A 72,089-nucleotide genomic window follows, 5' to 3' on the forward strand; every position below is an offset into this window, starting at 1 on the left:
TGGCTAACCCAAGGCCATTCCACAGCTGGAAGTGAAGAAGTGGGGAATCAAACCCAGATAAGAGTCTCCCAAATAAGAGTTCTCCCAGATAGGAGTCCGCACACTTCACGAAACTGAACTACTACTACTACTGTTTGCCCAGCACCAAGTGCACACACAGTGGCATTCTTTTCTTGAATGTTACATGCTTCTTTATCAATGTTTTCCTCCTTTAAAAAAATTGGCTTCCTTGTGAACAAATGGCCACAGCATATCACTAGAGGAGGGAGACTGCTACAACAGATGCCCAGAGAAACAGACTAACACCACAATGAATAGGACCTTATTGAATTAAATATTAAAATGGGTAATGTGCTCCATCAATTGCTGTTTGCTTTCCAGACGGTGGCATGACCTGCAACTGTGCACCATGAGATCTTCTATCATATCTCCAGTAGAAAGCAGCTGCAATTAAAGTCCTCACTGCTGCAGCTAAAAATCCACAGAGATAACATTTGGGGGAAATATTGTCCATGGGCTTCTTTAAAGATAGATCAGGTATGGATACTTATCCCTGCTGAGAAAGATAGTGGAGTTTATGCCAAACATGGAGCTGCTCAGAACATGCTTTAGTTGGACTAAGATATGCACATGGCTTTTTCAGCATAAACAAACAAACAAAAAATCATGGAAATGCAAAATGAAACAAAGTGGCCAACCCAGTAGTCTGTATTCTACCCCATGAAATCTGTACCATTGCCTCTGTGATCATGCCAATAAAACTGTGACTAGATCCCACATTAAGGCTCACCAATCATTAAGTACACCTGTTTAAAAGCATTTGTATTCTGCTCTATTTGTTTCCCTACAATAGCATATTAATTGCATAAGGTTTTAGCTCAAGTCTACCTCAATCACTTTGCCATGTTTCATATGGGTAAATTGGCAGACTGTAATCTCTTGAATCTTCTCACACAGTATATGACAAAATACAGAAGGCCTTTCACCTGGAATTCTAGTCAATGAAATAAGCAGATTTCCCAGGGTAATTATATTTAATGAGACTTCAACAGGAATGAGGACAATAACTATTTTCCTTTTCCAGTTTAAGGTATACTTCAAAGAAAACCAGTGCTAGTTCTAGAATGGCTTGTAGAAATGCCATCCATAAGACTGTCTGCTCTGAATTTCCATTAGGCTTCCCAATCCCCAGGTCCCAGCGGGGGATCCCCCGTTTTTACAGGCTTCTCCCCGCCCCCAGCCTGCTGGCCGGTGGGGAAAGCCCCGCCCCCACAATCACCATGTAGTTTTACAGCTCCTGCAGGTCCATTTTTAAAATATGTGCCTTTAAGGGTGAGCAGGAAGCAGGAAACAGGAAGGGCTTCAGAGAACGGCCCCTCCCTTTGTTTTGCTTTCGTTTTCAGATCAAGAAAAGTTCTGCAGGAACAAGACCCAGTAAGTATTTCTGTGTGAGAGAGAGGGAGGGGGAAGGGGATTCTCTGGTTTGGAGGCCCTCCCCCACCCCGCTTTAGAAAGCATGGGGGGGAGGGAAATGTCTACTTGGCATTCTATTATTCCCTATGGAGAACGATTCCCATAGGGAATAATGGGGAATTGATCCACGGGTATTGGGGGCTCTGGGGGGGGCTATTTTTTGAGGTAGAGGCACCAAATTTTTAGTATAGCATCTAGTGCCTCTCCCCAAAATACCCCCCAAGTTTCAAAATGATTGAACCAGGGGGTCCAATTCTGTGAGCCCCAAAAGATGGTGCCCCTATCCTTCATTATTTCCTATGGAAGAAAGGCATTTAAAAAGGTGTGCTGTCCCTTTAAATGTGATGGCCAGAACTCCCTTGGAGTTCAATTATGCTTGTCACACCCTTGTTCCTGGCTCCATCCCAATGTCTCCTGGCTCCATCCCCAAAGTCCCCAGATATTTCTTGAATTGGACTTGGCAACCCAAACTTCCACCTTTACCAGTTTTGCAGGAATATTCCATGTTTAAGGATGGACATGAACTGGAAAAATAGAGTTTATTTTAGTTTGTGGTTCATGGCATGCCCAGTTCATAAGCTGTGAACCATTACAAACTTTTAAGAGCTAAATGAACTGGTTCAGGATATCCTCCAAATGGTCCAGTCCCCTTTTCTGAACTTATTTTCTTTAATTACCTAGAGCTTTTGTTTATGAAAGAGCCCCGTGGTGCAGAGTGGTAAAGCTGCAGTACTGCAGTTGGAGCCCTCTGGTCATGACCTGAGTTCGATCCCAGCAGAAGCTGGTTCGGGTAGCAGCCCAAGGTTGACTTAGCCTTCCATCCTTCTGAGGTCAGTAAAATGAGTACCCAGCTTGCTGGAGGGGAAAGTGTAGATGACTGGGGAAGGCAATAACAAACCACCCCGTAAAAAGTCTGCCGTGAAAGCAACTTCACCCCAAAGCCGAAAACGACTGATGCTTGCACAGAGGACTACCTTTACCTTTTTTTTCTTTATGAAGATACAAAGTAAAATGTGCAGACAGTATTTTACCCAATCGCTTAGTAAGAAATAAACCTGCCATTGACTTCCAAGGTTCTAGCCAACACATGCAAAAACAAGAGGAAGATTAATGACTTGTCCCTGTTTTAAAGTTCTGTTTGGATTTATCCTGCTTCACAGTTGACTGTGATGCCAGCCTTATGCCCTGTCCCCTGGGCCTGAGCTTCTGCAAGGGCAGCCCACCGGTACAATAGTGCCATTGTCTTCTGTCATTCCTTTATCATGGCAAAAACAAGGATATTGGATAAGACAGGGAGACAATATCACATCAAACGCATGCTGCCACCTGCCTGTTCTTTGAAAGCTGTCCAGACACTGAATTGCTAATGGCAGGGAATAATTAGGAACATTTTAATTTTTGTTATAAATGGAACAATTACATTTTAAAAGCAAACAGACCGAACAGAGAAAAGATAAGTGCAATATAGTCCTCCTATATTTTGCTTTCAGGTCACACTTGTTATTTCTTATGTTCATGCAATTTAATCTTACTTCAGTAATGAATAAACACCCTCCAACACTCTGGTGCAAACTTTTAAATCATTCTCCCTCTTTTTGCGGTTTTTTAAAAAGTAGATAGTCTTTCATCAACCTAGTGTGCCAGAGTTTCTTTCTTCATTTGGTTGGGCCTGCACAAAGGACTGCTCAGGTTGGGGGACACTCAGGAACGGTGCTAGAAGATGAACAGGGACCCCAAGCTGGAGCAGGAATTTGTGGGAATGAGCTTCCACAAACTGTTGCATAAATGCTTACACAAATTGATCAAGCAAGAGGGGGATGATTACCCCTGGGCTTTTTTTGTAGCAGGAACTCCTTTGCATACTAGGCCACACACCCCTGATGTAGCTACTCCTCCAAGAGCTTACAGGGCTCTCATTACAGGGCCTACTGTAAGCTCTTGGAGGATTGACTACATCAGGGGGCATGGCCTAATATGCAAAGCATTTCCTGCTACAAAAAAAGCCCTGATTACCCATTTCAATTACGCTCCTCCCAAAAATGTATCCCCTACAGTTCCTAAGGGTCTCCTTGTCCTCAGGGTTCAGTGGAAGGAGACGTTTCAAAGATTCCATATGTGAACTCTGCCACACCCCTTAGGATCTGAGCAAGAACTTAGGAATAAGAGGGATGATTTGTGCTGCTGGAAGGAAAAAAGCAGACATAGAAGGGAGAACTGAAGGTGCAATATGATGATGATATTGGATTTATATCCTGCCCTCCACTCCAAATCTCAGAGTCTCAGAGCGGCACACAATCTCCTTTATCTTCCTCTCCCATAACAGACACCTTGTGAGGTGGGTGGGACTGAGAGGGCTCTCACAGCAGCTGCCCTTTCAAGGACAACTTCTGCCAGAGCTATGGCTGACTCAAGGCCATGCCAGCAGGCACAAGTGGAGGAGTGGGGAATCAAACCTGGTTCTCCCAGATAAGAGCCTGCACACTTAACCACTACACCAAACTGTCTGCAGAGGATAAGGAGCGCACAGGGAGGAGGGGTGGCTGAGCCTCACAACTTGATTTCAACTAACTTAAAAATTTAGCTTCAGGTCTCTAGTTAACTAAGAAGACTCAGTATCTAAATCGTGGAATGTTCACAGACTAACCTGAAGATAAAACATACTGAATGTTTCAGACTCTAAAGCTAATAGCCATGACCATTTGGCCCAGGTGTCTGATGCAGAATCAGAAAATTTAAAAATTCATAGTTAATTATTGTGCCCTGACCTCAAATAATTATTGAAGTAACTAAACTAACTATAATAATAATTTCCATACATTTTGCACTATCCAGACTCAGGTGATAGTTTTAACAGGGATTAGTGGCTAACATTAGATAAACCATTTGTTATGCAGGAATCCTGGTGGCTCACACATTACATCTGGCTTTAGCAGCCAGGTATCTATCTATGGAAGTAGTGACAGACTTCACATTTCTGGGATCCAAGATCACTGCAGATGGTGACTGTAGCCATGAAATTAAAAGACGTTTGCTCCTTGGGAGGACAGCTATGGCAAACCTGGGCACTATAATAAAAAGTGGAGACATCATTTTGCCAACAAAAGTCCATATAGTCAAAGTGATGATATTCCCAGTAGTAATGTATGGCTGTGAGAGCTGGACCGTAAGGAAGGCTGAGCACAGAAGAATAGATGCTTTTGAGCTGTGGTGCTGGAGAAGAATCTTGAGAGTCTCTTGGACTGCAAGAAGATCAAATCAGTCTGTCCTAAAGGAAATCAACCCTGACTGTTCCCTGGAGCTGAAGCTGAAGATCAAATACTTTGGCCACCAAATGAGAAGGGAGCACTCCCTGGAGAAGATCCTGATGCTAGGAAAGACAGAAGGCAAAAGAAGAGGACGGCAAAAGATTAGATGGCTGAACAGTGTTACTGATGTAACAAACATGAATTTGAGCAGACTTTGGAGGATGGTGGAAGACAGGAGGGCCTGGCGTGACTTTGTCCATGGGGTCGCAAAGAGTCGGACTTGACTGTGTGACTGAACAACAACAAAAATCTATCTATATAATTCCCAATTATGCCCCCATGTGCAGAAACTTATTACCACAGATAGGAGGCCTACTAAGAGTAAAGAGATTTTTCTGCATACTTGGGGCATTCTCCAGGTGTGCAGAAAAATCTTACATCTTAAAAAAGTATACAGAGGATACTTAAATTCTCCCCAAAAGTACAACAGCTTTCTCCGAGCATGCACAGAGAATGGACGCCCTGAGGCACAGAATGAGGAGCCTTCTCCCCTTCCCTCTCTTCTTATAGTTCTAATTGTGTTCAGTCCTCTCCTGTGGCCATACCGAACATTCAAGCCTCCCCTCTCCCTCCTTCACATTTATATTTTAATATTTAAAGTGGGAGCTGTGATGGGCCTCTGGAAGTGATAATGGGGGGGTTAAAGCAAAGATGGGGAAGGGACCCTCCTGAATATCACCACCCCTTACTTAAATCCTCTCCAAAGCATGAGGGAGTAAAAGAGGCCAGGAGAATGAATGCTGTCATTGGTGTGTGTTGGGGGGAGGTGACCAGAGGGTGGGCAGGTGGCCAGGAGTGCTTTTTCCATGGGGCCAGAAGCTGCCAGCAGGCACCCATAAGAGTTGGTAGTGCTGTTGCTGGGAGTAAACTGCTGGGCAGGAGGCCGGGGGGAGTTGGCAGTGCTATTGAGGCAGGAAGAAAGAGTTATGAGGTAGAGAAGGCAGAAAGTGTGATAATAGGCATACAGAAGTGAGAGAGACAGAAAGTAAGAGAAGGGGTGGGGGGGAGAGAAAGAAAGATTGAGAGAAGTCAGGGAGAAGGAAGAAAGCAAAAGTGAGAGGAATGAGATGACCACTCCTGCAAGTTTATTGTGGATTTCCACTTGTAATTTTCTATCAGCCAACTGTAAATTCCAATACCACCACACTATTGCCTGTTAAATAAGAATTCTTAGACTAATCAGATATTATACTACCCGTGTTAATGGGATAGATTTTATTCTAATGGAAAGGCACATCAAAAATCACATACAACAGCCAACCCCTATTTTCTATTAATTATCCTAATCCTCCTTTAAATCCAGCCAAACTGCTACCTATCACTACATCCTCTGTCAGTGACTTCGGTAAATCAGCCACTTTTGTACATATTTAGTGGCAGAAGAACATCGGAATGCCTTGCCTACATAGGAATTACATTTTCAGGATAACAATTTCTAGAGTATCTTCAAATGTCCCTGTGTAAAAGATTACCTTAGATGCAGGCTAGCTGTGTGACTCTCACATAGGATTGCTGACTCTGGGCTGGAAAATTCCTGAAGATTTGGGGGTGGAGCCTGGGAGGGGCACTCAGCAGGGGTATGATGCCATGGAATCTATCCTCCAGAACAGCCATCTCTCCAAGGGAACAAATCTCTGTAGTCTGGAGATTCTGGGAAGTTTTCACATCCCTGGAAGCAACCAACCCCTGATCCCACAGTATTTCAAAGCTGTTCTTGTCCTCTCGCTCATATAATTATTTCTTATGGGCACTCAGACATCAAAAGGGTGACCAAGAATATGATAAACAATAACCATGTGAACAACTCAGGTGAGGGGACGAAACTCTCTTGGTGACTAGGCCTTAGGGCCAAAATAGATACAACAGTTGCACTTAATTCTCAATTTTATAGTCTCTTACAAAAATGAAACCTTGAAGGTCTCAGTCTAAAGTTGAAGACCCCTACGAACAAAAATCAGCTGGGGAGGGATGCAATTTTTGCAGGAAAAAATCTTCAGAAAATACTAAGAAGTAGTATTCTTAGTCCCCCCCATAGTGAATCAGCCAGATTAGTAATAGTCTCTGCAGTTGTATTTTTAAAAAGAAAAAGAAGTATCCGAGGGTCAAATTACACAACTGAAACTAAAAGAGGAATTCCCCATCTTTCTGTCCTTCCGGTACAATGGTTAAATATTGACTCTCATCTCTCGCTACATCCTTGCTTGAGACCTTTGTAGTGACTGGAGTTATCATATTGAGATTTAAATCGAAAACTCTATGTTTCCTTGCTTAACAGTCTGAGAGAGAGGGAGAGAGAGAGAGATTTTACACTAGAGGATTTTTATGACAGTTATAGTGTGCAAAGGATGGATTTTTTTTAAAGAGGAGCTTGAAAGTTTGGGAGAAAGAAAATGGAGAAAATTTAGTTCAACAGCTTGCTTGCAATTTTGGAAATTGCAATTTGACAGCAATCAGATGGCCTGGCAAATAAACTGATTCTTTATCCCCAAGGATCATCCACTATACTAAGATGTCAGATTGCTTTGATAGAATATTCACTGAGATGAGATTTTTGTTCCAGCTTCGCACTGCAGGACAAGGGTCAAGAAGTTTGGTCTTCAAAAGTGATTTACAAAATTCTGTGTTCACAGCTGCTGATGCACAATCCTCCACTCCCACTACATATCTCTGCCTTTTCCTGTTACAAAAGCTTTCCCTTAGAGGGCTTCATTCTACCCAGAACTCAATTTAGAGACTGTCAGAGTCTAGACCATATGACTGCTTAATATAAGTGGTCTTTCAAATAGTAAAATATTTCCTTCAATATTAACAAATGGAAATTGTTACTCTGGTTTTATTGTTAAAAAATTATGTGCTCTAAGGATGACAACCTGAAAAAAAATTCCTTTTCTTTCAGATTTTAGGTTCTTCTCTCACTAGATTCCTAGAAAGTATATCTGAGCTTTTTAGGCTTCCCAATCCCCAGGTCCCAGCGGGGGATCCCCGGGTTTTACAGGCTTCCCCCCTCCCCCAGCCAGCTGGCCGGCGGGGGAAGCCCCACCCCCACAGCCATTATACACCTCCATGAATGATTCCCATAGGGAATGATGGGGAATTGATCTGCGGGTATCAGGGGCTCTGGGGGGGCTGTTTTTTTGAGGTAGAGGCATCAAATTTTCAGTATAGCATCTAGTGCCTATCCCCAACCCCCCCCCCAAGTTTCAAAAGGATTGGACCAGCCCCAAAAGAAGGTGCCCCTATCGTTCATTATTTTCTATGGAAGGAAGGCATTTTAAAAGGTGTGCTGTCCCTTTAAATGTGATGGCCAGAACTCCTTTGGAGTTCAATTCTGCTTATCACACCCTTGCTCCTGGCTCCACCCCCAAAGTCTCCTGGCTCCACCCTCAAAGTCCCCAGATATTTTTTGAGTTGGACTTGGCAACCCTAGAGCTTTTAGAGTGTGATAGGTAACTGGAAGACCACGGGTCAAATGTTGTCCATGGATGCTCACTAATGTGTCTAAAAAAATGAACCATGTTGGCCACAGGTTCAGGTCTGATCTATACATACAGAGCACTATGATAGTACTCAAGTTACAGACAAGAAGTACCATTTTGAATTCTCTCCAGTGATGGAGCACTTGCGTAGGTATTTTTAAATGCTACTCTATCATCTTTCTTTAAAGTATGTAGATATAAAAATGAGAAAATGTGTTACTCAGCTAGATTAAATAAGTGGTAAATGAGCTTCACAGAATATCCTGTAATGCTTTAAAGAAACAGGCCCAAATAAATTTGTTTGCGTGCTTTTTTAGGCTAGAGAAATGGAAATCAGCAAATTCAAAATGAAAGCAGCCAAACATAGTTAAATTTGTAGGTGTGTAATTTTTACATGTTAGCTGTAGAAATTAGTTATATACATAGCAGAAATATTACCAGACATCTAGGATTCTATTAAAGTGTTCAACCATCTTGTTTAAATTTTAAGGTTTTTAAAGAAGATGGTAAAGTGATAAAACATCTAAGGAGATGTAAGGAGGGTTAAAAGAAAGTGCTACTTAACTTTATAAAGATAATTAACTGACACAAAAAGCAGCTAACAAGAAAATTCAGCTTTGGACTTCATCCAAGGAAATTAAACCCATGTTGCTACCACACGGCCACCAAATACTGGGTATTGGCAGAAAAACATCTATTTTATAAATAATAGCCTAACGGCCCCAGCGGACATCAGCAGATGAATAAAAGAGAGGGGGGTACAATACAGAATCTCAAGCCTTTTTCCAAAATGGTGCTAATGCTTCTCTGAAACTTAATTTTATAATTTACTGGCAGTCAAGATGGCAGGAAATAAAATAATTTGCTATATTCTGCACAACAAACCCCCACTTTTCCTGGGAAGGGTAATTATCCCTTAAAAAAAAACGACATCTCATATTAAGCTAAAGTCTCATCAAGAAGAGAAAGAGTGCCTCATTACATGTAATTACCAGGGAATTAGAAACATCATTTAACTAAATGAGCGAATAATGCTCAGGATATTGAAGAAACTTGCCTGCACTTCTGCAGAGCACTCTAAGTCCCATTACAAAAATTGCACCTCTTTAATGGAATAATTTTAGGCCTTGTCTGCCTTGCTTTAAAAATAAAGAGCCTCCGAGAGGCAGAAAGAGGCTGAAACTACCATAAACAACTGTTGAAAAGAGCTGCTGAGTAAGAGCAGTCTCTACTGGATACCATGATTTAAAATTACTCATAATCTAACATAATCATGAAAATTAAACCTTAGTTCTTGGGAGGGGTGGAAGTATTACCATTTTTTTTAAAAAAAATTACTGACTTGCTGCAATGTGTTTGTGATTCTATATTGCAGATTACAGAGAAAAAGATGCTGAGGTTAAAAGGGAATTTTTCACAGTGGCTGTTGCATAAGAAGTACCTTTGAAAACCAAGATAGCTGAATTCTTAAAGGCTATTGGCGTCCATAATGCTTACCAAATTTATCAGTGGTTTGAACTTTCTGTGTGGCTTATAGGATAGCTGTTATCTTTTGAACAGCTAAAAGCCCAGTTTCCAGAAGAAGGCTAAAAACAAAAGATATTAAATCAAGTGGTATAAAAAAGAATTTGATGGAACCTTTTCCAAACATACATAGTTTTTTCACCAGAGAATTCTGAATACTTTAAGCTGGGAGAACAAAAATTTTCTACAACAGTATCTAGAATCAGAACTTACCCAACCACAGAAACAAAGTAGACACTGTGTTTGGGGGGGGGGGGGAGGGGGGCAGAATTTGTACCATCGTCATGTAAAATTGTAAGATGAGTAACATCAAGGCTGTAGCACCAAACTAATTTGTTGGAATTGATTTGATGGTTTTAATGTAATAATATATATGTGAACTGCAATATGTAATTTGTTGTGTAACCAGTGTGCTTCTATTATTGTAATGTTTGTATTTTATGTTATGCTATGTGAGTCGCCCTGAGCCTGCTTCAGTGGGGAGGGCGGGATACAAACTAAATATTATTAATATTATCATCATTATAATTTCAGGGGTACTTCTTTCTGCTAATCTCTTGAGGGGACAGCTGCTTCCTGCAATTGACCAGTTTCTAAAATCAAACTGGAAACCAAGGGACATGTGTTATTGTCGCATTTCCATATCTAAACTTGTTGGTACACTCTGCATCCTGTCCAAAACCTCAAATCTTTCTCTCATGGACTAGCCAAGTCAGTCTACATTGGCACCTCCTCCTAAAGAACTACATGTAACAATGCAGCCGGAAACCTGAATAGTCCCCAAAAGTCATAAAGTGTATAGAGGCTGGTCTGTACTCTGGAGCATGTGACTGAGAGCCTCCTGATCCTCATTGGCTAGCCAGACTCCTGACATAGATGTTAAGGGGAGGAAGGCCTGCAGTGCTACAGTGGACAGCATAAGAAGACTGTGGCATATGATCAACTCACCACAGGTAAATAGCAACCAACTAGAACAATTCCATAAAGTCTTAATGACCATATTGATGAGCTCTTAGTGTCAGTTCTCCAGTCATAGAAGCTCAAGAAGCTTCCTTAACAGTCAGACCCTTGATCCTTCTACTCCAACATTATTCACTCTGACCAACAGTATTCTCTAAGCCCTTAGACACAAGCTTTTTCAAATTGTTAAAAAGTCCCTTTAAGGGTATGTCTTATTGAGCCATCTCCTGCTGTTTTAAATACAAGCTAACTTTGAATGCTATTAGTTTGTGATTATTTTAATGCTGGTAGTTTGTGGTTATTGTATGCTGATTATGCTGTTTGTTTTACATTGAGTTTTGTGTTGTAGACATTTGGTGTTATGGTATATAAATATTTTAAATAAATAACAGGTCTTTTCCATCACCTGCTCATTGAGTAGATTTAACTGGGGGCTGCATTGAGGGTTTGAAATGCTTTATCTTGTGTTGCTGTATTTCAGTGTAGCTCATAGAAAATGTATGAAAATGTGCACTCATCACAGGAAGCAACTGGAGAGAAAACTTTATGTGCAATAGGGGAGCTCTATAAGATGAGGCAAGATATGTTTAAAAACCCAAGACATGTACTTCTTTATAAATTAATTCAAATTATACATGGAAAAAAGGCTTTAAAACACAGGACTTTTTGTATTAGCTATATATATATATATATAGTGAATGTCACCTTAATGTTAATCTTATTTTTTTCTAGACAATTCCCTTGAAATCCTAGACCCAGCAGTAAAAAAGCTTTTTTAAAAACTCATTTTAATATTTTGTTCCTTTAAAAGTCTCGCTTAGTTCTAACCCCATTACCTGCTTAATTAAGTTTTGGGTGTTTAAAATTGCTAATCACATCTTTTGGGAGACTGTACATTTTAATCACAATTATATGATGAATATTTTATTATATATATCTTTTGCGTATAATTAGGAATAAAAATTTAATCCCAAAAAGATGTTTAATAATTTATACTTTTGGGGGGTTGATTAAGGACATTAGGGGGCCAGGGGGGAAATGATTTAATTGTGGCCAACTCAAAATTTCAAGCAGACTCTTGTTTTTTTAAACTAAGAACTGTACTTAAAAAAAAAGATGTTGTTTGAGAGGACTATGGTATTTGATCAAATAAGTTCTTTGCAGTACAACCCTATGAGATGTTACTCCAGTGTAAACTTATTTATTTCAAGATAAGACCTTGAAATTTATACCCTGGGGGATAAATACTATGGGAATTTCTAGTTCTTGGCACTGTAAGTAGCAAGAAAGTACAAATATATCTACCTAACATTTTTTGAAAGCTATGGATGGATGCACAGACATAATTATACTCAGGGCTTTTTTTGAGCAGTTCAAGTAGGCTTGGTGTCATGGGTGTAGCCTAATATGCAAATGATTCCTGCTGGGCTTTTTCTACAAAAAAACCCCCAGATTACACTTGATTGTATAAATCAACTCTTTTTTAAAAAAAATAACAAATACAGACACATTTGCACATATACTTAAATACGAATACATGAACCAACCCAATGTGGGCATGCGCATCTCTTGTCACCAAAAAGTAGTCAAAGGATCATCAGTGGTGAAATAGTCCATTTCTTAGGTTATTATGTAGAAACATTCAAATCCCTAACAAGCAACAAAAAGGACTTTTGAACAGGAAGGGGATAAAATACTTAAGAGGCAGCAGAATCCAACTAGGTCATAAGTAAAGATCTGAGTTTCATTCTTCTGTAAAATAGCAACTTGAAGATGGAAAACCCTTACTTTCCCCTGCAGCCACAAACATGCTCACAGGGCAGCTAAGAGCACCATACAGATGTGCTGCTTCACCTCCCAAAGAGCGATGGGGGTCTAACTCCAGCCAATAGTTTTAATGGCAATAACATAAAACATGATTATCAAGCTCAGACGCAGTATTACTATTGAAGATCTCCAGAAAATGAGAACAAATAACATGATCGCAAATTTCTAAATATTCATTCCACCCCACCCGTTTGTTCCATTCCATCCTTTTGTCTGCTGGGCAAGCTGCCTCTGTGCAATTTTCTTAAGCCGCACAAAGCACAAGGTGCAGCAGAGCCCATTTAGTCTAAAATGCTGCAGCCAAGACTCCTCTCTTAACAATGTTTTCCCTGATGTCTTTGGTGCATGGAAGGAGGACTGTCATTTTTTCCTTCATACATGGTACTGAATAGGGAGCCCACAGAAATAGAAAAAGGGGCCAACAGCTTTCAATTTCAAACATACCTACTGTTGCCTTGAGTATAATCCTTATTCTCATTTCTACCCTAGCTACAACCAGAGGTCCTAGATCTTTGTACTACAAAATTCCCCATTTTACAACCAGAAAATACAGATTCTGCAATCAGAATAAATTAGAGATTTTTGTGTAAGGTTACGTAGGACAGGATTCAAAAGGCTTCATGTGGGTTTCAGGTTATGGTCTCTTTCCTCACAGCAGTTCCTCACAGCATCCAAAAAAGCTCATAGAAATCATGGAGCTTTCAAAGCACCATCAAGTGCAATGCAAAGATAAATATCAAATAATGCCCAAACTGCAACAGAAGCATTTTAAGTACATGTACAGACTCTCTGGAGTCTGGTCTGCATTTTACATTTATCTAAGTGATTTCAGAATTTTAACTTTTTCTTTAGCATCTCCGGGGGGGGGGGGGTGGATTGTGGTATTTGAATGTGAGTGTGACTATAGCTGCAGTTCCAGAGAAAATCCTGTGCTGCAACAATCCAACACACCAAACCAGAGCTATATGCAGTTGTGTAAGTTGCACACATTGTTACTAGGCACTAAATTTAACATCACTAAAATCTCCAATTTGAGTGAGAAACAGATATTGGGAAGATTTAAAAAGAACAAGCAGATATGAGGGCACAGAAAATTCTATCTGGTTCCCAGGTTCTCCCTTTCTCTCCCAATCAACATTTCTTGCTCCTTCTCTATCCTGACTGTTGCTTCCTGTCCTTCTCCCTTTCTTGGTGCTGAGGTTGCTAAGCAACTCCATGTTGCCAACCATGACATCACAAGGTTTTGTTACATCTCAATCAGTACTCTCCATTTTGGTGAATCTTAACTCCCCCATTTTTATGATTTGGGAATTTTTCTGCAACCCTGGGGGGCTCCCCTGTGCATTTTAAACGTTTCCCACCATCTGTACATGGCCCCACTGTGTGGATTTTTTTGATCCACCTTCTAGGGCCATTGTTAATAATTAGATAGGGTATGAGTGTAGAACACTTCTGACCCTGAGTCTGTCCAGAGTCTTCCTGGTTCCCAATATGTATTGAGAGGGGTGTTTGCTTGTTATGTGGGGTTTGGTTGGCATCATGTGAGGAATGGGTCAGGAATTGCTGTTGGATTTGAAGCTTAATTGGGTTTTTTAATTACAGTACTGCAATTGTTCTGTTCCCTCTTGGGTCTGTAGGGGGAGAATGCTAGACTGATTGACAGAGCAATGAGGGCTATGTCCCAGTTCACAAATTCTTATTTGATTAATCAAGAGTTTCTAGTAAAACTATGTATATTTGCAGTTCAGTAAAAATAATCATAAAGAGAATACTTGGGTTTTTTCAATGATGTTTTAGGTATCAATGATGTGTTTCAGACACCATTTTAGAAGAGGCATTTTCCAGTTTCCGACAGAGAAGGAATGTCTTTTTAAAAAACCACCACCCTGCCACCTGCGATTTTTTTTTTTTTTTTGCATTAAAATGGTTTTTAGAAAAATAGGCTGCTCAGCTCATGACTGGTACATTTTTAATTAATCAGGATCAATTAATCTATCCAACCAGGGCTTTTTTTGTAGCAGGAACTCTTTAGCATATTAGGCTACACACCCCTGATGTAGTCAATCCTCCAAGAGCTTACTGGGCTCTTCTTACAGGGCCTACTTATTTATTATTTATTACTTTGAATTTATATCCCACTCTCCGCAAGCAGACTAAGAGCGGCTAACAATCAGTTATGTAAAACAATTTAAAACCAATAAAAGACATTTAAAACATTTTATGGTGCTATACATTTTGATATGGCGGGATCTTTCTTTTTCTGTTGATGATCCCATGATATTTGTAGCTCCTCAGTGGTGAGAGGTGGTGGTTCTCTCCCGGATTCAGGTATTGAAGGCCTGTCGAAAAAGTTGTTTTACAGGCTCTGCGGAATTGTGAAAGATCCCGCAGAGCCCTTATGGCCTCTGGGAGGGCATTCCACATTTCTGGAAAATCACTAGCCCGAGCATAGCCTGGCTTCCTTTGGTCCAGGGATGGACAATAGCATTTGTGTTCCTGAACGCAGTGCTCTCTGGGGAACATGCGGAGAAAGGCGGTCCCATAGATAGGCAGGCCCCCGACCATAAAGGGCTTTAAAGGTCATAACCAACACCTTAAAACGGACTCGGAACACAATCAGCAGCCAATGCAGTTCTTTCAGCTCTGGCTAAATGTGCTCCCATCTAAGGAGCCCCATCAACAGCCGCGCTGCAGTGTTCTGCACTAGCTGTAGTCTCTGGGTTAGGGTCAAGGGTAGCCCTATGTAGAGATTATTACAGTGATCTATTCTCGATGTGACCACAGCATGGATCACCATAGCTAAGTCGTCATGCTCCAGAAGAGGGGCCAGCTGCCGTACCTGCTGAAGATGAAAAAAGTCGGATTTGGTAGTGGCTGCTACCTGGGCCTCCATTGTCAGAGAGGACTCCAGGAGCACTCCCAAGCTCTTGACCTTAGAGGTCGGTATTAGTGGCATCTCATCAAGAGCTGGCAAGGGGAACACCTTTCCTGGGCCACCCCAACTCAGATAGAGGACCTCCATCTTCATCGGATTCAGCTTCAACTGACTCAGCCTGAGCCAAGATGCTATGGCTTGAAGAGCCAGTCTAGATTTTCCAGGGTACAGTCAGAATGGCCACCCATCAATAGATAGAGCTGGGTGTCATCCGCATATTGGTAACAACCCAGCCCATACCTCCTGACAATCTGGGCAAGGAAGCAAATGTAGATGTTAAATAACATCAGGGACAGAACTGCACCCTTTGGCACACCACATATAAGTGGGTGCCTTTGGGATGATTCTTTCCCTATCACCACCCTTTGCTCCCGACCTTGGAGACAGGAGGTCAGCCATTGCAAGGCAGACCCCTGAATCCCCATGTTGGCGAGGCGGCTAGACAGTAACTGATGGTCAACCGTGTTGAACTGAATCAACAGAAGTATAGTGTCCACATCACGTGATGTGATGGTATCGCTTTACTCTGCTCTGGTAAAACCTCACCTGGAATATTGTTTTCAGTTTTGGGCACCACATTTTAAGAAGGATATAGACAAGCTGGAACAGGTCCAGAGGAGGGCGATGAAGATGGTGAGGGGTCTGGAGACCAAGTCCTATGAGGCAAGGTTGAAGGAGCTGGGGATGTTTAGCCTGGAGAGGAGTTGGCTGAGAGGTGATATGATCACCATCTTTAAGTACTTGAAGGGCTGTCAAATAAAGGATGGTGTAGAATTGTTTTCTGTGGCCCCGGAAGGTAGGACCAGAACCAATGGGTTGAAATTAAATCAAAAGAGTTTCCGGCTCAACATTAGGAAGAACTTCCTGACCGTTACAGCAATTCCTCAGTGGAACAGGCTTCCTCGGGAGGTGGTGGGCTCTGCTTCTTTGGAGGTTTTTAAACAGAGGCTAGAAGGCCATCTGACTGCAATGAAGATCCTGTGAATTTAGGGGGAAGTGTTTGTGAGTTTCCTGCATTGTGCAGGGGGTTGGACTAGATGACCCCAGATCTAATAGTAGCAGTACCACTGAGCTGTCCTGGTCCAGATGTTGCATGAGGGTGACAAAAACCATCTCCGTCCCGTGACCTGGCCGAAAGCCAGACTGAAATGGATCCAATGCGGAAGTGTCATCTAGGAACCCCTGTAGCTGGATTGCCACCGCATGCTCTATGACCTTACCCAAAAACAGCCGATAATTTGCCAATATAGCTGGTCTGCAGATGGTTTTTTCAAGAGGGGATGGCCCACAGCCTTTTTAAGAAATGTGGGGAAGATCCCTTCTACAAGGGATCTGTTGATAATAGCCAGTGGTGGCTCACGTAGCGTCGCCTGGCTAGCTTTTATAAACCAGGACGGACAAGGGTCCAACCCACAGGTAGTAGGGCGTATAGCAAAAAGGATCCTGTCAACCTCCTCCAGGCTGAGTGGAGTGAAGGAATCCAGAAATTGACCAGAAGACGTGCTTGGTGTTTTGAGTTCTTTCACTGTATCACTTGTGGCGGGGAGGTCGTGGTGAAACGATAAGACCTTATCTGCAAAAAAACTCACACAGCCAATTTCCAATTCTCTAATGTTTGGTTTTCCTTGTGGTAAAGTTGTTAATGACCAAATTATACTAAATAATTGGGCTGAGCGCAAGGTTGCAGACGCAATCCGGGACACAAAATAAGCCTTTTTTGTGACCCGGGCTGCCATCTCATAGATCCGCATAAATGACCTATAAGATGTTCTCGAAGTTTCGTCCCAAGTACATCATCACTGCCTTTCTAGTCATCTTAATTGCTGTTTCATCGATCGCAGCTCCGGGGTGTACCATGGTGCGGATCATGAGCGGGGATGAAGAGGACATCGAGGAGCGATCTCGTTGATGGCTGCAGAGAGCTGACTATTCCAGATCTCCGCAAGCTCAGCCAACAAGTCACCAGAGGGCCAGGGATCCCACAAAGCCATTTGAAGCCGCATAGGGTCCATCTGGCTTCGTGGGTGAGCCAAAACTTCCTCAACGTTTAAACGGGGTAGAGGTGAAGTTTTCTACATGGGACTTCAGGGCATAGTGTTCAGACCGTGGACTGCATCAGCAGAAATCTGATCCACTGCAACTCCCACCACAAAGATCAGGTCTAACGTGTGACCAGCCTGATGTGTGGGCGTTGTTAAATATGGGTTAGGGTTAGTCCCAGTGCTGCCATGGAAAACACTAGGTCCGCCGCCCGAGTAGAAACTGCGTCCTTGGCATGGACATTGAAGTCACCCAAGACAATGAGTCGAGGGTGCTCCAATGCCCAGCCTGCTCCAGCCTCCATCAGGGACGGTAAGGCACTGGCTGGTGCTATAGGCGGACGGTACACCAGCCAGGTTCCCAAACTCTCCCCAACATTCCACGTCAGGCCAGCACACTCCATGCTCATGATCTTTGGATGCGGGAGCACCCTGAAGGAGCAATCCTCCCGTATGAAAAAAGCCACCCCTCTTCCTCCCTGCCCGCTAGTTGTGCCTTGTGGAGGACGGAGGACGGAGAACCGAGGTGGAGCTACCTGGGAGAGAGCCACTGTCTCCCCGTCCTGCACCCAGGTCTCTGTCACGCAAGCTAGGTCCATGCTTAAATAAAAAATCTGCTTAAATAAAAAATCCTACAGGACTGAGGTCTTATTATTTATGGACCTGCCATTGCATAGCACCAGGGACGGAGGCAAGTGTTTCTACTTGGCCCCCCACACTCGCTATCCTTGGGATGGGACACAGGCTGGAAGGCGAGCAAGCCCTTCTATGTCTCAGTCTCCTTCCATTCCAACTAGCCTGTTCCCATCGCTGTACTTTCCCCTCCCCAGCACTGGAATCCCCTGACCAGACATCTCTCACTGATGATCTTCGCTGAGCCTCAGATCACCAACAGAATACAATGTCTATGGTCTTAACTTATCCTTCCCCATCCTCCCACTCAATCCAGCACCTTATATCACCTTATCTCTAGTATACAATATCCTACTGCTAACTTTCCAATTTTGCCAATTAGTTTAATACTGTAAGCTCTTGGAGGATTGGCTACATCAGGGAGCTGTAGCCTAATATGCATAGGAGTTCCTGCTACAAAAAAAAACCCTGTATCCAACTATATATTGGAGTACTAACATGTCTGTGTTTACAATATATTAAGCACACTAAAAACATTAATTAAACAACCTGAAGAGACGGGCAACATTTCGCCCAATTTGTTTGAGATAAGAAGTGTGAATTGCCTCCTCAAAATAGTATCCTATACACTTAGGAGTTAGTTGAGGTCCACCCAGTACACGTCACATTTGCCCAATATATTTTTTAATGTTCAATCATTGCAACTTGCACGTCAATGTCAAAGTATTTGAGTAAAATTTATGCATAGATAATATGTACCCCCCCACACAAAAAAAGGCCACTTAATTTATTCATAAATGATGTTGAGTCAGGATGAATAGTGAGGAAAACAAATTTGTGAATGGTAGCAAATTATTCAAGATGATTGAAAAAGCTCCAAAACTTGGTGAAGGAGCAACAAAATGGTAAATGAGATTCATTGTAAAGTAAGGCACACTGACACAAGAGCTCCTAACATCACATTTACTGCTAGTGACAAACCAGGCATGAAGTCTTGGGGTTATGGTGAGTTAGACTTCCATGGAAATATCAATTCATTCTGTGATGATGGCAATGAGAATGGAAAATTGGAAGAACTTACCGTGAAGCTTCATTCTCGGTGGTTCTGGAGTGGGACGGTCCATCACAATAGGAGCGCAAGGTTTCCATCCTGAATCTCCGTGCCTGAACAAACTGGTTCAGCCATTTGAGATCCAGGATGGCCCGAACGCCCCATTCTTTTTTGAAACCAGGAATAGAATGGAATATACCCCCGTCCCATGTTGGGATGAAGGCACCCTCTCTATGGCCCCAATGTCCAGGAGGTGTTGTATTGCTGCCAACATATGCTGATGGGCAAGGGGATCGGTCTTCTTTGGCACCCTGCGGAACCTGGGGGGTGAAAGCCTGTCCAGCTCTTTCACGTAACCTTTGGTCACTGTTTCTATCACCCACTGATCTTGCACCGAGTGAGTCCAAACTTGTGCAAAGAGCAGCAAACGCCCCCCAATCCCCGCTCCCTGCAGATCCTTGGCATAGTCATTGGGACCCCTCCTTTTTGGGGTTCCCCTTGGAACTGAAATCTGGCTTGCCAGAGAAGCATTTGAAGTCTCTACCTCTGGGCTGCCATATTCCTTGAAAGGATTTGAAGTTTGAAGAGCGACTGGACTTCTTTGAGTCTTGAAAGGATTGAAAACGTCTCTTTTGCTTGTTATCCTTTTTCTTCGATGGCAACACCTTTTTCTTATCCTTGTCCTCGATGAGGAAGCATTCCAACTCATCACCAAACAACTTTGCCCCTTTAAAGGGAACTGCCGCCACTTTGGCATGTGCTGCTGCGTCTGCCTCCCAAGTGCGCAGCCGTAGATTCCGATGGGTCGCCACGCTACATGCCATTGCCCTGGCTGAGAGTTGGACGGCATCTAGGGTAGCATCAGCGATGAATGCCGATGCCAGGGTTATTTTCTTAAGTTCATCTTTGAACTCCTTAAGCACCCTACTGTCAGCTGCAGCTAGGTTAGAGGCCCAGGAGTGCATAGCCCTGGCAAAGAGGGATGCTGATGTAGAAGCTCGAACAGACAAGGCAGAGGCTTCGAAGTCCTTATGGAGTGCTTGCTCCATCCATCTGTCGCATGCATCCTTGGGGAGGCCATCGGCATCCATAGGCAACACCGAGCTGGAAAGCAAGCTGTTTACTGGGTCGTCTACCATTGGCAGCTTTAAGCGCTTGGTTGCCTCTGGAATCAATCCATACAGTTTAGAAAAAAATTGCGGGTTAGTCTTTGGTTTGGCTGGATGCTCCCACTCCGCTCTGATAATACTGAAGAAAGGAGAAGGGAGCGGAACCCGTCTGAGGGACCCCTAATTTTGGCATCATCTTCCCCGACCCAGCTGGAAGGTCAGAGTCCAATTCCTCTTTTTCTTTTGGGGTTGCCTCAAAGTCCAGTTCCCTGAGTAACTTGGGCAAAAGTTTTGAATAATATTCAAAGGGACTGTAGGTGCTTCTTCGTCCTCAGAAAGTTCCCCATCCTCCCTGTCTGACGATTGGCTGGAGGAACAGGAGACATTATCCTCTAGAGAACTGGCTATAGGTGATTCCACCTCTAACTCCAACTTGCTCTTTTTTGATTGGGAAGAAACACTTTCCCTCTTTCTTTTCTTGAACCCTGAAGCCGCAGAAGAGAGGTTCTGGGAAAAACTTCTGTCTTTTAACAGTTCCCTCTTTAGCCATTGTAGCAGATTACTTTTGGCATCCTCTCCGGACAGCCGTAGGCTCATTAACCCTAGACGGGCCTTGTGTTGTCGAAGACCCAGAGTAATGAGGCAGTTCAAAGTCACTAGTGGACCCTTCTGCAGTCAAAGCTCTCCCATGCCCTTCAGCCATTGCCGCTGGGTGGCTGGGGAAGAGAAAGTAAAAAACAAGGAGAGGCTAGCTATAGGGACAACCCACTTAAAATGGCTGCCCCATGTTCGCGCCTCTTTTCCCCCTCTACCTGCCTTCCAAAGCTCCTAAAGAGCTGCCTCCTTGTACAGAGGGCTCCCAGCCCACTTTGAAGCCTGGTTGCGGGACAGCGCGCCTCCCCCAAGAGGGGAAAGAAAACGAAACCGCTCGGCTTCTTCCCCAACCCCACGCTGAGCCAAAAGGCGGGGGGGAGACTGAAATAGGCAGGGGGGGCCTTTGAAGCACACACTGATCGGCCACGGTTCTTACCTGGTCTTCTTGTGAGGTGCACGCCCTTTCTCTGGGCCCTGGTCGTATGCAGACGGCGCCCCCGCGTCACTGCGTAGGACCGCTTGAGGCCTCCGCTGCTTCCTGCTCTTGCCGCGATCAGCCGAGCGCTGGGAGGAGGAGGCCCTGCCAGGGATGCTCCGCAGAAGCCTCCTTACCACACCTTTGCTGAGGCCGTCCCCAATGGATGCAACCTGTTTTTCCGGCTGCTTCCCAGCGGCCCGATGAAGTCCTCATGGATCGTTGCAGCCCGCTGCCACAGAACACATCCTTTTCCAGCAACAGGGGTGGTAAGGGGAAGGTCTCAGGGGTTAGGCCACTCCCCCACGGTGGATCGATTGAAGAACTGACCCTGTTGCAGAGGAGGAGGAGCCTAATCCCTATTGTGATGGACCCTCCCACTCCTGGAACCACCGGAGAAAGGCAAATTCCAAAGCAGGAATTATTAGGGAAGGAAATTAAAATAAACAATCAGTAGAGTCTTCATTTATATCTGTAGTGCAACCATAACTGAAATGCTGCATACAGTTATAGCCATCACATTTCTAAAGGAGTATTATAGAAAAGGAACAGAAAGGTGAAACCAAAAAAAATCAAGAGGCTGAAGACCCTTCCCTATGAGGAAAAACTAAAGCATTTGGGGCTTTTTACTTTAGGAAAAAGACACAACAGTGGCTTACAAAGTTATATACTATGTGAAGAAAGTGGATAGACTTTTCACCTTCTCTCATCTCTAAAATTCAGGGTCACCCAATGAATCTGAGGGGCTGTAAATACAAAACAGATCAAAAACAAAGTACTTCATATCACCGTGCCTAATTGGCTTATGGAACTGGCTTCCACAGCAAATGACTCAGACAGCTTTTCATGACCAGATCATGAAGGTTAGTTCTATCAGCAATTATCCAGATAACTAAACGAAACACTTAGGACTGAATTTCTCTCCATACCAGGTGGAGGTTTCTTCTAGTGGGAGGGACGGGACTGTTGACCATGCCTTGCATGTGGACTTCTCAGAAGTGTCTCTTTGGTCCCTGCTGAAAAAAGGATAGGATGCTGGGCCTGATCCACAATATTATTCCTGTGTTATTAAAATCAGTTCCAGAAACAGATATTCATGTGGCAATGTAAACCCGCAAGAATCAGCATTGGTTATGCATAAGCATAAACTTGAGGGGGACACTGATTTACCTGTCCAAAGGTAAAATTTTACTACTACATATCCCAACTGATAGTAACCACAGAACTGCTGAACATTAAGAACTCATCCAGGCTAGTATTGGAATGGGAGACTTCCAAGAAATACGACATGGAGGCAGGCAATGGTAAACCACCTCTGAACATCTCTTGCCTTGAAAACTCTACAGGATTGCCGTAAGTCAACTGTGAATTGATAAAACTTTCTACCACCACCAAGGACTCATCATCCCTTTTACTAGCATAATGGTATCTAATATATTCTTTCTTTGTTTAAGTAGTCTTTAAATGGACCCAATCTTAAAAATAGTGGTGGAAAGTGCTGACATAGCAACCCTGCAGAATTTTCAAGGCAAGATTATTCAGAGGTGGTTTTCCATTTCCTGCCTCCATGTCACAACCCTGGTATTTCTTGGAGGTCCAAATATTTACCAGGGCCTACCCTGCTTAGCTTCCAATATCAAGCTTGCCTGAGCTATCGAGGTTAAGTTAGTCTTACAAATTCCACCTTCTATTTCCAACCTTGCATAGAAGCCAATGATGCCAGAAATTTAGTGATGGTAAAAGTAACCAGGAATAGCATTTCAGAGAGATGGAGAAAGAACAGTAGCATTCTAAAAATGAAATAAATTAGAGAAAGCCTGGAAAACAGTGAATAGTAAAGAAATTAGGCACTATCAGACTACTGCATTCAAAATCAATAAGACGGTCCCAGAGGAAGGATCATAAGGATCCAAAACGAAAATGGACTGGTTTTTGCATCATCATCGGACTGTATTGTATTTAAAGAATTTGATATCTTTAATGGACAGTAGTGGACTTGAGTGCTTCGGATGGTATTTGTCACTGGAATTTATATTGTAAAACAATGTTGTAATGAGAAGTATGGCAATTGTATTTTGATATTGTTTTGTAACATGGAGAGTATTTTTTCTATTATTTTTGGACAGCCAGGTTTATAGCTGGGGGGGGGGGCGGATTGGACGGGGGGACGGATTGGCCTCAAATATGCCCAACAACTCAATACTCAACTTTCCCTTTTAAAAATTGTGAGTCTCTAGAGCAGGGATGTCAAACGTGCAGCCCGGGGGCCGAATTAGGCTTCCAGAGGGCTGCTGTCAGGCCCCCAAGCAACTGGCTCTTGTCTGCTTCCTTCTCCCTCTTTCATGCTTTCTTCAGCATCTCAGCTTGCTTTACAAGGCTTGCTCAATTGCACAGGAGCTACTGAGCCAAGCCTCTCTTCCTTCTATTTGCTGAGGCCTCTCCCCCTCCTGGCCCCCTGAAGAAGGAAGGAAAGAGCCAGAGCTTCGTTTGTCCAGTTCCCTGAATCCCATGGGAGAAATACAAAGAAAGCACCTTTAAGACCAACAAATGCTAATGTTTTAAGCATGTTTTAAGGGTTTTTTTAAAAAAAAAACTTTAGTCATGTTTGTGTCCTTTAAAAAAATTATATCTCTACCGAATCGTAAATAGGTATACACATGGCCCAGCCCAACAAAGTCTCATTTATGTCAGATCCGGCCCTCATAACAAAGTAGTTCGACACCCCTGCTCTAGAGCATTTCTTCATAGAGATATATAGTACTCTATATATCGAGAGAGAGATATAGTACTCAGGCAAATTTAAATTTCAAGACCTCTTTTTTAAAAAGATAAATCCTTCACTAAGGGGTTGAAGGGACATAATATCCTGGCAGTTTTTAAGCCCTACCACCACTCACTACAGAAAAGCAAGGTCTGTGGGAAAATCTAAATACATTTGAGCCATACATTTGAATAATCTCTCTCTAAATGCTGAGACTGAAAACACTCTGCATGGTCCAATCTTAAAAACAATAGAGTAATTAGCAGACATTCTCACATTTTGACATGTTACTGTTTTATTGGTTTATCATGCTCATGCTACCCAGACCAAATGTTTGCTCAATTTGTTAATTTTACTGTTCTGTTATTGGATTTTAAATTTGTACCATTTTGCATTCTAAACCACTGCCTACCAGCTATATGTAGCTCTGCTCACTGTACCTGATTCCTCGTCTGATGAAGTAGCATTCTGAATAAAACTTGGTTGGTCTTAAAAGTGCAGCTTGACTCCTACTTTGTTTTATACAACAACCACACACATCTATCTACCTGGCAACAGGGGATAATTTGTAGGTGAGAAGAAGTGGTTTTGCAAGCAGGTACAACTTCAGTCTCTCTTTTTAGCAAAGTGGCACTTTTTAATTACTCTCTCCCCAGACCTACTTCCCGCTTTCCCAACACAGTTTTGAATCCTGCCTCACAATTTTATGCCCAGAAATATCTCTTGTGCAAAAAAATGACTTGTAGTGCAGTAAGCAAATCATTTTTGCCCAAATAGCTGATGGTGTGACATTGATACATGGCTTCCTCCTGCATATGCATTCTTATGGAAAGAACAGCACGTGTGAATTAGAGAAGGGAGGCAATAATTTGGTGCTTTAAGCTCAACTACATTTATAATAATAATAATAATAATAATAATGTTTTATTTGTATCCCACCCTCCCCGCCGGAGCAGGCTCAGGGCGGCTAACAGGACATGGTATATACCATGATCAGTTATACAATTCATAAAAAATACAGTTAAAATCAGGCCCAAGTCTTGCACTTCCTCCTAGGGGACGGGTGTGATCAACTTTCCCTGGATCTTGCTAAGTTCCTATATGTTTCCGACCTTGACAGGAAGAAATTTAACACTGCTTGTATTTGAAAGAAAGTTGCCCTTAATTAAGTATTGCCTATATCAGATAATTTTATTACTACTTTGATGGTTGTACATAGTTATTATATTGTTTTGTGATATTTTAGCTTGGTGTTGTGTTGTTGTATTGTTATCGATGTGTTGTGTTGTTGTTGTTGATTGGCCTAGAGCCGTATTAAACTGACTGACTGACAGTTAAAATACAATTTAAAAGTTACATAAAAATTATAAATAATAAGTTTTACAGTTAACATGTAATTCCCACAATAATTTAAAATTTTGGGGTTGGTGAAGAAGCCATCTTCAAAGGTGTGATTGTGACTATGCACAGATACTACATAGTACATACAAAATAGCGTGTGGCAGTACCATTTTTAAAATTTGTGCAGTGCACCAAATGAATTTCAACACAGAATTATCAGGACTTGGCAATCCTAGCCCTCCCATGTACTCATGCCTCCCAGTATAAAATTTCTGGCTAAGGGCCTGCCTATAGCTCTCTACACATTATCTTTTTGTAAGCAAGACGAGACTTACAGTGATAATTGCAGTGGCACTGCATCCAGAACACAGATACCACTATGCCACCATAACCCCCTTTAGGGAGACCTGTGACATTTTGCTCCTGCACACAGCCAAAGATGATGGACAAGTGTGTTAGAACGATGGCTGTAACTGCTGTTTCTCTGGAAACCATTCAGCAAGAGGCCAGAAGCTTTATAGGACTGTTAGATTCTCAGTTACACTGATCAGGAGTCTGTATACCCTTTGTTTTGCTGTTGTCCATACAGGAGAAAGCTCACTGGCTATGATTTTATGTAGCCTCCAAACCTTTGTTTTTATTTATAATCCTAAAGGAGAGCTAACACAGAGAAAATTAATTGCTGCCTTATAGGAAAAACGCCTACATCTTTACTTCTTATCCCATCTCTCTCCCCATGGGGATCCAAAACACCTTTTCATCATTCTCTTTTCCATTTTATCCTCACAACCCTGTGAAGTAGATTAGGTGGAGGGTGTATGACTGGCCCAAGATGACCCAACAAGCTTCCACAACAAACTGGGTATTCAAATCAGGAATCCGACATTATAATTGCTACACACACACACTATTCCCGTCTCAGTCACTAATACTGTTGTTGTCCTGGCCAATTCCTTCACATTCTGCCTCATTACAAACTGCCTTGCTGCACGTTCCAGTTTGCTCACCATCACCTTCATACCCCCAACCATAACTTATAAACTATACACACTTTTTTTGGAAGCCATTAGCAGCTGCTGTCCCCACTTATTAGTTCTGCTACTGTTCTTTTTCAAGCATTGGGGCTTGACATATAAGCTCAATTTCCTTCACGGATTTTTGTTGCATTCAAACTACAGAGGTTTCCATTCATTACTTGAAATCTCTCTCATTTATACTGATTTTCTTCCTTTCTTTTCTAGTTTGCATTTTCCTTTCCTATTTTGCTATCCTTTTATACCTGTAGTGTCTCAGGGTATAGAAAATTCTAGCAAGACATTTGTTAGTATAGTACAATACACAATAGTACTAGCTGTATAATTTAGTACTATTGAATAGTACATTTACAGATTGTGCACTGTACCAATAATTTTCTTAGGCTGGGAGTTGAGGCAATAGCAAATGGTTGGAAAAATAGAAAAATATTAATTTTCATGGTAGAATCAAATTGAATGAAAGAAAACACCTGCATTAAAGATATTAAGAGCTTATTGTTCTGGATGCAGAGAAGCAGAATGTACTGTTTGTGAATTTAAGGCAGCGGTCCCCAACCTTTTTGGCACCAGAGCCAGTTTTGTGGAAGTTTTTCCACAGACTCGGGTGTGTGTGTGATCTAAGGGACCCAGACTGGTGTAGAAGCAGGCCAGATAATATTTAGGTGGACCAAGTTAAGATGTTAGAGGCAATCTAAGATGAGAGGGAGACTGGTGGAATGCGCACGCTCTAAAGAGAAGAAGCCTCGGCTCGCCCCTCTCCGGATAAGAAAAGAGATTAGGACCGAAAGATAAGTAAATATTGAAGTTTTTGGGGTAATAATATTTGGCAGTGAGGCTAGAGAGTCAGAGGTAAAAGGCGTGCTCAGAAGAGAGCTAGCAGTGAGAAAAGGGGAGTATTTTGGCAAAACAGATAAGAAACGGAGGCAGTGATTAGCAGCATAGAAATGGCTGCCACTACAGTGAAACAGCTTTCGGAACAAATAGCACAATTTCAGGCTTTAATGATGCAATCTCAGAACAAGATAGAGGAAACTGTTGCTGAAATAAAAAATGAAGTTAGTCAGATAAACAAGGAACTGCAAGATATTAGGCAGCTGGCCAACAAGGCAGATAAGACAGCTTCAACAAATAAGGAGGACATAGTTCATTTAAAGGAACGGATTAAGAGCCTCTCTGACAGAGCAAGAAGGGCAAACCTTATCGTCCATGGTATTTCAGAAGACATTGACTGACGACACTTGGAAGACGGGATAATAAATTGGCTTTCAGAACAGCAAACAGGTGTTATGATTAATGCTGACCAGGTTGAGAGTTCATAAACTTAGAACCAGAAGATCAGGAGGAGCTCCTAGACCAGTGATTGTTAAATTCACAAGAGAAAAAGTGCAGCAGCAAGTGTTTTTGGCTTTGAAGAAAAAGAAGGGACTGGAATTTAAAGGGAAAAGGGTATATGTGAGACAAGACTTTTGCAGTGAGACACTGGAAGAAAAAAGACAAATGAAGCCATTTGCAGATAAACTCTTTCCAAACAAGATATTGTTTACATGGGCTTACCCAGCCACTATTGTAATCTATAAAGAAGGCAAAAGACTCACAGCAAGGAACCCAGCTGAGGCAAAGAAACTCTTGGAGAAGATGGGTTTGGACCCAGGGGAAACAGGAACTCAACCAGAGGAAGAGTTTAATGTCGATGAACCAGAGGAGGGGCCCTCTACACGTCAGGAGAAATGACAGAGGACGAGACTATAAGACGTCTAAGGAGGAGGAGGAACTTCTAAAAAAAGGGAAGTACCCCATAAATAAGAGGGAGGGGATATTACGGTCTTAAGTGAAGGAAGGAAACAATAAAAGATCCAGGAGGGGGGGAGGTGTGCCCACCTAAAGGTATAGGGAGGGTGGAGAGATCAACCTAAACGTGAGCCCTATACCAGAAGAGGGGAGGGGGGATGATGGGGAAGAGTGGGGGGAAAGGGTGTGGGAGGGGGAAAGGGAGAAAGGCGAGAAGCATAATAGATTTTGTTATCCAGCCAGGGAAGGGAGGGGAGGCGAATGATTATGGCTAAAACTTTCAAAATGCTCTCACTGAATGTCAATGGACTAAGTTCAGACCTGAAAAGATATAGATTAACAAGAATGGTAAAACAACAAAATATAGATATAATGTATTTACAGGAAACACATAAGGCAAAGGATGACATTAAACCATTGATTAAACACCCAGGGTGGAAAGTATTGGCTGAAGCAAGAAGTAGAACTAAGACGAGAGGAGTAGCAATTTGAGTACACACAAGGATTGATATTAGGATATTAGATCTCATTAGTGGTAGGGAAGGGAGATATTTGTTCATTAAAGGTAGGTTTCAAAATAGAGTAATAACGCTGATAAATATATATGCCCCAAATACAGGACAGAGGAGATTTTTGAATAAAGTTATGCAAAAAGTTCAGAAATTCTCAGAGGGAGAAGTTATTATAGCAGGAGACTTTAACATAGATATGACCAAGGAGAAGGAGGCTAGGTGGAAAAGGAATTTGGTAGAAGCAAATGAGGCCTTAGGATTGGTTCCAAAGCCGACACATTTATCAAGTAGACACAAGACAGCTTCTTGTATAGATTATATATTTCTTAAAAATCAAATAATTGGGAGTTGAGGAAAGTAACAACCCATCCAATATGGATTTCAGATCATGCTCCACTGAATATAGAACTGGTGATAAAAAACGAGAAGGACCTGGAGATTTAACAGTATGGTTTTATTAAAAAAAGAAAATAGACAATATATGGAAAATCAAGTAAAACAATATTTTAGAGAAAATAAGGGAACAGTGGCCACAAATATCTTGTGAGAAGCGGCAAAGGCAGTGTTAAGAGGTCATTGTATGATGAAGGAGAAAAAATTTAAAAAGAATGGTATGCTAACAAGACACAGAAACTCCAGGAATTAGGTGCACTGCAGAGCAGTCAAGGTATTAGATTCTGCCCTGATAGGGGAAAAAAGATCGAAGAGATTGGGAAAATTGGACTTTATGGATTCGAGGGCATTATGGAAAAAACAAACCATGGTAAGAAATGAGTTTCAAAGAGATTCAATAAACTCCGTTAGGAGACTGGCTAATTATCTCAAGACTAGGAAAGAAAAGCAAAAGGTGGGAAGTATAAAGAGACAAGGAAAGCTCACGCAGAACCCGAGAGAAATTAGGCAAGCGTTTCAAGAATTCTATAAAGAGTTATACGCCAGGAGGGATATAACAGAACATATTGACGAAAGTGGAGAAGTGTTGGAAGATATAGATAAAGAGAGTTTGGAGAAGGACATAACAGTTCAAGAAATAGAGGAAGTTGTGAACAATTTAAAAGTGGGTAAATCCCCAGGGCCAGATGGCTTTACTGCAGATTTTTATAGGGAGATGAAGGAGTTACTGATCCCCGAATTACAACAAGTGTTTAATGCTATATTGAGGGGAGGGAAAGCTCCCGACTCTTGGAGAATGGCTGAAATAACCATAATATTAAAACCCCAGAAAGATCCTCGGGAAGTGGGCTCATATAGACCAATAAATCTACTTAACCGGGACTACAAAATATTCGCTAAAGTTTTAGCAAATAGGCTAAGGAACATATTACCTTATATAATAAAAGAGGATCAATATGGTTTTGTGAAGAATAGGAGTATTGCACATCCTATAAGGAATATATTAAAAGTATTGTACCATAAACATTCTGGGCAACTTGCTTTGCTTAAATTAGATGTATACAAGGCATTTGATACGCTGTCCCATGAATTCTTATGGTCCATAATGAAGAAGTGTGGGATTGGGCCACTATTCTTAAAAGCCATTCAAGAGGTCTATAGGGAGGGGTCAGCAGTGGTAAGAGTAAATAACGAACATACGGATCAGCTCCCAATTGAGAGAGGTGTGAGGCAGGGGTGTCCACTTTCCCCATCCCTGTTTATAATGGCGATAGAGCAATTAGCAGAAAGGATCAGGAATTCAGGGAGAATAGAAGGCTGTAGAATGGGAAAGGAGGAAATAAAAATCAACTTATTTGCAGATGATATAATCATGACAATATCTAACCCAAAAGAAGCCATTAGGGAAACGAAAATTATTTTAGAGGATTTTGAAGCCGTGTCAGGTTTAAGAATAAACATGGGAAAGTCTGAAATAATGTACTTTAATGTTGGTTTGGAAGAAAGGAAAGAGATTAATAGGATAACTAATATGGGGATGGGAGTTAAGAAATTTAAATATCTAGGGATAGAAATTTATAAAAATATTAACAGGATAGTGGAGGGAAATTATAATGAAATCTGGGAGAAGATAGAGAGGGATATGCAGCAGTGGGGGAAAAGGACAATGAGTTTGACCACTAGAATAAAGAGTGTATCAATGTTTTGGATGCCAAGGTTGTCCTACCTTTTTCAAATGATACCATTGGAGTTAGATAAGCAAAAAATGATTAACTGGAACACTAAAATAAGGGAATGGATATTTGGTAGTAGGAAACTTAGATTCCCAAAAAAATTAGCATACAATCATAAATCGGAACTTGGATGGGGAGTCCCAGATATAGTCAATTATTATGAAGCATTTCAGCTTAAGGCATCATTAGAGATAGAGAAGGAAGGGGATCAGAAATGGATAAGGTTTGAGAATGAAGCTAACAATGGGGTAGGAAAACATGGCATCTTTACGAACATGGGGGCGAAGGAACTTAATTTAAACATGGGACCAAGGAAAAATGGGTTAAATGTTTGGAAGAAATGGCAACCGAAATGGCTGAATCGGGTATCTAGAAGGACACCATTAGAAATATTGATGGAAGGAGATAAGGAGCATAGGTGGAGCGAACTACTTAAGGCTAAAGGATTTAGAAGGGTAGAAGATTTGTTAATACTAGATAAGTTAAAACCATTACATGAGTTACAAGAAGTCGTAGGAATACAATACTGGCTTAAGGCTACAGGATTGTATACTAAAGTTAAGAAGGAAGTGGAGAAGAGTAATTTAAATGAAGAAGAACCTATGGAAAAGTTTTACAAATTAATGGGTAAAACAAAAAAAGGATTAGTAGGCATCCTATACAGGAGTATGAATTCAGGCAACGAAGGAGCAATAAGCTACCTTCAACGGTCATGGAGTTTAGAAGGCCAAATAACGAAACGAACAGGGGAGAAGATAATGGAAGGTTTAAAAAAAGTTAAGATACATAAGGTTAGAGAAATGGAATTGAAATTTTTTACCAAATGGTATAGAACTCCGGCTACTTTAGCCAATATGTTTCCTGGTTTGAGCCCTAAGTGTTGGCACTGTAAGAAAGAGAAGGGATGGTATATCCACATGTGGTGGGAGTGCCCTGAGGCCAAGAAACTATGGAATATGGTAGTGGGAATGATAAAGAAATTCTTTCAGGTAGAGCCGAGAATTAACTTTGAACTAATGCAGATGAGTTTATTAGGGAATGAAAAAATAGGGAAGAATAATCAAGATTTACTAAAAGCAATTATATCAGCTGGTAAAGCGGTAATAGCGGCAGGATGGAAGGATAAAAGTAAATGGAAGGAAAGAACTTGGTATAACTATCTCTTTGATTTTGTCCAGTCAGATATAGCTGCTATAATGTCGCAAGAAGAATCATGGGAGGAAAGAAGATCAAGAATCAAAGAAAAGTGGCAGACCTATCTGAAATGGGCAAAGGAAGAAAGGAGAGTGGACATTCAGTGGAAGCTTCAAGTCCTTTGTCCCTGGCTGGAAGAAGAAAAGGATGTATAGACTAAGGGGGGTGGGTTGGGGGGGAAATGTAAAATGGATATCAGAAACCATGTAGAGAAATGGATAATGTATAATAATAATAATAAAAATATACTTTGAGAAAAGATGAGAGGGAGACTGAAGCTACCTGCTTTCTTATTACTTTTCCTTTTGGGATGCTTCTAAATCAAGACATCTTTCAACCAGCAAGTAGGGGCAGAAGATCAATCATGATCTACTAATCAATTCCAGATGCTTTGGAGAAGAAGGGAAAATTTTCCAATTTCCCCCTTCTTGCTCCTCTGCTGATTCGGCAATACATGCCTACTTTGGTCACTTTGTTCCAGTCCCTCCCTCAGAACTGGCAGATACTTTGACTAAGTTGTGATGGACACCAGACATATACATGCTTACGAGTGACAGCTAATGGAACTCGCTCTGATTGGGGAATTTCAACTAACTGTTGAGAAAGGGGGTCCATTAGATGGTTGGAGAAGCAGTTGAGCAGTTAGAGAGTAGATGAAGCTGAGAGTGGTTGCTTTAGAGAGACTATCTGGAGTGAGGAATGGGGTCTGTTTTAGAGCCAGTGTTGTGTGGCTTTGAATATCAGAGAGGCTGTTCCAAAAAGTTAAACAGCGACTCTGTGTGTAAAACAAAGAAATACATCTTGAGAGGGAAATAGTTCTCCAAGGTTAAGCTTTCTGTCCAGTGGGAACAGACTGTCAGTCTGGAAGACAGGGTTTCGGCAACTGGTTTAGAGGTGGCATTGAAAGGTCCCAAACATTCCAAAGGTCCACGTTATTTATCTTAAAGAGATTATAACAATCTTGGCAGTGAAAGTGGTCTAGTGGAGAGAACTTAGTCTAAAACAAAAGGATAAAGCAGAGGTCATTCTCAATACTGTGTGGTTATAAATTGGGAAGTTAAACAGGAAATCTAGAACCAATAACTCCTAAGAAGCCTTTTTAACATCTGTAATACCCTTAAGTGAAAACTAAACAACTTTAAGCATAAAACTATCTCTTGTGAATTCAGCAACCTAAGAAAAAATTCTGTGCTTACATTTAACTTTCTGCCTACTATTCCAAATCCCAAACCCTATGCAAATATCGATTCCCTTCCCTGCCAGATTGTTCAATCTTTACCTGTGCCTATCGTGCCAATTCCTGAAGGGAAATATTTGACAACAAAAGCAACGACAGGGTGATCATTTTACTGGGGTAATTATTAAAGCAGTTGCCTTTTCACATAAGTGCTTTATAAACTGGGTAAAGAAAACAAAGGGAGATGTGAGAAGGAATAGAGGCTTGTGTAGCAAGAGCACTGGGATAATGCTGATACGGAAAATCAATTCCTTAGCTGAATGTGTACTCCAAAACATCCTGATTTCAAATGTATGTCGAAGTGTGGGAGTAGTGTGGGGAGAAAGGATTATTTTGGAGAATACCAGGGGAAGGAATGGATCTTTTTCATGAAGTAGACAGAACAGAATATGTCTTCAAAGACAGCAGGCAGGTACTAGAGGGGCTGGTGTAACTTGGTCCATGGGGTTGCAAAGAGTCGGACTCAGCTGTGACCAGACACATTGGTCATTTTTCATTTAAAGGGAAGAGAAGGCAGCATTAATACAACATTAAAAATTGAAGCTGTAATACCATTTATGATATGCAGATAGTCACAATAATTTGCAATGTTATAAGCAAATATTACTAAGGTGGTGTTGTGAATGCCTAACTGCTTAATAAGTACTATACATTGTGTAAAAAATAAAATTTCTTTATTGGGTGATTCATTTCTGGCAAGCACTCTCAGACCACAGAACTAAAAATTTTTTTAAATGTCCATTGCTATGAAGTGTGAGGGAAGCTAATTACTTTAAAACATATAACAGACAGACACAGCCAATACAAACCGGGGCTGCCAACAGCGCTTATAAAAACTTTCCCTCCTCTATTTTCTCCTCATAACAAGCCTGTAAGGTTAGGCTGAAAGAGAGAGTGATTAGCCCCAGGTTACGCCCTGAGTCCGTTTGCGAAGAGGGTGGGATATAAAGCCAGAGTAAGTTAATAAAAAACAAAATTACCACCTAGCAGGGTTTCTTAGCAGAGTGGGGGTTTCAAATTTGGGTCTCCCAGGTTCCAGTCTAACACTTTAACCGCTATGACACGCTGACTCTAGAAATTCTGCCAGTGGATTTCTCTGAGCTGGATATATTTGGAGATCCTTAATAAGAATTATAAGGCTTTCCTGTTTAGGGCAATGTTCAGAAATCTTTTTGTAATTTGCCAAGATTCTTTTGGGTGTATTGTTAGCTTTGGCTTCTGTTTGTATCTGGGGTTTTTTTTTTTGGGGGGGGGGGGGGCTCAGAAAATATATGGCAACTTGACTCTGAAAATATATCGTGTGAGAACCTAATTTCCTCAATTCACTCTCTGTTTATCTTGACCGGTCTAAGCACTTGACCTTTTAGGACAGTTTGAGGGTTCAAATACTTTTGTCTCACAATTAGCAATATATAAGATCCATCTGATTAGAAGGCTGAGAGATATACATTTCTACAGTTCTCACCATAAAAATCACTGGCCTTGAGCAGTTGACCTTTTAGGACAGTTTGTGGGGTTAAATACTTTTGTCTCACAATTAGCAATATATAAGATCGATCGACTTAGAAGGTGGGAAACGATACCTTGGAATTCACTTTCCCCAGACACGGTTCTGTGAGAACTCATTTGCAAGGTTGTGCGTTTTGTTTTGACAGCCAGAGCTAGATTCTCCAGCCTAGAGACTGGTAACCTCCCTGTGCTTGCAGAGGATGAGAGACAGTTTTCATGATCATCTGAGAACAGGTTGCTGAAGCTGCTACAGAGATAGGTTTTAATGTTAATAAGAAACTGTAGGTCTTTGCAATTAATAATTAACGGGGAAGTGTTATTAGAATGGGTTGCAGAACTAGTCATGAATGTCTTTGCAACAGTTTCCCCTGTAAAACACACTGAGAACATAAGAGCATAAGAGAAGCCAAGTTGGATCAGGCCTATGGCCCATCCAATCCAACACTCTGTCACACAGTGCCCAATATAGGTGTGTGTACGTACACACACACACACACACACACATATATATATATATATATATAAACTGTGGTTAATAGCTGCTGTTGGACCTCTGCTCCATATTTTTATCCAATCCCCTCTTAAAGCAGGCTATGCTTGTAGCTGCCACCACCTCCTGTGGCGGTGAATTCCACATGTTAATCACCCTTTGGGTGAAGAAGTACTTCCTTTTATCCGTTTTAACCTGCCTGATCAGCAATTTCATTGAATGCCCACGAGTTCTTGTATTGTGAAAAAGGGAGAAAAGTACCTCTTTTTCTGCTTTCTCCATTCCATGCATAATCTTGTAAACTTCTATCGTGTCACCCCACAGTCGACGTTTCCCCGAGCTAAAGAGCCCCAAGCGTTTTAATCTTTCTTCATAGGGAAAGTGTTCCAACCCTTGAATAATTCTAGTTGCCCTTTTCTGCACTTTTTCCAATGTTATATCTTTTTTGAGGTGCGGAGACCAGAATTGTACAGAGCACTCTATATACACGAAGACATAGTGTATTATTTTGGTTCCTACCATTTAAGCCAAAAAAACCAAAGGGGTCGGACTTACTCCTATAACACAACTGAGCCATAAAGTAGTCTAAAATCTAAGATGCTACTAGGTTAGAATGGAAGCTTAGTGCAAAGTTTATGGAATTCAGCATTCGAGTACTGCTACATTCTCCTGATCGTTAGCCGCCCTGAGTCCGTTTGGAATGGGTGGGATCTAAATAAAAAGTAAATAAATACATATTTTTTTACCACCACAGTGCCACAATTTTGTAATTAAATTTTTTAGGGCTCTTTCCTACTCCAGGAAAATTAGATCATCATTATTTATCACTACAATTATATATTTATTAGCTGCCTTTCTTCCTCACAGAGCTCAAATGGCTTACATTATCAAAATACATAGATTACATAAATAACAAAATCAGAAATTTAACATTACATTTTACAGCTGTTTTAATCAAATGCATTCCTGTTTTAATCAAATGCAAACCTTTAATCGTTCTAGTTGCTCTTTTCTACACTTTTTTCCAATGCTATAATACCTTTTGAGTTGCGGTGACCAGAACTGTACCCAGTATTCCAAACGAGTCCGCACCATCGATTTATAGGGGGGCAATATGATACCGGCTGCTTTGTTTTCAATCCCCTTCCTAATAATTCCCAGCATGGCATTGGCCTTTTTTTTTTCAGTGAGTTATCTACCACAACCCCAAGATCTCTCTCTCTCTTGGTCAGTCTCTACCGGTTCACACCCCCATCACCTTGTATTTGTAGCAGGGATTCTTGGCCCCGATGTGCATTATTTTGCACTTGGCCACATTGAACCTCATCTGCCACGTTGTCGCCCCACTCGCCCAGTCTCAACAGACCCCTTTGGAGTGCCTTGCAATCCTTTCTGGTTCTCACCACCCTGAACAATTTAGTGTCATCTGCAAACTTGGCTACTTTGCTGCTTACTCCCGATTCCAGATCATTAATGAACAAGTTAAAGAGCATGAGTTGTATCGACACGCAACCTGATGTTAAAGGGACGTGTTACACGTATAAGGTTAGCCGTGCTCAGTTTTAAAGCCATCATTTTATCCGTTGGGTATGTCTCCTCTCCAAACTATGGACGCTTAGAACCGTTGCATCTCCACAATTCTCTAAATAACATCTGTGTTGCAAAACATGCTTCCCCCCCCCCCAAACAATATAAAGCCTGCTACACCAGTGGCTGACCCTCCTTTCCCCCGTAGGAAACAGCTGGCATTCCTTAGGGGGGGGTGGATCCCTAGCCGCCCCCTCGGGGACTGTTGCGTCACTCCCCCATAAGGAAACATATGGCGTTCGTTTTTTGTGTGGGCGGGGCATGCATGTGTGGGCGGAGCAGCTGTCACTTTGATGATGATAGGGGGCCCCTAGCTACTACTTACAAGTTTATATTTAAGCCTTTCACAGCAAACTTGCATGATTCAAAAGTTAACCCTGTAGGACTGTTGTTACCCAAAGGATTCTTCTTTCATCTCAGAAGTGATGGCATAATTCATTAAGCATGATAAGACTAAAATGTGTATCTTCCCCACCAAGTCCAACGTTGAAAATTCACAACACACTGTTGCTGAATGTATCATTAGGGTTTTTTGAAAGATTTATTCAACCGAGAGATAAATGACTATTAAATCTGTACAAAAGTTCAAATACAAAATGTAACACTTCATAGCAATGAATGAGCTTACAGAAAATGTACTGTTCAGAGGAAAATACCACTCTCAGTACAAACTAACAGAACAGAATGATACTAAATGATTATACAAACACTATTTTCAGTGAAAGCATTACTGGAAACAGATATTTATTTCATCAAAGGATTTACTTCAAGCTAGTCTTGCCAAAAGGTGAAGAAAAGACATGGAAGTTTTCTTGGTCAGAAGTCAAGTAGACCTGCAATAAAATAATATTTTAAATAGCCACTTAAGTTTTCACAGCATTCCTAAATGCCCATATAAGAGACTTATTTGAAAAACATAAAAATAATATTTTACCACATCCTTAATTTTCCACATTCTTTTACAGCTGAGTCATAGTTATAACGACATTAAGCCTCCTATTGTGAGGCAGGTGACAATTCACATACAAAACCTTCTTCCCCCAAACTCCCATACCAATGGAAAGTTTAAAAAGAATAATCAACTACCATCATGGTTGCTGAGCATGCAGCTCAAGTCTGGCATAAGTAACTGATGTCAAAAAGACATACTAATATTCAGAAATCCATTTAAAGGAAGAAACAAGTCCAAAAAGATGCCTGTCTAAATGCATTGCAATTACGTTACAATTATTTTGTGAATATACAGATATGCTCTGCCTTGTCTCAGTTCATTACCAGCTCAAACAATTTGCCCTTCTGGGATCAATTGTTTGCTAATAAATAATTGTTTTCAGCCACAAAATGATATTAAGTACTATTCTTATTAGTTTTGCTTCTACATCCTGTAATAAGATTCAAAATTAACTGATTCCCAGGAGTCTAACCTTAACCTTGCTGTGTTTAACAACCCAGGAAATGATGAACCATCTGTTTCAGAAAATAATGGACAGCCAAGAGGAAATATTGTTTAATTGTAGATTAACCTCCTTAGAAAGCAGAGTGAAGCATCCCTATAATTAGCAAACATAACGCAAGCATAGAAACAGATGAAGACAGTCATGCGGCCAAGTCTTCAGTCCACTGAGGGCTGCTTCTCACGTTACCATTCAATGAGAATCAACCACAGGACTATGGCCATTAATAAAAATATAACATGGGAGGTAAATTCAAGTATTAAAAAAAATAAATATATTTTTGACTACACCCTCCCCCTCCCCCAGTTATATCTGACAGGTTAGGTTAGAATAGTCAGACCTATCTATAAAAACAAAACAAAACAAAAAAGTGAAAAATATATTTAGCCTTAAACAAGGCTAGCATTATAGCTAAGGATTGGCAATACTATTACTGCTCAAAACAGATTTTCTCTGACACTTAATTTTCAAGCATGCAGGTACAGATAACAAGTCATATTTTGGAGAGGCTTTTTAGATATCTAAGATGCCAAGGCAGAAGAACACAGCCAAGACTTCTTATGTCTGATACGAAAGCATTAAAATGCTCTTAAAATAACCCAGGATAATCAACTGGGATGGGGGCAACTAAATCCTAAAATTACATCGCAGGAAGAACAGAGACAGGTATGTATTGATCTATGAGCTGACCTGGGGTCTCCAACCTTTTTGAGCTTTCTGGCATATTTGGAATTTTGACACAGCATGATGGGCATGGCATCAAAGTGGTTGTTGCAGGAGACAGTAAAAAGGTAAAGGTAGTACCCTGTGCAAGCACCAGTCGTTTCTGACTCTGGGGTAACATCGCATCACGACACTTTCATGGCAGACTTTTTTACAGGGTTCTTTGCCATTGTCTTTCCCAGTCATCTACACCTTACCCCCAGCAAGCTGGGTCCTCATTTTACTGACCTCAGAAGGATGGAAGGCTGAATCAACTTTGAGCTGGCTATCTGAACCCAGTTTCCACCAGGATCAAACTCAGGTCATGAACAGAGAGCTTGAACTGCAGTACTGCAGCTTACCACTCTGCATCATGGGGCTCCTTGCAGGAGGCAAAGCCAGTCACAAAATGACTACCACAGCTTAATGTCAGTAACACAGTTCAGATCCTTGTGCCATGGTGCAGATGCTGCCGAAGCAACATTTTTTAAAAACTTGGCACAACCAATCAAATCTCCAGTAGTCAATTAAAAGCCTTGCTGGGAAAAAGCCCTACTTCCTAAACACACTTGGTGGCGGGTGCCAGAAAGGGTATCAGCAGGCACTAAGGTGCTCAAAGGATGAAGATGGAGACCCCAGAGCTTACCACAGGATCAGCTGGAAAGTTGAGAGAGGAAGACAGAGAAGGGGGGAAATTATTATTATTCAAGTGACAAGTGGTATTTCAGTAGCAGGTTGGCTGAGGACCAAGAGAGGAGATCTGAGAGTATCCTATTCCATCTCCTCCTTCAGTGACTAGCAAAACTTTACCTGTGCCAAAAATCATGCAAAGAAGGCCGGAGACAGGATGGGGTGGGAATATAAATAAATGTCTCCAATGCACACAAAAGCTCATACCCAGAATTAAACTTTGTTAGTCTTAAAGGTGCTACTGGACTCAAACTCTGCTCCACTGCCTCAGTAATGTTAAAGGTTTACAGAGGGTTTTAACATGAGCACTGGGCACAACCATAAGAACACAGCTACCAGTAACTAGACAGGCAGTTCATGCTAGAATACAGGATGAATGTTTAAGAAGCTGTCAAGGAAGATCTATGCAGAAGATGTAGCACTTGCCATTTAACTTGGTGTTTATAAAATAATACACATCATCGTACTCAGCAGATGGCTCTACAAGAGAGGTAAAGTCCATCTCTTTATTTATAACCAACCTCTAAATGCTGACTGAGACTAAAGTGCTAAATGACTTGGGGACAGGATATCTTTCAGAGAACCCATGCCTTCGAATCCCATTTTAAAAATTGTTAAAGCATGCAACATGCTGCATCTATCATTCCATTTAGTAGGCACAGCAGGTTGGCCGAATTTTAATGTGTTTAACATGTGAAACTCCCTTTTCAAAGAAACTTTCTTCAGTGTACTGCTCTTCCATGTGTTAACCACTCATTGGCTTGTATTTGTATTTTGGTTTTATTTGGTACTTTAATGTAATCTGGTGGGAAATCAAAGGTTTTAGAAATGCAGATAATATATTTTGAATGAAAAATAGACATATCTCCCCTAAACCCAGGTCCAGAATATTAAGTAGAGTGTCAAGCAAACCACTAATCTGACTAGAGATGCAAAATTTCCAGAACTGTTGAAGTCACAAGATAAAAGGGGGGGGGGGGCCTTTTCCCAGAAAAAAAATTGGGAACGAATTGAAATAGATGGAATACCTTCTTTCCTATCAAACCTAAACATCTTTTACTGATTGAACACCATAAAATTAATCACTTATAACGTACTCAGCCCATAAAATTGTACTATTTAGCATATTTATGGAATTTAAGTATCTCCCATTTTTACAAGAAAAAAATGTAAGTATACCCAGTACTTGGAAAAAATAGTTGCAAACTGCTGCATAATAGTTGCAAACTGATGGACACTTCACTCCCATAGAAAATGTATCTTTAATTTTTGCCACCTGCAAGGCAGGATAAAAGCTGAGGCAGAAAACAAAAATAAAGAAAATATATTATCTTGACAGAAACTCTCACATAAGAGTCTCAGTAAGAACTAGAATAGGAATTGTGAGAACATTAGTGGTCATTCTGAACTGGCAACTTCCTAAAGCTCTCCTAACCCACACAGCTCTCCTAACCCACAAGAGATTCCCATTTTCTTCAGAGAATCACACTCTATACGCACAAAAGGATAGAGTGGACAAAGAAATCTGCTTAAACAGGAAGTCTGAATTTAAAGCGGAATGTGTGTATTCGTCTCCCTCTCATACAATGAGAAAACTTCATATGCTTAACTATGTTTACAAGAAAATATGTATGTTGCAGGATAAATGTTACTTCATCATTTTTGTTTCTTTGTCTGCTCTTTCTTCCCATATATGCTAATTGCACTGACCTGACCAGGCAGCAGTGAGGTACTGGGAATAACATATTCATGGAATTTCCAAATTTTACAGCTTTACACAAGTCACAAAACTGAATACTGTGATATAGAGACAAAAATACTCATATGTTTAACTTTAGGCTAGATTCATTTGCGCTGAGCGTCAGAAATGAGCTTTTTTCCCTCTGCAACCAAAAATGCCATGATGTTGCACATTTCCCATTTCAGCAATTTACACAATTGCCATAACCAGCTAAACCTTGGTGCACTACAGATGAGAATCTAGATCTGCGTGCAAGAAGATTGCCAACAGTTTGAAATCTTAAAGATCTAACATAATTAGACTTGCCCATATGAATTATCCTGAATTCAACTTAATTTTAAAGCAATGAACTTCTAATAATACCATGGTTCCATACAATAGTGCCTATTCAGGAAGAATAGAGTTTGACATTTTTCTCCAACAAAACAAGCAGACAATTTTATCCATCAGGCGTCTATCAACCTACGGATATTGAAAGCTTGGAAAGAACAAGATAAAATCAACTTCAGCCCTACTGTCAAGCTGCGCTATCTCCCAGCAATCAATAATGCTATTCATGAATTTAGGAAAATTAATAAATCCTGAAATAAATGTTAGAAAAAGCTCAAATACAGGTGAAGCATACTCACTTGGGTTTTGTTTCAGCATCTGTCACTTGGCGAATGAAGATACCATCTTCAGGATGTTCAATGTCATCCATTTCATACATATATGACGATGCTATTGCAAGAGTAGTTCCATCATTACTGAAGGCAAGTGATGCTATGCTGGTAGGATAACGGTGAAACTGGCATAGCCTTTTTTTATTGAATGGATCCCAAATATTTACAAAGCCATCAGAACCACCTACAAATAGAGTTGCAAAAAGCTACAATATTAGGAACTATTTCTGTACATGTTAATGCAATTAAGTTTCTATAAAAAGTGCGAAGGATGAAAAAAATAACACAGAAAGAACAGGACAGAAATATATATTCTCTGAATTAATGCAGAAAATTATCGATTCAGTAATTTCCAGCCTCACAAGAATTTAATCCAGCTGCATCTTTAAAAAAAAAAAGAGAGAGAAAACTTCTTTTTGCCTAAAATTTAAGCTTGCAGCTCAGGAGCTTAAAAAAGCTCAAGAAAATGTTAAAAGAATCATTAATTGAAGTATTTCACATGAATTAAATGTGATCACCTAATAGAACTACTAAAGTTGGGCAATTATGTATCTGTGTTACCTGTAGCAAATGTATTGTGGACATTGTGAAACGAGATGGCATTTACTGGATAAATCTGCTCAATGTTATTCTCCTTCAGTCTGTGACACTTGAAAGCATATTTCTTCTTCTGTACCTCCAAGCTTGGATCCAAATACTCAACTGCAACACGACCTTCTATAGAACTTAACACATAACCCTACAGAATTCAAACAGTCTTAATTTATTACCATCATTGGTTACATCTTTTCTATTATGCAATTGCTTTTGACTTCTAAAACCAATCTTTGGAGCTCTCTGGCCCTGAAGGTTTCACTGGCTCCCTCATTATTAATCAAAGACAAGCTGTATTTCAGTAACAGTGTTCTGACATGCGTAACAGTTAATGCCTTCTGGTTTTACCTTTAAATTTTGTACTGTTCTGCAGTTTGTCTTTGATAGACCCTATATTTTTAACATGGTAAATTTGTTAGGTTTTTAATAGATCCGCCCTGAGCCTGCATGGGAAAGAGTGGAATATAAATTGACCAAATAAATAAATAAACAAAATAATTTATTGTTTTATAGTTAGTCATATTGGAAAACCTATACATCTGCAATGGCAGGATAAAAATATTTTAACAAAAATAAAAGAAATGCATTACAGTCCTACATCAAACTCTTCATTACTGAGACACACAGGTGTACTGAGTCCTGAAGCTTCTCAGCGGGAATGTGCCAAAAGACAACTGCAGATTCTACGAGAATTCTGAAGAGAAAGAAAGTTGTTTTCTAGTTCTGACATAGTATCTGATCTGTGAAAAGAGAGAACATGCTCATACCTTTCAAAAGTGACAAAGGACCCCAGAAGAATCCTCAATGGACACTACCTTCTGTATATAAAAATAGTTTGAGCTCACAGTTCGAGCTCATAGACTCACTTAATACCCTCACTTCAGAAAATAAGGCTTCTGCCATATATCATGCTGCTTTAGAATAAAAAAGTTAGGTTTAAGCTTTTCTTCAAATGGCTCTCCCTTCCAAAAGTAGTAGAAAATTATGGGCATATATAACGTTAGACCTCAGGGGAGGAACAATGAGAGACAATGGGAGAACAAAGACTCCCTTGTTCCCATGTTAATCTTTTTTGTAGTTTTGATAGCTTTAGAAACGAACCATTCCCATTCTCAGAAATTACACCTAAGCAAATAGATTTTATCTGCTAGCAATGGTACACAATGGTACAAGTTTTTATCCTAGCTTGTCTAGTGCTCTTACATAATTCAGAACTCTTTGCATTAGCTTTAAATTTAAATAAATATTAACATTTTTGCAGTTTCCACTTTGGTATCTCCAAATCTTACCTTCAGACAAGCAGAGAAATGTCATTTATTTAAGAGAAAGCTATAAGATTAGCAAAACTAAACATTTTAACCTTAAAAGTTAACATAACCTTAAGGTTACAGCGGGTTTACAGTGAAGACAGTTTTGAAGCACAGCTGACTTACCTGTTTGTTAGGAAATGCTCTGATACAACGGGTCTGATATTTAAGACTTGATTCTCTTCTCTGCTGAACATAGCCCATGTTCCGCAAGTCCCATACCAGAACTCTCCGACCAGCTGTTCCCACAATCAGTCTATCACCAGATACAGACAACGTATACACCTTGGGGAAAAAAATCAGAGAGTGACATTACACTTCCCAACTTCAATTTTGAGATTTTTATGTTGGCAGACTAAAGGTAATATTATATTTGTTCCATTGACAAGTGCAATGATAGCTGAAATCAAAAAGTTAAAACCTGCCAGATTCAAAAGGCCCAATCCTAAAATGCAAGCGATAGCCCACAGGTCATATAACTGCCAGAATTTCCACATACTAAAATCTTACATTTAGGCTGATGGCCTGTGACAGAGCCCCAACCTTGTTGTCTAACCAATGTTTTTAATATTCTGGTAACACTTCTCCGACCTTGAAGACAAGTAATTCTTCTTTCATCCTTTCAAGTAGTATCCAAATCTATTGGACCAATTTTATGCTCTAAACTCTTAACTGTGAAGCCACTAGTACTTATGGTTCACTCAAACTACAGCTTGATACAAACCAACATCTAACCAGAATTGAGGCTTGAAGCTAGCATGCAAAAAAAAAATGTAAATTAAAACCACACCATTATTTGGTTTGGAAGAGAGGAATTCACCTGTGATAAAAGGAAGAAATGAATACTTTTCCCAACTCCTAACCAAGATTATGTGACGGCATTATGCCTTCACCAAAGACAATTCTGAAGAAAAAAAATAACATATATATCCTAAAGAAAATAATAACTTCCATGATACTTAACTCTAAATACCAAGGGAAAACCTACAATTTGAAAAGCTATGGTATAATGGATATCTTGGATTATTTGGACATTTCACTGTACAGAACTAAAGTGCAACCCTATGTACACATATTTGAAAAGAACCATAGCATAAAGCAGGACTGAATAAACGTGTATTATTGCACAGTGAGAAAAATTCAGACTTATGAGCTAGCAATATAGCTACATTTGCTTAAACTAAAATAAAACCTTAATTAAGAATCTACACCAAAAAGATTCTATACTACTGTATTGTATTGTATTAATGATGTAACAATCATTAATAGGTCTTTCAAAGTATTCAAAATTCTTAAAATGTTATCTTCTGATTATTTAGTACGCTTGAAATGCAATCTAGTAAATTACAATCTACCAAGATCAATGGAACTCAAGCACATTCTGTTAAATGCCACAACAAAATGAATTAACAGAATATGCTTGACAGTATAAAAGAATTATACTAGTCCAAGCATAAATGACAAATTACACGAAGTGTACCTGACTTATCACATATTATATCATATAAAATATAATAATATACAATTCATATATGGAAAAATGTACCGGGAAAACATTGTATCAGGAACGTTAACCACTTTAAATCTTCTTTACAGACTGACACCACACCTGTATTCTTTCTATATCCAACAGCCATAAATCAAATTAAAGCAATGCCATGAAAAAGGCTTGATAAATACATTTATCAGAAACAGTATTTTAAAAACAGACATAAGGAACACTGGTGTGCCAACAAGATACTTGATTCAGTGTGATTGTCTATAATTTATCACAGCTTTCTGTAAATCACATTAAAACAATGGTATTTTATTCTGATCAATACTGCCAGAAGAAGATTCAGGTTGTGCAGTGGGCGTGGCTGGCTACATACTGGGCTATTTAGACATGATGTGATACAGAATAATAACCAATCACTATGACTGGAAAATGTTCAGTGATAAAAGTTTATAATAAGTCAGAGGGCCCTGACCTGGATAGCTCAGGAAACCCCAATCTTGTCAGATCTCAGAAGATAAGCAGGTGTACTCTGGCAAATACTTGGATGGGAAACCCCCATGAAATGTCAGTAGTTAAGACAGGGGCAGGCTTTATTCTCTGAATATCCATGACTTCCAGGTGCAGACACACACACACACACACAAAAAGTTAAAGGTAATCCCCTGTAAAAACACCTGTCATTTCCGACTCTGGGGTGATTTGCATCATGACATTTTCATGGCAGACTTTTTACAGGGTGGTTTGCCATTGCTTTCCTCAGCCATCTACACTTTCCCCCCAGCAAGCTGGGTACTCATTCTACCAACCTCAGAAGGATGGAAGGCTGAGTCAACCTTGAGCCAGCTACCTGAACCCAGCTTCTGCTGGGATCGAACGCAGGTTGTGAGCAGAGAGCTCAGACTGCAGTACTGCAGTTTTACCACTCTGCACCACAAGTCTGAAGAATACCCCCCCCCCAAAAAAAAACCTCCAGGAAAAAATATAAGCCAGAGGAAGCTATTATAATACTTGTAACCTTCTGGCCATTATGAAAAGAAAGAACTTGCTTGTTAAAACTTAATGAAAATAGCCAGCGTGGTATAGTGGCTAACAATGTCAGCCTAGTATCTGGAAAACCCAGATTCAAATCTCCACTCATGCCATGGAACCTCACTGAGTGACCTTATGCCAGACACCCAGTCTTAGCTCAACCTAGCCTCACAGGTTTGTTGTAAGGATAAAACGGAGGTATGGCAAACAATGCATGCCACTTTGGGTCCCCACTGGAGAGGAAGTCAAGGTATAAATGAATTAATAAATAAATACTAATAAAATTATTGTCTATTGAACAGAGACTTTAAACCCCATAATCCTTTGTAAAAGCATGCATCTAATCAAACCAATGGATTGCAGTGATGTTTTGAATACATACAATTCAAAGTCAGGTTTGTCACTGGACACAGCTTTCTCCCAATATCCTTTTTTACAAACCACATGCTAACTTACAAGCTCTGAACAGCAAGCAAAGTACACAGCATTTAAGAAGCATTTTTTCAGTATTTCAAGCACTTTACACACAGTGTCATATAATCCTTATAACAGCCCTGAGAGGTAGGCAAACACTATTCCCCCATTGCAGACGGAGGCCGAGCATGACCTAAGATAACCATGGGAGTTCACGGCAGAGGCAAGTTTTCACAGATCATAACCACAACACTACACCATCACCCCAACTGCTGAAAATAATGCTATAGCAGCCAAGCTTCCTATTTATTTCTGCCCATAATAGGATATACTAACAATAATCTTCATCCACAACTCCACTATGTGTGCCTGCTACCTTCATTCACAATCAGTGATTTGACACTACAATGAATTGTGAGCAATGCTACAGCTGGCCTGTTGTGATGCAGCCTTGGCTAAGGCTATGTGGTTAGATTTTGCCTATGCAGCAAATGGGTATGAAGATAAATTAAATTTTTTCTAGGGACACTAAATTTCAAATAATTTCAAAGATCACTAGTTTACTTTGTGCTTCCTTGGTATTCTAGTTCCCCCTCACTGGCAGTCTTTAAGCACTGGCTAGACAAACACTTATCAGGGATGAGCTAGGCTGATCCTTCATTGAGCAGGAAGTTGGACTAGATGGCCTGTATGGCCCTTTCCAACTCTGAGATTCTATGGTTCTATAATATTCATTTAATAATCATGTAAAATTTTGCTTCATTTCCTAGACTTGTATCTTTACCCTCACAAATAAAATTAAACCCACATAGTTGGGCTAGGCTAGTCTTGAAGTCTTCATGTAGCAATGAAGCCTACTGGATAACCTTCTGTCTCTCTCTCACACCCCTCCCAAGGTACAGAGAATGAAGTGAAAAGCCATGAACATTTCTTGGTCTCCTTGGAGAAACGATGGGATACAAATGTAAGTGAGGAAATTAATGGATACAGAGGATAATTTCAACAGGTTTAGATTAAAGTAACTGCATAACCTTGCCCTGTTATTTAGTAAAATACATTTGTCCACCATCAAACAGTGCAATCTTACTGCTTAAGTACAAACCTTTTCAGGTTGAGAAAATGTTCCTGCATTACAGGGTGTTCTGGGATCCCATAACTTAACGGTCTGATCCCAACTTCCTGTTACCATCACATTGACTTCTGGACAATACTCCACACATCTGATAGGAGCATCATGGGTGCCAACAAGATTTTCTGTAGGAAAAAGTGATACAAATCTGAATACATAACTACAGTAGAGCTATTGATAACCAAAATTAACAAAAAGAACTGAGCAATATTCATACAGCAGTAGCAGGGTTTAATCTGCCATTCACTAATGTATGTGCATGCTGGGACATCTTTCAAAGGACGCTTGATCCTCTAATCTTCGCAATAGATATACGGTTCTGAAGTGTTAAATGTAGACTAATAGATATCAACTCAGTATTTCAAAGAAGATTAAGGGGGTGTTGGTACCCATGCAGAGATTTTCAAGCAAACAAAAGAGATTTGTGCACCTAACTCTGCTGGGTTTCTCTGAAAATCCAAGCCATGAATGGCATGTTAGAAAGATCTAATAATCTGTGAGTGTGGCATGACCACATTAGTTCATGCCTTTGCCACTTGTGAGTAAATTAGGCACTTCCAACAAAACATTGTCAATAAAACCTTTATTCCACATCATCAGCCATTTTATCTCTGTGCCCTATATTATTAAACGGTTTTAGAAGCTTTTAAAGTGATGTTGAATACTCATCCTATAATACCTTACTTTGTTACCTGAGCCCTCTAACTCAGGAAAGAAACAAATTAGTACATGTTTTTAATCCTATAGAAGTTATCTTAAATAGCTTTCTGAACCATAGCAATAGCCCAATTCTCCACTATCTTTCAAGACTTCAAGAAACCACTGTCTGGGAACTTCTTATCCCTTTACAATGTCACAGCATCTAATTTTATCCTGGCAGGAACACCTAAGCAGCTTTTCTGACAATCAACTAGTCTTCTTCCAAATATCCAGAAATCTGGCCATACTTTTCATGTACTAAATAAAAAATTAAGACTATCAAAAAAGCATTTATCAGTTTTATAAAAGATTTTATAAAAGATTTGTATGGGGTAGACACCAGATGCATACACTTCATTTTTTATTTAAATAGCTCAATTTTAAAAGGTTCAGCAATTTAAGAGCAAAACGGGTGTTCCCTGAGCCTGCATAAGCAGATGGTTTGTATACAGCAATCCATATGAGGGCTAAAGATAGGATAATGCCCATCTTACAAAATCTCAGGCCACTGCCATTTGAAAGGCTGTGAGATGCTACAAGAGGTTCTCTGTTAGAAATGAAAAGAGGAACAACAAATAAAAACTCAAGGGTGGGTAAAGGACTGCAGGTAACAATCATAAAACAATTCTCAGTTTTCCTCATAATCGAGAAGAATTCTAGTAATTCTAGAAAAACTAGGACCACCTTTTAATAAACACTGCTAATTTTTATATAGTCTGGGAGAAAACACAGAATGGAACACTGACTCCTTTTTTTAGCAGACTAAAAATCTGTCTAGACTGATAAAGCATTAAATACAAAATAAAAATCAAAAGCAGCTCTGCATGGCAATAAATGGAGTTATACAAAGTACTTACATAAAACCATATAGCACAAGAAATATGATCTTCTGCATTACCAGAAAAACAAAAACATTTTTCTTTTGCTTTGTGACACCACAACTACCATCTATATTAATACCTTCAAAATCTAACCCTACAATATTTTTATATTTCAAAAGACTATTTTTTGGCTGAATGAATGTTTGGCTTTTGAAGTATCCTTCTTTCAGCAGGCTCTACTACACCATTAGACTAGCTTACCTTGATCAGTGTTCAAGTCATGCATTTTTAATTGCCGATCTAATCCTCCACTCCATGCATGTGTTGGATCCTTCCAGAGAGTGAGTGAGTGAGTGTGTGTGTGTGTGTGTGTGTGTGTGAGTGAGAGAGAGAGAGAGAGAGAGAGAGAGAGAGAGAGAGAGAGAGAGAGAGAGAGAGAGAGTTCATTTAGGTTTTACAGTTGTAGCAAACATATATAATAAAAGACACTTTTTAAAAAATCCTAGCATATAACGTCCACAAAGCAACACAAGAGATAAGTGCCAAACTCAATGTAGTAATAATCAATTTAAAAACAATAAACAAAATATTCAACCAATGAATATTAGAAGGGAAGATTATCTAGCATTTTTTTTGTTCTCCTTATAACATTACAACATACCCATCAAAACAAAATAAAAACAGAGACCAAAACACAAATACATCAGTATGCATCTGAAAAGTGATTTTGTGCATACCAAGGGAAGTAAGGTGGCCTCTTCTTTCCACTGGCAGTTCTTTGGCCCCTTGGCTTTAACAGATGGCTGGAGTGGGGTGGGGGATTGGGCTGCTGCAAGGACCTGAGAAGACTTTATACATGCACAGAGCCAGTGGCTCAGCCTGTGTGGTAGTTACTGCAGTGGATTAGGACCAGTGTTCCCTCTAAAATGAGTGTGAGCTAGCTCAGTTTTTTTAACCTCCGGCTCACATTTGTCTTAGCTCAGGAAAAATGGCCCCAGAGCAAACTAATTTATGCTTCAAAGTCAAAGTCAAAAAACCTTTAATGGCAAAATAATAATGAAACAAAAGCATACTCCACCAAATAATCCTGATCTCTGTACTTTTGCTGAAAGGAGAACAGCAACTGAGAACTCGGACGTTTCCATAAGACCAGTCAGCATTGTCTCTACAGCATGAGGAGGTGGAGCTTATTAATTTCAGCAATTAGGAGATAGAGTTAGCTGGAGTCTGTAAACTAATTTATGCTGTAATTCACAACTTCAATGCTAGTAGCTCAAGATGTAGAATTTTTGCTCACAAGACTCCACAGTTTACAGGAAGCATTGATTTAGGACCTGGATTCAAATCCAAACTCAGTCATAACGCTGTTTGGGAGAGGGGCAAAAATGGAGAGAGGAGAACCACGTATATCACTCTGAACTCCTTGGTGGAAAAGCTGGATAAAAATGCACAGACAAGAACACCAGACAGTGTTTTCAATTCCAATTTAAAGTTTTAATTGACCAATATGTTAATTGTCACTTAAAGCTGGGTGCCTACACATAATCTTAACAATGCAAGAGTACTTTGAGCAGCCATAGTAATCAATTGAAACACTTACATAAAAAGCACAGTCGAGTACTGCTCCTGTGTGTTGGTACTTGAGTCTCATGGTGTTGGCTGGAACATCGTACAGTCGAACCGTAGTATCCCATGATGAAACCAGCAGAAACTGAGATGTGTTGGGACTGAATTTCACTGATGAGATTCCATCTTCTGGTGGCTGGTTCAATTTAAATTCATTTGACCCAGTCATCTGAATAAGAATTACACAAAAGTTAATCACTGACTTTGAAAATATTTCCTAAAATGATATTTGGCTATAACATTTAGAAAGGAATGTTTTAGGTAAGGAACTATGTCACTGGCCTCCAACCATGTATGCACAGAAGGTGCACAGAGTTTATCCACTTTGATCTTCTTTCCAATAGCTTATCCCAAATCGCAGAAAAATCATTCATGGGGTTGTAAGACCCATGCACACAAACAGCAATGTACATCAAAGTCCTACAATGAGGAGGGGGAAGGGTGTGAACATTCTCCCTCTTTTCTTACAAGAGTAACAGGAATTATTTCAAAGCCCTTCCTCCAGCACACCAAATGCATAGCTATTCCTTCACACAAGTCCTGAAACTCTAAGACATAAGCTGTGTCAGTTATTGGGCATAACATTAAGGTATTAGGCAGCAATGTCTGAACAAAATGAATAAGGTGATCTCACTATCCACAAACACAAGAATTATGGATCTTTCCTGTTTTAGCCTTCCCCCAAACACTCCTTTCTCACTTCAAGAAAATATAATCCTGGCACTGCAGGATCCACAAAGACTATCAATTAAACATACAGGAAGGCTGCTATGGGGAGGGAGACGGAGACAAAATCACCCCTTCTGCATCTTTCATCAGAACACAGCAAAAAGATTCATGGCCACCAGCACTTTCCACAAAGGGATTCTAGAATACACACCACTGATTGTGCTAAATTTTGATTTGGGGTAGCAATGAAAATCATACTAGAATAGCACTATGAATTTGCCTGTAGTATCTAACTAGCAACTGGATATGTGAACATCAATCTGTGATGAAACATTCATGCATTCAACTAATTACGTGCTATTTGATGTCACCAAGAAATGAGTATGCATGTGTGAACAAGTGTTCAGCTTAATGATGCCAGGAAGAAGCAGCTTAATGTCTCCTCTTATTTGACTGTAAAGCTGAATAAGTCACAACAATTTTACCTCCATTATTAACAATTCATTAATAAAACCTTAGCTGAGCTCCTCTGCATCCTAATTTAAGAGTAACCCATACCAAACACAAGTGGACTTTACCACTAACTAAGCATATATAAAAATGGGTTGCAAACTGATTACTGTTAAAAAAAAACACTTTGGAAAACTAAACCTCCCCATATATTACGATATGTATCAAGAATACACAAAATCACTTATTTTCTGTAAGAGAACAGCCTCTCTTCTTTAAATATTATTGGAAATACTAAAGCAATAGTAAGTCAAATCCTTCTCAACACAACATTTCCAATATAAATCCTCACAACAGTGTCTTCACAACAGTAAAGATCCTGGATTATACTACTATCATCACAGCATTTGTATGCTGTCAATTTTACTGGCTTTGACTTCAAAGTTATATGCTTGTTATTTCCTGACATAGAAGTATGCTATTTTGAGAAATCAAGAATGTATGAAAAAATAACAAAAAAGTCAAAGCTTTCATTACAATACATGATTCTGTTTTTAAAATGAATCAGTACCTACTGTGTCAAAGTACTACTGAAACCAAACATAAACATACGGCCTGGGAACTTATTTGGTGAAATTGCAGGATAACCTTGCAGTGTAAATATCAGTGTGTACCAGAAAAGCTAGTTTACATCAACATATGTAGTATAAATGAAAATTATTTTTGTACATACATATGTTTAATAGATCTTTTTAAACATAGGCATTATCTTTTCAGCTACATTATCTGGAAGATTACTGTGGGGCCTGTGTCATAAACCAGTTAATTCTGGAACAGTTGAAAGAGTAACACCGAAAAGCATCACTCCCAGACTCTGTTTTAGACTGCTCACAGCTTTGGATCTCAGGACACACAACCAAAGCACCACATAATATTCTGTGTTTTGTCCACTAGTACCCTTTCCATTATTTCCAACTGAGCACACGAAGACTGAGGATACATTTAATTATATAGTATTTATAAACCACCTTTTCAAAACAAAAAAGAGAGTCACGGCAGATACAAGCCTTCCTTCCATACAGAGAAGCTTTAAGAAAAACACTTATCCCATATTATAATTTCATACACCCAACTGCCGTCTCTTATTTTAAACACTTTATTAGAAACGATGCCGAGAGAAGCAGCCCTGTCGAGCAATGGAAACTGGCGAGTAGCGATGGTAAACTTTCGTCACCACTCGCTCTCCTCCACTGGAAATCCCTGCCTTTTATTTATTTTCTAACTGTATTTAGATCGTGGTTTGCCTACTAGGACGGACAGTAGAGCCTTCCTCGCACATGGTTGGCGTTAAGCAGCCATTAAACAGTAGTTATATATTCCCTGAAGGTCGGGGGGAGCCTTAATATTAGAACCCATGTCTTGGAACTGACGCCCACCTTGAGAGGGTGGAGGCGCAGGTTGCAGGACGCACCAATCTCGCGGGTGGGCAGACATGCGGGAAGGGATGGGCGTGGCCTGGAAAAGACTCGCACAAGCAGTGAGAGGAGCGAACAAACGATAGAGAAAGGAAGCAGCTCTTCCGTTCATACCGCGTCACCTCCACCCCGTGCTCAGGGTGAACATGCCCCCGCCTACGGTCCTCCAGGCCGCGGTACAGCCCGTTCGCTCCCGCCCAAGCGAAAACGGGAACCCTACATCGCCATTACCTTGTCTCCTATCGCTGACAACGCTCCACACGCCAACCGCCTTCCTCCGTCCGCGCGCGCGCGCCACCTAACAGTTCCCAACAGCCCCTGCTCGACGCCTAGCCGCTGCAGCCAAGGATTGGGTGATTTGAACAACAAAACTACAACACCCAGAATGCCTCCGCTTGCTGCAACTGGACTACAACGCCCAGCGTGCAGCGGGAAACAGTTCCTTTTTTTAGCGGCCTTGGTCCTCCTTTGATGTTTCTGTATTTCTTAGCGATCTTGACTGCTTCTCGTCATTCTTCAGTTCCAGTGACTACAAAAGGCATTTGGTGTTGTCAAAAGTCACGCCGACTTTCATAGGCCTTGTTTTTCAGATAGCGTGTTCCGGGGCCGGGGTAGAGTATGCGAAAGACCGATTCCTACAGGCTCACGCGTGTCTTTGGGTCAACAATAGGGGTTCTGGCGTGTAGGATTAGGCTTCCCCATCCATTTAGCACACAGGAGACACTGGCAATTTTAGCAAAAAGCTTCTTTATTGCTTCACACACGCTGGGAACTACAACCTATTCACACGGCGCTAGAACTAAATGAGGACTTGGTGGGGGAAATAGCTGTTCTGAGGACTCAGTTAAAGGCATAAACATATATACATCAGATCCCTCTTTGAGATAATACTGCTTTCTTATCAATTAACTGTCTTCCCATAATGCAAAACAATTCCAAGCCTCAGGTTCCTCTAAATCTCAAGGTGTTGCTAGTTTCATTGCAAAGACTATAGGCTTTGAAGTAATTCACACGTTAACAGATCCAGATGGAAGATACATCTTCCTTGAAGGCAAAATAGAAGATCAGCTTTATACTTTAGGCTCTATTCATGCACCGAATTCAGACCAAATTCATTTCTTAAAACGCACCTTACAACTTCTCAGTGACTTTGCTGCTGGTGCAATAATTTTAGGAGGTGATCTAAATTTCATTCTTCCTAAATATTTAGATAGATCTCATAAAAGTAATTGATGTCCATCAACAGTTAACCCCTTTACAGATTTACGTTCTCTTCTCTAAAAACATTCACTCATTGACATTTGGCAGCTTCAGCATCCAAAAGAATGAGATTATACACCTGTATATTCACCTAGATTCCGCTCATACTCCAGGTTGGGTTACATATTAGTTTCTTCATCCCTAATTGATCTTGTCTCAAACACACATATCACAAATAGTCTTCATTCAGAGCATGCTCCAGTTCTATGCTCATTAAAAAATTTCAGATAAAACACACAGAATATAGATGGTCCATGAATAAGTCTTTGTTAATGCAAGAATCTATTAGGTTACAAATTGCTTCTGAAATTAAACATTTTTGGACTTAACCCTGAGGATACTTCTCATACAACTAATTGGGAAGCATTAAAAACCACTGTCAGAGGACAATCAATCGCCGTATCTTCAACACTTAAAAGGGGAAAAAATGACAAAATTCAGTTGTTACAACAAAACATTGGAAACCTAGAAACCCAACATAAAAAAACAGGGAGTAAAAGAGTTTTCCAAATCCTTCTTACGGAACGTAAAACTCTGGAAGCAATTGAAATGTCCTCTATACAGAAAGAACTCTTATATATCAAACAGAAATATTGGCGTAAATCCCCCAAATTTTTAAAATTATTGTAATGGAAAGGAAAGGAAAAACAACTGGCTAATCATGTTCACTCAGTCAAGGATATGGCAGGGAGACTACAGGCAAAATCAGACAACAACAAATTGCTTTGCAGAATTTTATAAAAAATTGTATACCTCATCTTGTCCTAACGAAACCTCTTACCAACTTTTTACAAAATAACAACTTAAGCTCTAACCTAAAAATTGAGCATAGAGAGATGTTAGAGGCAGAAAAAGCCTCTAGAGGTTTTTTCTCTAGAGAGATGTTAGAGGCAGATAACAGAAAAAGAAATTCTAGATACTATAGTTCACTCAATAACAAAACGGCAAGAATGACAGTTTCCCAAATGAGTTCTTCAAAGCCTTTAAACAAGAATTAGCTAGCCCATTAATGCTCCTCTGTAATAATATTTTGGAAACTAGTCTCATGCCACCATCTTGGTTAGAATCTACCATAGTAGTCGTCCCCAAGCCAAATAAAGACCCTGCTGAAATGGCTTCTTATAGACCGATAGCGTTACTCAGTACTAATGGAGAAATTATTAGCAAATAGATTGATGAAGATTTTGCCTTGCTATATCAAAATAGATCAAACTGGATTCTTGCCCTCCTGGATAATATCAGGAAAACTCTTAACCTGATACATAGATACAAACTAAGGAATACTGAAGCAATTTTCATGTTACTGGATATACAGAAAGCATTTGATAGTTTGGAAATTGCATACTTGAAAAAACTCTTATACCTCATGGGCTTTGGACAACACTTCATGCATGCAATTAATGCTATTTATCATAATCCTCTTGCACAGATTAGGGTTAACAACCATTACTCTCAAGAATTTGTTATGCAACGCGGCACTAGACAAGGATGTCCGCTATCACCCTTACTCTTTGATTTAGCAATTGAACCACTAGCAGAATATATTAGATCGAACCCTAGCATATCAGGCATCACAGTTGAAGACTTGACTCAAAATCAGTTTATACGCTGATGACTTAATGTTTTATTGTACAAACCCTAATACCTTACTTCCAGAAATTCAAAACTTAACGTCACAATTTGGTACTATTTCAGGACTAGTTATAAGCCCTCAAAAATCAGAAATTTTTCCAATAAATTTGTCTAAGGAATCGGCATCTTTTATTCGTGACACCTCTTTTAAGTGGACTCAATCTTCCAGCAGATACTTAGGAATTAATATACCTCTTGATCCAAGTAAACTGTTGCAACAAAACTTTGTTAAGCTACACCAGGATGTTAAATCCCAAATTAAAAAATGGAACACCCAGACCTTGACATGGCCTGACAGACTTTATGTAATTAAAAAGTTTGTTCTTCCTAGATATTTATTTCTTGTTAGGATCCTACCATTAGAAATTCCTACTAAAACATTAAAAACATGGCAAAAGGATCTTAATCAATTCTTGTGAGCATATAAACGCCCCGGAATTAATTATAATACTTTATGCAAGGCAATATCAGAAGGCGGCATGGATGTTCCTGATTTGATATACTATTATGAGGCTGCACACTTGGAAGCATTGTTTCAGGCAGCATCAGCAGATCCCAAGCCAGTGTGGGCCCAATAGAACAACAGGGGCTGGATGGTTACGACATTAATGATATCTGGAACTCCGAATTGATTCCCAGAACACATTTACTTGAAAATGTTTTTTTTAATGCCTCATACAAGGTTTGGATATGTAGATGTAAAGTTTTAGCTCCTGGTATTTCCCCTCTCTCCACTTTTAGTAATCAACTATGGTTCCTGCCAGGATTGAACTGGAGTGGATTTATAGCATGGAAACAAGCAGGTATTAGTTGCCTTATGGATCTTGTAGAAAAAGGACAGATCAAGCAAAAGTGGAGCAAAAATTGGGGTTTCCTGTTCAATGATTTGTATACTTACAACTGAGTCGCTTGCTACATTCCCCTTTGTTGAAAGAGACTCTTAACCATCCTTGCACAGAATTTGAGACACTTCTTAAGAAAAAAACAAACAAACTAAAGGCATGCTTTCTCTAATTTTCAAAATTTTGCTTAAGGTCTCTGGAGGAACTCTGCTTCCTTATCAGAAACTATGGAATAGGGATTGCAATCATACAATTACTGAACAAGAATGGGTTAATATTTGGTTGTCTAATTGTCTGACCTCTCCAGTATTCAATATTAAATTTCAGTCCTTAAAACTTATGTTAAGATGGTACTCTCCACCCATTCTAATGCATAAATTTGATAACAATATTGACATCTTATGTAAAAAACAGTGTGGTGAAAGAGCCGATTATATCCACTGCTGGGAATTGTAAGTTTATTCGCAATTTTTGGACACGTCATACAATATAATAAATGTGTAACAAATGTAGAAATTCCAATTCAGCCATCAATTGTACTGCTTAATGACCTTACTTGTGTAAAGGCAAATAATCCTACAAAAGCACTAATTTTGACACTATTTTCCTCAGCTCGAACTACTATTGCAGCTAAGTGGTTGGATGTTCACCCTCCCACTATCTCACAATGGCTGGATAAATGCTGGGATCACTTCATTTTAAATAAGATAACTTACAATTTGCTAGAGATGGAGCCTAAGTCTTATGAATCCAAATTTGTCAATGTCTGGTCCTCCTTCTTAACATTTATGGCGGAAAATGACATACTCCCAATTAACCCTTTGTATAGCAAGAGAGTATATTTTTAGAAAGAAAAGAGATAAAAAGTCTGAACGATTATTGTAATTTTTATGAGGCTTTATCTATGTTGTTATCCTTAATTGTATATTTATGCCTTGAATTTATATGCAGTATCTTTTTATTCATTCTGGTTTCTTATTTTGCTCCTATTTATATACCTTACTGTCATATACTATATTTTGTAAATTTTGTAAGTTTTTAAATAAAACTTTTTATTTAAAAAAACCCTGATCGAATTATTAAAACCACTTCAGAATTGGGAGTCAGAGGTTACTAGTACTTGACTCACCATCTTTATTACCTCTATCCCATAACTCAGTTCTTGAATTTTGGGGGGGCAGTCACCTCAAACCCACTCTGTTTTTCTAATTAATGCAGTCGTTTTCTGCCACTGCAGGAGGAGCTCTGGTCTCCTTTCTGATGGGAGTGTTACCTGAGCAAAGGGATCTGAGTTTACTGATTCCTGCATTTCTATCACAGTCAGAAAAAGAAAAGAAAAATGTTAAAACTTTGTTGGTCTTAACAGTGCCATTGGACTCAAACTTTATTCTACTTCAGACCAACACAGCTACCCACCTAAATCTATCTACAGAGAAAGGACAGGCTCTCTGAAAATGCCTTCTGTTCTTTTAATAGTGTTGCCATGAGGAGTCATGACCATGTATAAGCATGGCCCACTTCTTTTTTCAGTTACTGATACTGGCATCCATCCGGTGGATGTATCCTTATCCTGTCCCCTTCTTGAAAAGAGGGCACAAGTGCTGTATTTCTGTCATACTGGGCCTTCTGATGTTGCTGCTCTTGCAATCTGGAATGCACCCTGAGTGGTACTTAGGGCCCCAGGACAGGAGTTGTGGCTGGTAAGGTACTCCTCAACAATCTTCCCATTAGCAACTGGACTGGAGCAATATCCAGCCAGTTGTAGGAGCATTCCTCATATTTAGCAGCTCAAGATCCAGATAGGTTGAACAGTGCATTCTGCCTATCCATTTGACTGGGGGTATCCTGGATTCAAATGCATCAAAGCAATACTCTAGTAAATAATTTCATCACCCTACTGGTGAATGGCACATGGTCACAGATTATCTCTTTTTGTATGCCATGGCATGCAAATGTTGGCTTCAGCTTTGCTACTACAGTCATGGACATCTTGTCAGCCAGTGAAAAACGTCTGGGGCCTTGGAAGGCTCAAATATGTCAGCAGCTACCTTCAGCCAAGTCAGGTTTGTAATCTCATGTGGAATCATTGGTTCCCTGTGGTTGGCTGGCCAGCAAATTCTTGGGATGGCAGACAGTCGTCAACTCAATGCTCTATCTCTGCATTCTTGTTTGGCCAATGCATTAGTGGTCTAGCACATGCTTTGGATCAGTTGATTCCTTGATGTGGTACATGCAGTAGTTTCAAATGCTTTCTGTGTAATGATTAGGGGACCTGTAATCAGTAAGTCATTTTCAAGTCTGATGGTGTCTCAGAGTGACCAGCAGGAATGGATCTCCAGCCTGACTTGCTTGTGCCAGCCATTGGTATGTAAGGTCTTTAGAACTAACAAGTCTGGTTTTCCATCTTGCCTTCAGGGGTGTCCACAGATCGTCCTCCAGCAGCACCTCTGAATCTGACTGTTGGAGGGGCGTCACAGACATGGCGCCTCCATAGGAAAGCCCTGGAGGGGGTTTTCTTCGGCATGGGACTTTTGCAGGGAGCTAGGGGTACAGCGGTGGCTGCCCCTGTGCTTCCTGCATTCCCCAAGGCTCCGCAGCCATGATAGCTGTCACAGCAGCAGAAAAAGATGAACGCCCGACTGCTTTCTTTCGCTTTTCTCAGTAAGCTTTTGATGTAGCGTTTTTCTACTTCTATTGTGGCAATTCTACTTGACAAATAAGTGAACTTTCAGTTCCACTGGCTAATGGGTCGTTTTACATAACAACGAGTGGTTAGCTCAAAGGAAGGGATAGAGGCTGATTATATGCCTACTTCCTCTTTTTTTTTTATTTAAGATTTATATCCTGCCCTTCCCACAAGTGGCTCAGGGCAGCTCCCAACAATTAGTCAAACATAAGATTAAACAATAGACCTCTTGCAAATGAGGCCTCAAAAAGTCTACGAGCAATCTTAAATATCAGTAATTACTTTAATTGGATTGAATACAAATACTTAAATCAACCCGGATTATAATTGGACATATGTTAAAGAGACTATTATTTGGCTGCAATATGATCTGAACATAAATGAGATATATTCTAGAGAGATCTGTCCCTGTCGCCTGACTGCATTTGAAATTATAACATTTGAAATCTCAGCTGGAGCTGATGTGGAATGTTGATTTAACAGGATCTTGAAGCTACTTTTCAACTTGGATTAAGAGACTGAGTTTGCTGACAGAGAAGAATGGCACTGCTAAGCGAAATGTCTTATAAAAAAGATATGTTATGGAATATTACTTCTCTGAGACAGGATCTTGGCTCATTAATGCAGCTGATTAGAAAGCAAATGGGAGCTTTTATGCTGAAAGCTAGCGAACTTTCAACTCTACAGGAGCTGAGTGCTAAAGAGATTCTGCTGACTTCTGCAGAATTAGAATGGGAAAGTGATCTGCTCCGAAACTAACAAAAGAAAACCAAAATGGATCCCTAACAAAGACCGGTAATCAAGATTGAGTGAAGTCATGCTGAAAGGAACAAATGGCATTGAATTCTTCTTCTCATTATTGAGAGGGCAGGTCACATTGAGAAGAGAGAAGATGCATCCCTACCAGCAAATTAAGATGTGGAAATCTTTCAGGATGAAGGACTCTTGAACTTTTTCCCTTTTTGTGAATGGTTGGATATGGAACCCTCAATAAGAATTGACATGCAATTTTAAAAGGCAAAGTGTAATGTCTGGGTTACATTAAGTTGGTTTTCTCTGGTGTAATATAGATATAGAAACGCAAGGAATTCAAAAGTTTTTAAATTTTGGGAAGAAGGATTCCTGAGTTTTAGTTTTTCTTGTGCGTAAACAAATATGGAATTATTAATAATGAATTGATATGTGATTTTAAAAGAACAAGGGAGATGCTAAGGAAGGAAGGGTGTTGTTAAAATTTTAGTTAAATATACAGTTAATTTGGATCAATGCTAAAGAGTGCAGACAACTGGAGAGCCAGTTTGGTGTAATGGTTAAGTATGCGGACTCTTATCTGGGAGAACCGGGTTTGATTCCCCACTCCTCCACTTGCACCTGCTAGCATGGCCTTGGGTCCGCCATAGCTCTGGCAGAGGTTGTCCTTGAAAGGGCAGCTGCTGTGAGAGCCCTCTCCAGCCCCACCCACCTCACAGGGTGTCTGTTGTGGGGGAGGAAGGTAAAGGAGATTGTGAGCCACTCTGAGACTCTTCGGAGTGGAGGGCGGGATAGAAGTCCAATATCTTCTTCATCTTCTTCTTCAGACAACACATTTATTTTTACATAGCAGATTTATTCTTAGTATGTTTATTTGGTGAAATTGCTCATATTAATGTAAAAGTTGGACTAATTGTTAAAAAGGCAGATAGCACAATTATTTTGTAATCTGGTAGATTTGTTTCTAATATGCCCCTTTGGAGAAACTGTTTATACTGAGAGACAAATTATTAAGTTGTATTTTTTTTAATTTGTTAAGGATAAAGATATGATTTTTATGTGCTTATTTTTATAAGGATATTGTTAAACCAACAAATTAGTTTGTGCTTATAACAGAGTTAAGCTAAATCAGACAAATTTGTGTTGAGATGGTTTTGAATTTTTTTTTAACTTTATATACTTATTTGTGTTCAAGAAGAATTGTTTTGATTCACATTGCTAGTATTAGTTTAGTAAAAATTTTCTATAATTAAATAAAGGATGGTAAAATATATGGAGATCTTTATACTTGCAGGTGGAATGATCTGGCTATTTTATTTGGAAGTAGAATTATAATTGATATATTTGTGCTTTTTTCTGTTTCTGTTTTTCCCATTCTGTAAATGCCCCTTCCCCCCTTTTATGTATCTTTTGCTCTGCTTTTTTTTTCTTTGTAGTTAAAATCAATAAAAATTATAAAATCTAAAAGGACTAACAAGTCTGTGTCTGCTGCAGAAAAATCCTGCAACTGCTTAAGCATGTGATCACTGAGAGCAGTTGTGCTGCACAGGCCATAAATCAGGGGTCCCCAACGCCTGAGCCGTGGACCGGTACTGGTCCATGGCTTGTTAGCAACCGGGTGTGAGTTCTATAATTATTTAATTATATACTACAATGTTATTATAACAATAAGAAGACGACATTGGATTTATATCCTGCCCTCCACTCCAAATTTCAGAGTCTCAGAGTGGTCACAATCTCCTTTACCTTCCTCCCCCACAACAGACATTCTATGAGGTGGGTGGGGCTGAGAGAGCTCTCCCAGAAGCTGTCCTTTCAAGGACAACTCTGCAAGCGCTATGGCTGACCCAAGGCCATTCCAGCAGCTGCAAGTGGAGGAGTGGGGAATCAAACCTGGTTCTCCCAGATAAGAGTCCATGCACTTAACCACCACACCAAACTAATAGAAATAAAGTGCACAATTGTATCATCCCAAAACCATCCCTGGAAAAATTGTCTTCCACAAAAGTAGTCCCTGGTGCCAAAAAAGGTTGGGAACTGCTGCCATAAATCACCCATTCTTTCATCAAGGGCTAGTACCAGCAGTATGTATTGTGGCCCTTGAGAGTATGTCAGCTATAGACATGTCTTTTTTTTATTATTGGATCTGAACGTCATACCTGTGCAGCTGTGATAACATTCTTTGCAATCTCATTGGGACTGTTCCAATTTTCCTGGCAAAAATAGCTTCTAAGAGCTTATGGTCAAATTGGACTATCACTTGGGCACAAAAGACATACTGATAGAACAGCCTAGTTGAAATCCTTTGGATCTGGGCATAACCTGAGTAATCAATTTTACTTCATTTTTTAATTATTACTAGGCTGATTATCCATTCTGCTGGCTTGGTCAGGGCCAGCCTAGACTATCTGGCACTCTAGGCAAGGCTAACTTCTAGAATCCCCCCCTTCCCAATTTGGTGCCCCCAGAAGGCTGGTGCCCTAGGCAATTGCCTAGTTTGCCTAGTTGTAGGGCTGGCCCTGGACTGCGTCACACTTGTGATGACCCCTTTTTGTCAAGATCTTCCAGGACTGATTTGAGGGGAGCAAGGAGAATATATGGGATCTTTCTGCACCCATGTACCACTGGTGGTGCTGTGCGTTCTACATAAATATAATGCAAATCTGGAAAACACCCAAGACTTTCAAACCCATCAGGATAATATTTGAAAAGGTCCTCTATTGTATTTGGGGAATGCGGTGCTAAATCATAGATGCACCTGATCAAGTTAAGGGCCATGCAGACTGATCTGCCCAATAATGGTGGAGCTTCCTTGTTTGTAAAATAGAATGTGAGATTGCATGTGGCAGGACCACTCTTGATGTGAGCCATGATGGCAACTCTCAGTTTGATTCTTCCACCTCCAAAGGCAACTATGTGTCCGTGTTCTGTGTACATTGAGTTGCAGGTGTTCTGCAGTATTCTGGTGGATTGTGTTGATCTCAACTCCAGGATTGGTAAACCAGCAACAATGACATATGGGCTTCCCATATGCTTAACGTGCTGATGTGTAGTCATTGCTCATATTAACAGAGAGCATTCATTTGACTAGCAAGATGAAAGGGCATATTTTGTGCATTGCACATCTTTAAAATCATTTTTCCCTGGACACAGGTTTTCAAAAAAGTTGGGCATTGCTGTTACCTGTGGACATCTCCACATCTCTTGCAACATTTGCTTATTTGTTTGGTAGTTGCAAAACCCTCTTCTGGAGATGAGTGCCCCAATGTCTTGGGGTTTTTTGAGGTGATATCCAGTTGGTTCTTTCCTGAGCTGAACTGCTAGGATTCTGATTCAACAGTCATTGCAGATGCTTGAGCCCTTTGCTCTGCAGATATTAATTGCTTGAACCAGAGTTAAATTGGGGTTTTCCAGCAGCTGTTCCTTGACCTTCCTGTATGAAATGCTAAAGACAATCTTGTCTCTTAACAACAAATCTGTGGATGTATCAAATTTACAGTGCTGACATTTCTTCCTTTGCATTGTAAAAAAGAAGTCTATGTCTGCTGTCTCATCATAAGAAAGTTGCCAGAACTGAAACCATTCAAAAACAGGTTTTCATACTCAGCTTTTGTAACTTGGTACAGTTTTAAATTTCTGCTTTCAGATTATCTGGTTGTCTTCTAAATGCCCAGTGAAGCTTAGCTCAGAGGGGGCCTTAAGCTGTTTCATTATTTCTGTTCAGTGCAGGATTCCCAACCAAAAAGCATTTCTGCAACCTCCAACTTCTGACACTGGGGTAGAACATGACTACTTTGGGCTGCAGGCCCTGTTTCTGTCATGCCCTCCTAGGGGTTCTGAATTCCCTGGAGGGACTCTTCTTCAACACTTGGGTAGCTCACCACCACCACCTGATTATTGTAGGAATTTCCCAAAGGGAGAATCAGGGCTTCCCAGACTCCCTTCTGAGTTCTGAGACCTTGCCTCTGTGTCTCCTGTCAGTGCCTAGTCACTTGGGGACAGAGTACTGCCTTAGGTGCCCTTGGAGGAATAGCTGCTTGCCAACCTCTTGGCTCCCCTCTTCCAATAGCATGCTCAAAGTGGTGGAGGTCTATGTGATACAGAAAACTGCTCCCAGCATCAGAAGTTTAAAGCATTTATTTGTTTAAAATGTTTACAAGCATATGTTTAGCACATTGCCAGGATGAACAAGGAAAGAAAAGAGATTGGAAAAAACATGAATCCTTTGTCCTTCTTTCTATACATGCACTATCTGATGGTAGGAATGGTTGCAGCAGAGCTGACTGAAGCTAAATCCAACTGAGATTGAGGTCCTGTGCCTGAGTCAAGGGGGACGGGTCTGTGCACCTGACTCCCAGCCTTGGATGACATTGTTTTAGTGCTGGCCCAACAGGTGAAGAGTTTAGGAGTGATCCTGGATGCCTCACTCTCTATGGAGGCCCAGGTCACACTGGCTGCCAGGTCTGCCTTCTTCCATCTATGGCAGATCAGGCAGCTAGCACCATATCTTTCCCCCCAAGACCTGGCTACAGTGACCCATGCAATGGTCACTTCCAGGCTAGATTACTATAACTCACTCTACGCTAGCTTGCCTTTGAAACTGATCCAGAAAGTGCAGCGAGTGCAGAATGTGGCAGCTCGCATGCTGATTGCATCGCCTGTATGGGCAAGCATACAGCCAGTGCTCCACGGCCTGCACTGGCTGCCTATAGAGTACCAGATTAGTTTCAAGGTGTTAGTTCTGACTTTTAAAGCCTTACATAGCCTGGGACCAACGTACCTATGGGACCGTCCCTTCTTGTATATGCCCCGGAGGTCGCTTCGTTTGGCCTTCCAAGATAGGCTGACTGTCCCCAGGCCAAGAGATGCCCATCTTGCCTCTACCAGGGCCGGGTCTTTCTCGGTCCTGGCCTCAACCTGGTGGAGTCAGCTCTCTGTGGAGATCCAGGGCCTACCTGGCTTGCTAACCTTTCATAGGGCCTGTAAAACAGAGCTGTTCCACCAGGTTTTTGGGTGAGACGGCAGGCACCTATCTATTAGATCGGTTGGCCTCCCCTACTGTACTACCTTACTGCGCTGATTTGCTATACTGTCCTGCTACACCATCTTACCATATTGTCCCACTGGACCCCTCTGTTGTACTGAATATTGTAATCGGGGGTTTTTTATTGTCATGCTGCTGTGATTTTATCATGATTTTATTATTTATGTTGTGCTCCACTCTGAGCCCCAATAGGGGAACGGGCAGAATATAAATAAATAGATGATGATGATAGGCTTTTTTAGTTTGCTGGAAAAGATCTTTTTAGCCTCCATGTGGCCTCGATCTGCAGATTTAGCTATCCACAGATGGGGGTCCCAGGTGGCTACCAGAATATGAGATTAAGCCCCTCCAATACAGACCTTGATGAGGGAAACAGAAACTGGTTCTCAGGTCTGACTTAAAGGTGTATACATATACATACCTCACAAGGAGTATTTTATTATCTGACTCTGAATTAAATTTAAATCTAGGATCAGAGCCAAATTAGAGAATTGTTGAGCAGACACCCCCCCCCTCATGTCCATCTAGAAGAGGGTACAAGGCCCTGAGGTACCTTTCCCTCATTGCTCTGTAGCTGACATGCTGCTGTATGTTCCATAGTGAGCATGTTTTGACCCTGAGTTAGTCAGAAGTCGCCTTGATTTCAACAGGAATTACTTTTCCAGTTCAATCCTAAACATATCTGCTAAATTAGTATGGTTCATTGAGATCACTGAGCCTTACTTCCTTTATTTAGGATTCCAACAATAAAAAGTCATATACAGGCTCACCAAATTGCTGTCTTCTGGTCTACTTCCTCTATAAACCAGATTTTATTTTGTAGTCACCTATTGTCCCTGCTTAAATGCACATATGCAACAGCTCTTTCCATTAATGTATTTCCATGTAGCAAATGATCCCTTTAATGTTCAGTCCTTTCATAAAGAAAGCATGACTACAGGACTTTCCTGGAAGTAATGCCCACTGCATAAAATGGGTCTTCTGAGTAGACCAGTTTAGGCTTGCTCCCCATGTTCCTATATGGTTGCAGTTCAGCCTGAAATAAAATGGCTCTTTTATAGACTCAGGCCTTGTATGTCTACAGGCATATGAGAGAGAATGGAAAGGAAGAGACACTTTGCCCCCATCTTTGTTTTATATATACATGCAGTAATTCCTCAAATGCAAACTAAGGGTCCCCCCCAACCATGCCATCAAAAAAAAGAGGTAATCTTAAATTTGCATAGCACTTACATCCAATAATAAAAAAAAATTGTGTGCTTTTTTGGGGGGGGGGTCATCTTATATTCAGGGCTGTCTTCCTTTCACGTAAGTATGGTGCACATGGAAGGAGGAGTTTTCTTTGGTAGTTTCTAACTGGAAGTCCTAGTTTGTGTCTAGTGTTTGTGATGCTATCTATCATATAGCTGAGGGACAGATGCAGACTACTTGCCTAACTCTTCCTTTCCCGCTTTTGTTTTCAATATCTGATGTAAATGACTCTAACAGCAGTGAGTCTAAGCAAGTCTACTCAGAATTCTATTCAGTGGGGCTTGCTCCCAGGAAAGGGTTCTTAGGAATATACTAGAAAGCTTATGCTGCAACAAATTCATTACTCTTTTAGGTGCCACAGGATCTTGGTCATTTTGCTCTCTGTGTGGAAAATATAATCAGCCAAAATAGCACTTGCTATCTAAATCCAAGCAGAGTACATATAGAATCTAAAATAACAAATTTGGCCAGCTGGCTTTGCATTACTTGGTGGCTGTGCTGTCTCCTTCAAAATTCCTTATTTTGAGTTTTTGCTGCACACACACACCCCTTTAGTTGGGATGTATTTGCATAATTGTGTGGTCAGACAAAAGGACAATTCGCTTTTAACAGAAGAGTAAGAATGGTATCAGATGGAAGCTGATAAAATAAGCATCCTATTAAGGACTAGAGAGAAGGTCATATAAAAATATTGTAACAGGGCTGACCAGAAAGCCTCGTGCTTCCATCAACACAGCAGCAAGTTGACGAAAGTTTGGGGAAGAGGGTGTCACACAGACTGCTGTGGCTGTTCATTTTTGATCACTTCACCTTGTGGTAAAGACAGCTTAACTCCAAGACAAGCATTCACAGAAGAACCTAACAGGTTCAAAGGACAGAGAAAGAAAGAAATCTATAGAAAATTAACTTCCTCTGAAGTTGGCTTTGTTGTGGAGTTCCAGGATGTCTTCTGCCCTTGTAAACTTTTGAACAGGCTTTCTTACAAATAGTCTGTCTCTCAGCTAACTATCACTGGTAGTTTACAAAGACTTTTAAAATATCTCCTGATGTGGTTGCCTAGCTTATATGATAGTATGCAGGACCGATTGGCAGTGCTATCTGTATTGCTGGGATTACTCTGCAATGCTGGATAAAGTCCTTTACCTTACTTAAACCAATGCTGTTGTATAGATGAGATTGGTGAAGTACCTGCAATCCTGCCTCTGGTGAAGCGAATGTCTGCAAAAAAATTGATTCCATGCGCTGTAGTGCACCAATGCAATCTTGGGTGTGTTGACTTTGACTCAGAAATATGTGCAGGTTTGTTCCCAGGTAAAATTGCATAGGATTGCAAACTGTGACCAGTGTGCTCTGATACTTTGAGAGAGAGCATTTAAAATGCAATGAACATGGACTAAAATTCCACTTCAGCACCAGTCAACTGGTTTGCAGCTGTTCTGGTTAACATGACTACCTAGAAAAACCTGAATGATACAACAAAGCAGGAAATAGTAAAAGATGAAAAATAACAATAAATTTTCCTTTTAAAAAGAATGTTAAGTCATTTTTAAACTAGCAAGGGGGAAGGGGAGAACCAGCTGTAAGTCTGAACATAAATTCTAATAAAATGACAAACAACACAGCCACATAGGGCATTTAGAATCCAGTGATATCTTAAAGAACTTACTTTGAAAAAATTATTGTGCAAATACCAATCTTCAAGAACAACCACATTTTAAAACAAACTTTCTCCGAAGTATGTCTCAGGGATTTCAGTAGTTATCTGATATGATCAAAGTGTAAATAGCATATTTCCTAGTTTATGTCTATTTGCATTTTATAAATGGAAGGGCAGTGTTTATAATACAATCCCAGGAGCATTTGTTTTTGTGACAGGGCGCTTTCATGTACTTACTCTGAAGTATCTCCGTTTTCGTGTTGAGCAAAGGGTTTCAGAATATTTTTTTGCAAGAAAAAGACTTATCCCGAGCTTGTTATTTACAAGGGCCATATGGGGTGTAATCCCTATTCTCCGTTTAAACAACATCGTAAACGTAATTTTATCGGGATTGTAGCTACTTATTGCATTTTAAATAGGCTTCTCTATTAAGTTCCTGCAACTAAGGAACAGGTGGCTGTGATAAACCACATAACGGCGCCTGCAATTTAAATAACACTTGATGAAGTATTTACTTTTTGTTTAAACGATTGGCTTCCTCCTCTCGGCACATCCGAGGCTGCAGGTGTTTCTCAGCGCCGGGATGAACGTTCAGATCAATCACGGCTCGGTTATAATGTCACATTTCTATTTTTAAAAAAGGAGTCGGCGAAGGTACTTTGCGTGCGATTGTGGCATTTAACAGAATACACCTCAGCCTAGGAAGAAAGCCCATTCCCGGAAATACTTGTCAGTTTGGATCACTTAATAAAGGACGTTCATCTTCTTTTCCAATAACTATATACAGGAGCTGCTTTGCTCCGAATGCGCTTGACATTTGCAAGCTTTACCCGGGTTTGCTGCATAGATTATATTTTTCCATTCATTTTAATGAGGGGGGTGGCGGAGGAGGAGGAGAATGTGCACCATCTGTGGTTTTATGATGAAGACAGAAGTAAATGCGGTGCTGTAGTTAATATCAATGAACTGCATACGATTCACGTAGCGTGGTTATAAAAGGCCCGGTCCAAAACCGATCTATCCCATTTAAACTAGCTAAGACTTCCAAAGGCAAACGCTTTTGATTTCCAAGGACACTGCTTTCAACTGAGCTCGCAGTCTGCGCACTTACTTAGCAGTATGCCTCTCTGAATCCAGTAGGACTTACTTCCCAACCAAGGGCCGAGTCTCACCAAAGTGTTTTACCTCACCCTTCTGCCTGCTGAGAGGTTCAAAAGATGTTCTTAGAATGGATTTTACCCACGAACCCTGAAACAAACTTTTTTTTTGGGGGGGGGGGATAAATTTCCATTGAAATCCACAGGGCGTACAGGTGCTGAGGATCTGGCTTAAGTGCCACTTAGATCACTATTCTAAGGGCCTACTTAAAATAAATTATATTGGATGGAACGAACTGTAGAACTAAAAGGAGGCTTCTTGATCCTTTCCACCCAAACGAAAACACGGTTTAATCGTTTCGACGATCAAATAGCGTGATTTGAAAGAAGCATGTGCAAGATTTCCCCCTCTCCCCTGCCCCCATCCTAAACACACATGGAGGTAAAGTACACCCCACGTGGCATGAGACACGTTTCAGGTATTGCTCAGTATTTCAGTGTTGCTTTGACTACTGCCCTCCTACCTACTATTCGACTGGTTTTACTGCAGTGTTTGTAGGGATGGGTCATGGCTGGAGATGTTGCAGGCTCCCCCGTGGCCCCAGAGGAAGGAGAGCCTCGGTCGCGTAGGCGAAACTTTGCTCCTCCTTCCAACTTCCAGGCTCCATCCCGAGGCCACCATGGCCCGACGTTTCCTGCTTCTTATACCTATATACCCAAAATATATAATCTGCGAAAAGACGTCAAGACTGAAACACAGGAGCAAAATCTAAGTCAAAGTTACCAACGGTGTTTAAAATGCTTTATTTTTCTTTAAAAATATGTACAGATCTGAAATATGCTTTCTTTTAAATTTTATTTCCCGTAGATATAATACTTAGGGCGAAAAATAACCGTGGAAAGGAGGGGAAAGGTTATTTAAAAAAAAAAATGGCAGACTGTTCAAAAGCGCCCTTGGAATTTCCTAACTGCGCGCGCAGACTCCCGCGGCTATTTAAATATAAGGGTTTGCTTAGTCCTGTTCAGGGTCAGAAAGTCAGTTATGTCTGGAAGGACTGAAGACAAAACCAGAGGGAGGGGATAACACACTCTGTGCCAACCTGGAAAAGAAGCCAAACGAAACCGACCCAGACAGGATTCCCATAAATAATAATAATAAATACACATGGTGTATTTCTTAACAATGCAAGAAGCACATCTCTCCTTTCCTATGAATAACAGACGGGCGGGTTAAGAAAAGGTCAGGTTGACGGCTATACAGTGAGGCGGGGGTCAGCTGCCGCGGCTCTGGGCAAGTACATTCAATAGTCGATCTTGTTGTAGAGATTATAAAGAGGTAAGGCTGACAGGTTGCTGCCCGGGTAGTACAAGGGAGCTGGGAAGGCGATGGATCTGGGCACCGGCACTCTGAGGAGGGAATTGTCTCTGAAGACCAGGGGCATCCCCACCAAAGTCTGGGCTGAGGCGTGGGCCATGTTGGCAGCCTCTAGTTCCGCCGAGAGCTGCCGTTTCCATTTGTTCCTGCGGTTCTGAAACCAGGTTTTCACCTGGGTCTCTGTCAGCTGCAAACTGGAGGCCAGGCAGGCCCGCTCGGAACTGCTCAGGTAGCGCTTCATGTCGAAGGTGGATTCCAGCTGGTAGACCTGGCTCCGGGAGAAAACCGTGCGCGTCTTCTTTTTGGCCGAGCTGGCCTGTCTGTCGGCTCCGTCCCTTTGTCTGTCCCCCGAAGTTGGAGAGTTGGGAGGGAAATGTTTCTCTTTCTCTTCCTTCAAGTCTTGCTGGGACTGAGAGAGAAAAGGCGGCGTCCTCTCGCAGCCGATCGCGGCACCGTTGCCCTTCGGGTTGCCTTGGAGAGGAAGAGAAAATTACAAGAAGAGAAAAGAAACACGTTTCACATCACACCGACCCTGCGGAGCACAACAAAACGCCG

The 72,089-nt window shown here is 40.6% G+C and overlaps 2 protein-coding genes across 3 annotated transcripts in view; both read right to left on the reverse strand.

Moving 5' to 3' along the window:
* Positions 1 to 37,502: 37,502 nt before the first annotated feature.
* BUB3 (BUB3 mitotic checkpoint protein) lies at positions 37,503 to 54,716 on the reverse strand. Of its 2 annotated transcripts, XM_060241457.1 has the most exons (8): positions 54,172 to 54,716; positions 51,321 to 51,515; positions 49,982 to 50,051; positions 48,174 to 48,325; positions 44,257 to 44,415; positions 42,791 to 42,968; positions 42,197 to 42,413; positions 37,503 to 37,813 (listed from the first exon to the last, which is right to left on the reverse strand). In XM_060241457.1, exons 2-8 carry the CDS (start codon positions 51,513 to 51,515, stop codon positions 37,804 to 37,806), a joined length of 981 nt encoding a protein of 326 aa, XP_060097440.1. In that variant the 5' UTR covers positions 54,172 to 54,716; the 3' UTR covers positions 37,503 to 37,803. The 2 variants fall into 2 exon arrangements, with proteins under 2 accessions (XP_060097440.1, XP_060097441.1); XM_060241458.1 differs by lacking the exon at positions 37,503 to 37,813 and having other exon boundaries at positions 42,193 to 42,413; positions 54,172 to 54,290.
* Positions 54,717 to 70,946: 16,230 nt separating this feature from the next.
* The window catches only part of HMX2 (H6 family homeobox 2), a 2,672-nt gene continuing 1,529 nt past the window's right edge, over positions 70,947 to 72,089 (reverse strand). The window contains exon 3 of the mRNA XM_060240834.1: positions 70,947 to 72,005. Coding sequence (XP_060096817.1) covers positions 71,461 to 72,005 — 545 coding nt within the window. The 3' untranslated portion in view covers positions 70,947 to 71,460. The remainder of the gene's footprint in view (positions 72,006 to 72,089) is intronic.

This window comes from Heteronotia binoei, chromosome 6 (genome assembly GCF_032191835.1).
Source record: "Heteronotia binoei isolate CCM8104 ecotype False Entrance Well chromosome 6, APGP_CSIRO_Hbin_v1, whole genome shotgun sequence".
NCBI lineage: Eukaryota > Metazoa > Chordata > Lepidosauria > Squamata > Gekkonidae > Heteronotia > Heteronotia binoei.

Bases quoted from the DNA above. Each gene is read 5' to 3' on its own strand.
- BUB3 (XM_060241457.1), bottom strand. From the start codon at position 51,515: ATGACTGGGTCAAATGAATTTAAATTGAACCAGCCACCAGAAGATGGA. The intron at 48,326-49,981 runs GTAAGCTAGTCT...TTTTTCCTACAG, and splicing joins TGACTTGAACACTGATCAAG to AAAATCTTGTTGGCACCCAT. The intron at 42,414-42,790 runs GTAACACAGATA...CTCTATTTGTAG, and splicing joins CCACAATACATTTGCTACAG to GTGGTTCTGATGGCTTTGTA.